The sequence below is a fragment of the Pristiophorus japonicus genome, unplaced genomic scaffold, assembly GCF_044704955.1.
Source record: "Pristiophorus japonicus isolate sPriJap1 unplaced genomic scaffold, sPriJap1.hap1 HAP1_SCAFFOLD_267, whole genome shotgun sequence".
In the NCBI taxonomy this organism is placed as follows: domain Eukaryota; kingdom Metazoa; phylum Chordata; class Chondrichthyes; family Pristiophoridae; genus Pristiophorus; species Pristiophorus japonicus.
In genome coordinates, this window is record NW_027252417.1 from 658661 (window position 1) to 730749 (window position 72089).

Genomic DNA, 72089 nt, shown 5'->3' on the forward strand with positions numbered 1-72089 from the left:
GCTAATTGTTAAACAAGTCAGACACATTGCTCTCACGCAGGATGTGCACATCATGGATGCTGCTCAGAAATTGAGCATTCACTGCCAGTAAAATTTGCTGGTGGTCGACCACCAGCTGCACATTCAGGGAGTAGAATCCTTTGCGGTTCCTGGAAACCTCAACATCATGAAAAGCTGCCCACATCATGATGTGCAGACAGTCTATTCCTCCCTACAATTTGGGGAAGTTTGAAATTCTGTAGAAAGGTAGAGCCCTCTCATTCTGTGCCTCCCTGGCCACAGACAAGCTGATCAAGTCCCTCCTGCGTCTGTACAGGGCTTCAGTGACCTGTCTAGTGCAGCATTGTGTGGCATGTTGACAAAATCCGCAAATGTCACCAGCTGTGACCTGAAAACAACCCGAGGCATAGAACGACAGTACAGTGGTGACTATGATCTCGACGGACAGTGCAGTTCTGATGGAGCTGGCAGGCTGCAGGTCTGACCTTATCAGCTGGCATACCTCAGTGATAACCTTTTAGTGGAAGCGCAGTCTCTGAAAGCAGTTGGTGTTGCGAAAGTTGAGGTAAGAATGCTTCTACTTGTAATTGCGGGGGTGTAACGCCTGGTCCTCCTCATCTGTCTGTCACTTCGCACATTGGGCACATAAGGCAGTGCAGCTTTCCTTCAGCGATGTCGAGCCTGCTGCATCTATTACATCACCAAGAGAGGGTGACAAAGGACAGGACCCATTGCAATAACTCTCTGTCTTCCACCGATTGCACACAAAGAAGGAATGTCCAGACTAGCACATCACTTCAATTCCAATCGGTCAGAGTGTGGCAATGACGTTTTTAGAGATGTTCACATCAAATCCAACGAATTGCAGAGTACATCGAAACTGTGCGAGATTGAAGCACAGCAACATTTTAAAGGACATAACATGTGATCGAGAACATGTCGTCCATAACGCTGTGATTCGTTCTGATTATTTCCACTTTTTGCGGCTGGTTTCTTGAGCGAGCAAAATTGTGCGCGAAATGTGTGCAAGGTGGTGAAATTGCCGATGGGCGAACTCCATGGATGCCAGTTTGGGTAAATATGCTCTTTACGACAAAAATCAGTCGCCGGGCGTTAATATTGAATCTCAGTGTTACTTCTGTGCGGTTGATAATGCTGGGCGTTATTAAGGGCGTTGAATTCGATAATCCTGCTGATTCCGCCCAAAATAAGTGGGGAGATGTTAATATTTTTTCTCGGTTTTAACCACATAGGGAAAGGAATGCTCGGTGATAAGTTTCCAAAAAATTACCGCCAGTTTCCATGTTTTTTAAAATGGGTGATACATGTGCGTTATACGTCATTTCCGCAGTAAAATGGGCGTTAAGTGGGCGTTAAGCAGGCAAAAACAAGTGGAGGTTCTAGATTGAATGCTTTCATTTTTTGGATCTGCCTTTCATATTCTCATTGCTTTCTCATCTCTTAAGCAATTCATGCCGTTATGCCTTTTATAATCAGATTAAATCTAATGTGGCTTCATGCACTTGAGCCCAATACTTTGCAGGACTGCTTTGATCCTGCCTTGAGCTTATATTTCTGATCCAAGATAACCTCAGTATTGACCAGAAGTGGCAGCATGGGTTCATTGGTAGCATCTGACAAACACAAGAGCAAATAATGCAGGCTGACACTTAAGAGATGCTCATTGGGAGACGCAGTGTTTCAAACGAGAGGTTAGAACAGAAGGACGGAATAAATAGGAGCAGGATTAGTCCATTCGGCCCCTCGAGCCTGTTCCACCATTGAAAGAGATCATGGTTGATCTTCACCTTTCTGAACTATCCCCATATCCATTGATTTCCTTAACCTCCAAACATTTATCGATCTCTCTCTTGAATATACTTAACGACTGAACCACCACAGCACTCTGGGTTAGATAATTGTAAAGATTCACCACTCTGTGCAGAAATGCATTCTCATCTCAATTCTAAACAGCTGCCCTCTTACTCTGATACTGCGATTCCGAGTTCTAGACTCCCCAGACAGGGGAAACATCCTCCCTGCATCTAGCCTGTCAAGCCCTGTAAGAATGCTGTATGTTTCAATGAGATAACGTCTATTTTTTCTAAATTAGAAACAAAGAAACATAGAAAATAGGTGCAGGAGCAGGCCATTCGGCCCTTATAGCATGCACCGCCATTCAATGAGTTCATGGCTGAACATGCAACATCAGTACCCCATTTCTGCTTTCTCACCATACCCCTTGATTCCCCTAGTAGTAAGGACTTCATCTAACTCCTTTTTGAATATATTTAGTGAATTGGCCTCAACAACTTTCTGTGGTAGAGAATTCCACAGGTTCACCACTCTCTGGGTGAAGAAATTCCTCCTCATCTCGGTCCTAAATGGCTTACCCCTTATCCTTAGACTGTGTCCCCTGGTTCTGGACTTCCCCAACATTGGGAACATTCTTCCTGCATCTAACCTGTCTAACCCCGTCAGAATTTTAAACGTTTCTATGAGGTCCCCTCTCATTCTTCTGAACTCCAGTGAATACAAGCCCAGTTGATCCAGTCTTTCTTCATAGGTCAGTCCCGCCATCCCGGGAATCAGTCTGGTGAACCTTCGCTGAACTCCCTCAATAGCAAGAATGTCCTTCCTCAGTGTAGGAGACCAAAACTGTACACAATACTCCAGGTGTGGCGTCACCAAGGCCCTGTACAATTGTAGCAACATCTCCCTGCCCTTCTACTCAAATCCCCTCGCTATGAAGGCCAACATGCCATTTGCTTTCTTAACCGCCTGCTGTAACTGCATGCCAACCTTCAATGACTGATGTACCATGACACCCAGGTCTCTATGTACCTGCCCTTTTCCTAATCTGTCACCTTTCAGATAATAGTCTGTCTCTCTGTTTTTACCACCAAAGTGGATAACCTCACATTTATCCACATTATACTTCATCTGCCATGCATTTGCCCACTCACCTAACCTATCCAAGTCGCTCTGCAGCCTCATAGAATCCTCCTTGCAGCTCACACTGCCACCCAACTTAGTGTCATCCGCAAATTTGGAGATACTACATTTAATCCCCTCGTCTAAATCATTAATGTAGAGTGTAAACAGCTGGGGCCCCAGCACAGAACCTTGCGGTACCCCACTAGTCACTGCCTGCCATTCTGAAAAGTCCCCATTTACTCCTACTCTTTGCTTCCTGTCTGACAACCAGTTCTCATTCCATGTCAGCACACTACCCCCAATCCCATGTGCTTTAACTTTGCACATTAATCTCTTGTGTGGGACCTTGTCGAAAGCCTTCTGAAAGTCCAAATATACCACATCAACTGGTTCTCACTTGTCCACTCTACTGGAAACATCCACAAAAAATTCCAGAAGTTTAGTCAAGCATGATTTCCCTTTCACAAATCCATGCTGACTTGGACCTATCTTATTTCCTCTTTCCAAATGCACTGCTATGACATCCTTAATAATTGATTCCATCATTTTACCCACTACCGATGTCAGGCTGACCGGTCTGTAATTCCCCGTTTTCTGTCTCCCTCCTTTTTTAAAAAGTGGGGTTACATTGGCTACCCTACACTCCATCGGGACTGATCCAGAGTCAATGGAATGTTGGAAAATGACTGTCAATGCATCCACTATTTCCAAGGCCACCTCATTAAGTACTCTGGGATGCAGTCCATTAGGCCCTGGAGATTTATCGGCCTTCAATCCCATCAATTTACCCAACACAATATCCCGACTAAGAACGATTTCCCTCAGTTCCTCCTCCTTACTAGACACTCCGACCCCTTTTATATCCGGAAGGTTGTTTGTGTCCTCCTCAGTGAATAACGAACCAAAGTACTTGTTCAATTGGTCCGCCATTTCTTTGTTCCCCGTTATGACTTCCCCTGATTCTGACTGCAGGGGCAGTCAGTTTGTCTTTACTAACCTTTTTCTCTTTACATATCTATAGAAACGTTTTCAATCCGTCTTAATGTTCCCTGCAAGCTTCTTCTCGTACTCCATTTTCTCTGCCCTAATCAAACCCTTTGTCCTCCTCTGCTGAGTTCTAAATTTCTCCCAGTCCCCGGGTTCTCTGCTATTTCTGGCCAATTTGTATGCCACTTCCTTGGCTTTAATGCTATCCCTGATTTCCCTTGATAGCCACGGTTGAGCCACCTTCCCTTTTTTATTTTTACGACAGACAGGAATGTACAATTGTTGTAGTTCATCCATGCGGTCTCTAAATGTCTGACATTGCCCATCCACAGTCAACCCCTTCAGTATCATTCGCCAATCTATCTTAGCCAATTCACGCCTCATACTAACAAAGTTACCCTTCTTTACGTTCTGGACTATGGTCTCTGAATTAACTGTTTCATTCTCCATCCTAATGCAGAAATCCACCATATTATGGTCACTCTTCCCCAAGGGGCCTCGCACAACGAAATTGCTAATTAATCCTCTCTCATTACACAACACCCAGTCTAAGATGGCCTCTCCCCTTGTTGGTTCCTCGACATATTAGTCTAAAAAACCATCCCTTATGCACTCCAGGAAATCCTCCTCTACCGTATTGCTTCCAGTTTGGTTAACCCAATCTATGTGCATTCTCAAGAAATTAATCCTAGTCTGCTCATTCTCTCCTCATAGGACAATCTCCCCCATCCCAGGAATCAGTCCGGTGAACCTTTGTTGCACTCCCTGTATGGAACGACTATCCTTCATTAGGTAACGATATCAAACTGTACACAGTACTCCAGGTGCTGTCTTACCAGGGCCCTATATAATTGCAAATTACATAATTAGGTAAACCAAAGCCTTGTTCACTCTCTCACATTGAGGTACATTCCTGTCTGGAATAGAAATAAAAAAGGGAAGGTGGCTCAACCGTGGCTATCAAGGGAAATCAGGGATAGTATTAAAGCCAAGGAAGTGGCATACAAATTGGCCAGAAATAGCAGCGAACCTGGGGACTGGGAGAAATTTAGAACTCAGCAGAGGAGGACAAAGGGTTTGATTAGGGCAGGGAAAATGGAGTATGAGAAGAAGCTTGCAGGGAACATTAAGACGGATTGCAAAAGTTTCTCTAGATATGTAAAGAGAAAAAGGTTAGTAAAGACAAATGTAGGTCCCCTGCAGTCAGAATCAGGGGAAGTCATAACGGGGAACAAAGAAATGGCGGACCAATTGAACAAGTACTTTGGTTCGGTATTCACGAAGGAGGACACAAACAACCTTCCGGTTATAAAAGGGGTCGGGGGGTCTAGTAAGGAGGAGGAACTGAGGGAAATCCTTATTAGCCAGGAAATTGTGTTGGGGAAATTGATGGGATTGAAGGCCGATAAATCCCCAGGGCCTGATGGACTGCATCCCAGAATACTTAAGGAGGTGGCCTTGGAACTAGTGGATGCGTTGACAGTCATTTTCCAACATTCCATTGACTCTGGATCAGTTCCTATGGAGTGGAGGGTAGCCAATGTAGCCCCACTTTTTAAAAAAGGAGGGAGAGAGAAAACAGGGAATTATAGACCGGTCAGCCTGACATCGGTAGTGGGTAAAATGATGGAATCAATTATTAAGGATGTCATAGCAGTGCATTTGGAAAGAGGTGACATGATAGGTCCAAGTCAGCATGGATTTGTGAAAGGGAAATCATGCTTGACAAATCTTCTGCAATTTTTTGAGGATGTTTCCAGTAGAGTGGATAAGGGAGAACCAGTTGATGTGCTATATTTGGACTTTCAGAAGGCGTTCGACAAGGTCCCACACAAGAGATTGATGTGCAAAGTTAGAGCACATGGGATTGGGGGTAGTGTACTGACATGGATTGAGAACTGGTTGTCAGACAGGAAGCAAAGAGTAGGAGTAAATGGGTACTTTTCAGAATGGCAGGCAGTGACTAGTGGGGTACCGCAAGGTTCTGTGCTGGGGCCCCAGCTGTTTACACTACATTAATGATTTAGATGAGGGGATTAAATGTAGTATCTCCAAATTTGCGGATGACACTAAGTTGGGTGGCAGTGTGAGCTGCGAGGAGGATGCTGTGAGGCTGCAGAGCGACTTGGATAGGTTAGGTGAGTGGGCAAATGCATGGCAGATGAAGTATAATGTGGATAAATGTGAAGTTATCCACTTTGGTGGTAAAAACAGAGAGACAGACTATTATCTGAATGGTGACAGATTAGGAAAAGGGGAGGTGCAAAGAGACCTGGGTGTCATGGTACATCAGTCATTGAAGGTTGGCATGCAGGTGCAGCAGGCGGTTAAGAAAGCAAATGGCATGTTGGCCTTCATAGCAAGGGAATTTGAGTACAGGGGCAGGGAGGTGTTGCTACAGTTGTACAGGGCATTGGTGAGGCCACACCTGGAGTATTGTGTACAGTTATGGTCTCCTAACCTGAGGAAGGACATTCTTGCTATTGAGGGAGTGCAGCGAAGGTTCACCAGACTGATTCCCGGGATGGCGGGACTGACCAATCAAGAAAGACTGGATCAACTGGGCTTGTATTCACTGGAGTTCAGAAGAATGAGAGGGGACCTCATAGAAACATATACAATTCTGACGGGGTTAGACAGGTTAGATGCAGGAAGAATGTTCCCAATGTTGGGGAAGTCCAGAACCAGGGGTCACAGTCTAAGGATAAGGGGTAAGCCATTTAGGACCGAGATGCGGAGGAAATTCTTCACCCAGAGAGTGGTGAACCTGTGGAATTCTCTACCACAGAAAGTTGTTGAGGCCAATTCACTAAATATATTCAAAAAGGAGTTAGATGAGGTCCTTACTGCTAGGGGGATCAAGGGGTATGGCGAGAAAGCAGGAGGTGGGTACTGAAGTTGCATGTTCAGCCATGAACTCATTGAATGGCGGTGCAGGCTAGAAGGGCCGAATGGCCTATTCCTGCACCTATTTTCTATGTTTCTATGTCTCTATGTAACAAATACCATCACACTAGTCGAATAAGAGCAGTGCAGTTCTCCCTGGATCTCAACAAATATCCCTGAAAAATATTGTCTAATCATTTATCTCTTTGCTGTTTGTAGGACTTGATGTGATCAAATTGGATGTCGCGGTTTCCTACAGTGCTATAGGGACCACATTTCAGAATCGTAGTAATTGCCAATAAAAGGGAGCTCCCTGGGACCGCGATAGTTGCTAAATCAATTGAATTTGTTTCGAATTCTTTCTATGGAATGAAAATAGAATCTGCATTCATATATATGCTATATATGATGTAAATAATCTAAACTGTGTGCCATGTCTCAACATTTCACAAATAAATTACCTTTGCTGACTGGCTGATTTCTGTATCAGGTTCTACCATTCTAAGGTAAGATATGCAAAACAAGAACTGTTTCTGGGTTCTAAACATCAGTACAAAGAAAAGATTTTACTGTTAATAGACATGGGGAGCTTGCACACTGAATAACAGGAAGAAGCGATAAACTCTGTTGCATCTAGAATGGACTATTCCAACGCACTCCTTTCTGACCCATCATGATCTATTCTCTGTAAACACGAGATCATCCAAATCGCGGCTGTACTTGTCCAAACTCGCACCAAATCCCGCGCACCCATCACCTCTGTGCTCGCTGACCTCCATTGGCTCCCGGTTAAATAACTTCTCGATTTTAATATTCTCATGCTTGTTTAGAAATCCCTCCATGGTCTCGCCCTCCCTATCTATGGAATCTCCCCCAGCCCCACAACCCACCAATGTGTCTATGCTCCTTTAATTCTGCCTTTGTGAGTATCCCTGAATGTAATTTCTCCACCATTGGTGGCTGTGCCTCGGCCCTAAAATTCTGGATTTCCCTGTTTAACACGCTGCGCCTCTCTACTCTACTTTCCCATTTAAGATGCTCCATAAAACCTAGATATTTGACCTAGCTTTTAGTCATCTGCCTTACGATCTGCTTATGAGGCTCGGTGTCAAATTTATTATCACAACCTTCCTGTGAAGCATCTTGGAACGTATTATTACGTTAAGGGCGCCATATACATATAAGTCATATATGCACTTTAAATGATGAACTCGTGTTTGTTGAGTTGGACACATCTCTTTCAGGAGTAAGAGTGAATTACATCACGCGAATCCTTTCCGGTAGACTTTCAACTTCCTGCCATGTGGAGTAGTTGAAGCGAATAGCAACGTTGCATTGACGGGGAGGCGAGAGAAGTACATGAGAGAGAAAGTATTCGAAGGATATGCTGATAAAGTTAGATGGCGTAGGGTAGGACACGATTTGTGCGGGTCATAAGCTCTGGCATAAACTTGTTGGAAGCAGATGGACCAGTGTTATATTGTTAATTTTATGTAATTTTATGAAATTGTTCTCTGAGGTGAACATCCAATTAATTTCCCTAATCCTGACACACGGGTAACCGTTTGCTAAAGTGAGCAAGATTGCCCAATATCCATATGGGAGGAGAACCTGCCATCTTACACCTGTCTCGGTTACATGTAAATCCTGTCCCACATCGACTCTGACCTTCCCTCTGAAATGTCAGAGCAAATCACAGTGTGGTAACGAAAGCGATGCCAAGGCAAACAGATGAGTGTGCATGATAGAACACACAGCTGGGACATGCATCGAAGCAAGACACGATACAGAGCAAACCCAGCCCAGTCGGACCCCGCAAAGGCCTCCTCACTACCTGATGACACAGTGCGTGAACTCTCCTAAATATAGTCAGTTATCAGTCCGGCACAGTGATAATGTGAGAATCTCACCTTCAGCCAACGACACAGATTGGTTAGGAGGAACAGTACCTCATCTTTCGGATAAGCACTCTGCAGCCTTCTGGATTCAACATCACGTTCAACACTTTCAAACCAGAACCTCTGTCCCGATTTTCTCTGTTTTTTTCTCTTTCCCACGGCAGCTGTTGATGATTCTACAATGTCATTTACACCCTTTCTAGTCACATCATTTCTTTCTTAACTTGTCCCATTACCACCTCACTTTGGCTTGCACCATAATCCCTTTTGTCATCTAATCTCTCTTGCCTTCCACCCTATCACCGACCTTCCCTTTTGTTTTTTCCTCCACTCGCCCCTTTTCCTGACCCTACAATTGCTTAAAATCTGTTACACCTCGAATTGTTTACCGTTCTGACGAAGTGTCATCAACCCGAAAACGTAACGCCGTTTCTCTCTCCACAGATGCTGCCTGACCTGCTGAGTACTTCCAGCATTTTCTGTTCTTTCTTTCAGATTCCAGTATCCACAGTATTTTGCGTTTTTATTGTTAGTTAGGTGCTGTCCCACCAACAGGGCAAACCCTCCAGAGGTGGGGAAACAATGGAATACAGTTGTACAGAATGTCCCTGGGAGTCATCAACTGTGCCTTCAGCCGCACGAAGGTTCGCGACTTCAGGCCAAACATAGAAACTGAAATAATCTGATGATTGCCCCCTAAAGCCCTCCATCAACTGATGGATCAATACTGCTCCATGTTAAACCCACTTAGAGCAAGCTCTGAGGCGAGTAAGGACAAAGAAAATTATCTGGCTGGGGTTGGGGGGGATTTGTTTGACCATAAGCAAGTGCGGCTCCTTGTTACATCACCGACCGAGCAGGCCCAGTCTGTACACAGCTGGCATTGAGAGAAACAACACAAGGATAGAGCTGACTTGATCTCCTCTTCACCATTATCCCTGACATAGGTGCACAAGTCCATCAGCGTATTGGTGCGGGGAGCTGCATCACAGTTCTCGTGGAGATCAATTCCCTCTTCACACTTAGGACACCTCCAACATGACGTGCGACCCTATCACCATTCTGAAAGGGATAGCTTAACAACAGATCTATCAGCTTAGACGGCGGCATCCATGAAGTGTTTCAGCACAATCTGCTGCCTCCTGGCACGCCATATCCCTCTGTCATCCAACACCCTCAAGCCAGAGGACCAAAGCTGCTTTAATAACGAGTGTCGGAGTATGTGCAGGCATCAGCGTTAGACATACCTGAACATCAGGTTACAAACAAGTTAGGCGACAACATAGGACTATATTCATACTCAGCAGTGCAAGCAACGTTTTTTATACAGATCCGAGCGACCCCACATCCAACGGAACAGGGCAAAGCTTTGTCGCCCTCCATCTTCCAGTTCTGAATGATGAGTGACAATTGAGGTACTGGGGGAAGAGGAAGCTCCATGAACAGCTCACACTCAATAATGCTGGAGACCAGCATGTGAATAGAGAAGACAAGGCTGAAGTGTCCACAATGATCTTCATCCGTAAATGCCGAGTGAACGAACCTTGTTGATCTCCTCCTGTGGTCCTCCCCATTACACCTTCCAGTCCTCAACAAAGTCGATTCATTCCAAGGGTGAGCAAAGAGACGCTGATTACAGTCGCCACATAAAAGGCAACGTATCGCTCAATATTCCGACTGTAGCACTGAATACCGTGACTTTATCCCACTGCCATGATATCCAGGTTGAAGAGTCAGTGCAATAAGCGGTACACTAAACGCTACCATCTCATTGGCAGGTCGGATTTTAAAGAGACTGGAATAAGTTCTATGGAGACCACTTGTTCAAATTGCCATGTAAGGTATTTCATTTGATTCTTTTGAATTGCACGCAGCTTTATTTTGGTAAGGACACAGGTCGACGCAGGTAGATTGCTTCTGTACACGGGGAAGGACATTCCAAATGTACATCTGATGGGGAACAGTTAAATTGCTGAAAAAAACGTTTTTTCAAATGGTGGCAAGTCTGCAGCAAAATCATCCAAACTGTTTAACCGCGCTGACCACAAGATGTCCTTTCTGGAATGATTGAGTACATGTCTGTTTCCTCACCGGCCAGATAATTCCATCCACAGCAGGATGTTAAACAGAACCGTTATAAGGTTGGAAGCAGCCGCTGGGGAAGTGGTGAGAGGCCGTTACCTCGGAGGGAATTGATCATACAGTGACCTTGACCTTCTTTCCGTTTACCTTGTGTCTGGAGATGTAACCCTTCCTTTGACCATCCCACCCAACATTGTCAACACTGACGGTTATTGCACACAACAAACAGAATGTCGCCCTCAAACTACGGTGTCACCACCTCCTGATGTGATTCACAATGTACCCTCAGCTAATCGTGATCCCTGCTCATTAACCGTGAGCTTTCCAGCAGTTTGTTCAGCCTCATTTCAGTCTACTGGCAACATTGCGGTTCCAGGATGTGTTTCAAGGGGTGAGGGACAAAAAACTACAGGAATCGGAGGAGAGATAATCTTTTATCGAGGGGCAGCAGCCAGGAGGGAGGAGAAGGATATTGAAGGACAGGAATGGTAAACTGTAACTTGGTAGACGGCATTGCATAGGATTACATAAGATTTCACCCGATATAAGGCACATTAAGAGGCAATTCGGCCCAACCAGTCCATGCTGGCGTTTATGCTCCACTCGTGCCTCCGCCCGCCTTTCCTCATCTAAATCTATCAGCATAAACCTCTTTTCCCTTCTCTCTCATATGCTTGTCCAAGCTCTCATGAAATGTATATATACTATTCGCTTCAACCACCGCCTGTGGTAGTGAGTTCCACATTCCCACCACTCTCTGCAAAAAGGATTTTCTGCTGAATTCCCTTCTGGATTTGTTGAGGACTATCATATAATGATGGCCTATAGTTATGAGTTTCCCCAATTGGAAACATTCTCTGTGTCCACTCTAATAACCGTTTAATAATTTTAAAGACCTCTATTAGGTCACCCCTCAGCCTTCGTTTTTCAATAGGAAAAAAACCCCGCATGAACATTTCTGTCATCTTTCAACATGCCAACGTAGCTTTTATATTGAAACAGATGTTATACACTGCTACAATAATATATCAGTCACTCTTATTCTTCTTTAAGTTAGTTTTAAATAGAAACCGATTCACGTGCATTTTAAATATTAGCCATGCATGGAATCTGATTGTGCTTTGTTTCAATAAAGGTTCGCATAATCTGAATATCTTTCTGACAGTGCGTTTATACCGTCTGTGCTTATCACTGCTTGAACCTACCGCATACCCGCTCCCGCCAGGATAGAGCCCCCACACTCCGACCAGTGTGGCACTCTGTTTTTACATAGCCAAGTGTATTCTTGAGTACGGTCACCAATGAATCTGTTTAAGCTGTTTTCTATTCCACTTGAAGTTGCCTCTTTTGTGTTTTCTTCAACTTTAACAGTGAACAGCTTCCAAGGTCGCCATTCAGATCTGACTGTCTATCTCTGTTTCTCTGTCGCTCTGTCTCTTTCTCTTGCTGTCTATCTCTCTCTCTCTCTGACTCTCTCTCTCTATCTTTCTGTCTCTCTGTCACTTTCTTTCTCTGTCACTCTCTATCTCTGTATCTTTCTCGATGTCTGAATCTATCTCTCTGTCTCTGTCTCTCTGTATTTCTCTCTCTCTCTCTCTCTCTCTCTCTCACACACACACACACACACACACACACACACACACACACACACACACACATAAGCACTCTCTGTTTCTCTCTCTGTCTGTTTCTCTTGATTTCTTTCTCTCACTTTCTCGGTTTCTCCATCTCACTGTCTCTCTCCAAATTTCTCTCTCTGTCTCTCCTTCTCTCTATTTCACACACTCTCAATCACTCACTCTCTCGCTCACTCACTCTGTCTCTGACTCCAACTCTCTCTCTCCCTCTCTCTGCTGACTGTTTACTGCAGCAATCCCAAAGCTCTCTATCATACCCTTTCCCCATAGCCCTGTATCTACCTCTCCTTAAAAAAATATTCGCTTAACCCACACAAAGCCATATAAATTGCTTCTGGTTGATTATGATGCTGCTTCTGCATCCGGGTCACTCCTTCTAACTCACTGCATTCAATTGCTATTTATTGCATTATTGCACAGTTCTGGGAGCTAATCATCCATTTCTCACAAGTTACTAAGGTGGCAGTGGCAGAGTGGATACAATGATACTGGTTCATCGTAGAAGAGCTGAAGGCTTATTGTTCCACACTGGAGGGATGTTTGTTGTGATCTTCGCCATGGGTCGGTTATTGAGACCATATTTGTGTTATATATTTATGCCCAGGACTTAAAGGGTATGATTTCTAATGGACAGACACGTGGTTGCTGAAATGTAATGACAAGAAATGACGCATGTTGAAAATAAAAATGAGGAGAGACGATAAATATTAATTGGTGCAAATTAATGGGGTTGAAGGAACAGAGTCACATGCACAAGGTTCACATACACAAATCTTTGCAGTTGACAGGACATTTTTATAAGTAAGATAAAAAGCCTACAGGATCAGAGGATTTATAAATAGCAGCAGAAATTAGTGTACACAAATATTGAAGTGATACGAAACGTTTACAAATCACCATTTGGGGCTCAGCTGGTGCAATTTATCCAAGCCTGGAACGCACATTTTACCAACAATGTCATGGTTGTGAGGGAATGCTTTTGGTGGAAAGGGAACAATACAGTGAATAAACAATAAATGAGAGTACATAGAGAGGTGTGTCATAACAGAGGGATATTGGAGTGTATCTACACAGATTCTTAAAGATAGCAGGACAGTTCGATAAGTAATTTAAAATGGCATATTGAATGCTTTACTTTATTAGCCAAGGCGTTGAATATAAGAGCAGGAAGGTTATGCTAGAACAATTTAATGCACTAGTTAGGCCACAGCAGGAGTGCTGCGTGCAGTTATTACAGTAAATATGTGATTGCATTAGAGAGGGTACAGATGAGTTTTACCAGGATGTTGCCTGGACTGGAGAATATTTTCTATGAGTAAAGATTGGATAGGCTGGATTTGTTTTCTTTGGAATAGAGGAGGCTGAGCAGATGTTTAATTGAGCGGTATACAATTATCAATGGCCTGGATAGCGTGGCAAGAATTAAACTGTTTCCCTTAGCAGACGGGTCAATAAGCAGGGGGCATAGATTTAAAGTAACTGGTAGGAGGTTTAGAGGCAAGATAAGTGGGGAAAATCACCCAGAGTGTTGCGGGGGTCTGGAAATCAATGCCGGAAAGGGTGGCACATTTAAAAAGAACTTGGATGTGCAGTTAAAGAGCTGTGGCCTACAGGGCTAGGACCTTAGTACTGAGAGCTAGGATTAGGCTGGGTAGCTCTTTTTTGTCCGACACCGAAACGAATGGCCTCCTTCTCTGTTACAATTTTCTATTATTTTATGATTCTACAAGGGCTTAGACTGGATACAGAGGAAATTTAACGGAATATAAGCAGAGATGAGGGACTTTGCTAGAAAAATTCTCTTTGGAGCAGAGAAGAGCAAGGGGTTATAATGTTCTTCATTATAAACTGGTTTGATAGAGTTACTAAGGAAAAACTGTTTCCACTGGCTTTTGGTCTATAACCAAATGCTCCACATTTAGTGCAATGGCAAAAGCACCAGAGGGAGCGCTGCACTTTTGGAGGTTGCGTCTTTAGTATGAGATGTTTAACGGAGGCACTGTCTTCCCACTCAGGTGGATATACATTATCCGGCACAATTATTGGAAGAAGAGCAGGGGAGTTACACCGCTGGCCAGTTCATTATTCCGCCCTCAGCCTAACAAAAAAAAAAGCATTTTCAAAATCCATCCGTTTGATGAGGGATTACAATGACTATCAAATAAAACACATTGCGGAATTATTTAGTAATATCCATATCTAGAGTAAAAGTCTGAGATAAAAGCTAGAAGTGGCATTATTGACTGAGTGGTCCTGGTGCCTGCAGTTACAGAAGCAGAATAATTAGTCGTAGTCTTCACTGGGCTGACTCAGCAGATGCCTGCAGTGAGAGCAGGCGTGAGTCACTCGTTCCCAATTCCGGGCAAATTTTTGTGATAATTGACAGCTCTGCTGGAAGCTGCTGCCTCGCATTGTCACAGAAACCCTCTAGTTCCTTTTAAGGCAAATCGCTATGTGCAGGGCAGTGCAGGTAGAGAAGTGAAACTTCTGTACCCACATCGCCTAAACGAACAGTTAAAATTATTGAATCGTATTTTTTGCCCAGCTGCCTTCTTTGCAGATAGATCAGCATCTCAGAAGCTGTAAGTGTAATAGAACTCCCCTCTAATCAATTTGCGGCAGAAACACAAGTAGTTGATCAGAGACAAAGCAGTTTAATCTATTCTCGATATCAATCGATTCATTTTAAACAACGTATTCATTCTCGGGTTAATTTTATAGTTGACCTGTATATATGTAAATTTTTATTAATCTCGCTCTTTCTTTATCTTTCTTATTCTCTATATATACAGAGGGAGACAGTGAAAGAGACAGACAGATAGAGAGAGACAGAGAGAGATAGAGAGAGAGATAGAGAGAGAAATAGATGTTGAGAGAGCGAGACTGTGAGCGACAGAGAGAGAGAGACTCATACAGACAGACATAAAGATAGAGAGAGAGACAGAGAGAGGCAGAGGTAGAGAGAGAGTAACACAACGATCTGCATCATGTCTCTGAGGAGACCGTAAAATGTTACTAATTATGCAGGGTTTTTTTTTGAAATTCGTAGCCAATCGTTCCAATTCTTTGTCAAATCACAAACGCCAGAGGTCACCCTGGGCCCATTCAAGGATCACTCTGCGCCAATGCTCTTAGCCAAAAGGCCTAGAGCCACTGCACCGTTCCTGGAAGTACTGCAATACCAGGTTCGTGCCATGGAGATGGATGGGTCAGGTCCCCCACACACCTCCGTGGACGTGGATGGGTCAAGCCACCCCACCCACCTCCTATTTCCAAAAAAGCAAGCATATACCTTCCTGATCCAGGGAGAACCACCTTGGGTTATGGTGGTTACTCCCCTGTCAGGTCAGTTACGCATGATCTTAGCCAAAATGGTTTTGATTGAGTAAATAAGAGGACACGGTTTCCACTGGCTGCAGGTCGTTAACCAGAGGTCACAGATTTAGGCTAATTGCAAAAGCGTCAGAGGTATGATGAGGATATATTTTTAAATTATCTTGTTATTATTATCTGGAATCAATTGCTTGAAAGGGTAATACAACCAGATTTCACAGTGACTTTAAGGTAATTGTATCTACACTTGAAAACAAAACATGTGCAGGCGATGGGGAAAGAACAGCGGAGTGGGATCAATTGAATAGCTCTTTCAAAGAGCCGCTACATGAACACTGGCTCAATTGACATCATATCATTCTGTGCTGAATCATTTTATATGTATCTATATATTTGTGCACAACCTCTGCTGATTTTTTCAAGTATATGATTTCATAAAATGCAAAAGATTTCCGCTGATCAAAAAAAACTATTATTTCAAAAAGTATTATTTCTTTTAAAACGGTCCTAAGGAATGTACAGATCCAGTGAAGTTTACAGCTATTTACCGGGTGCGTCCATTTATTCTGTTGGTTATCTATTTCATTTGTTCCAGTGCCAACCATCGAACAGAAATGATGAAATGAAACATTGCAACACTTGGAATATGAGTGGGCCAATAAGCCCCATAAGACAGCTTCGACATCCAATCCATTGGATGATCTCAAGCTCAGTTCACTTTACCCGCCTTTGTTGCACATATTTTAACACATTTACGCAACAAAAATTATTCTATCATATCTTTTATGTCTCCAATTAACTTAGCATCCATAGCGTTTTGTTTGGGATAGCTCGAAGTTCCTAAAACCCTTTGCGTGAGAAACATCCTCTGATCTGCTGCTGAGTTCTTCTCCTAATTAATTTCAATCCGTGTCCTTTGGTTACCGACCCTCCTATCGGTGGATACAATTTCCCTTAATTATTCTATCAAAACCACTCATACTTGGTAACGCCTCTAGCAAATCTCGCCTCAATCTTTACTGCTCCAGGGGGGAAAATCCCTGGTACTATTCTGGTCAATCTCCCCTTAACCTTCTGTGCACTAAGGAATAAATCACAGCTTCTCCAGTCTCTGCACACGCCTGAAGTCCATCATCCCATGTACCATTCTGGTCAATCTCCCCTTAACCTTCGCTGCTCCAAGGAGAACAATCCCAGCTTCTCCAGTCTATCCATGTCACTGAAGTCCCTCAACATTCAGGAAGGATAGAATAAAAGGAAAAGGAGGTGGGGTAGCATTGCTGGTTAAAGAGGAGATTAATGCAATAGTTAGGAAAGACATTAGCTTGGATGATGTGGAATCTATATGGGTAGAGCTGCAGAACACCAAAGGGCAAAAAACGTTAGTAGGAGTTGTGTACAGACCTCCAAACAGTAATAGGAATGTTGGGGAGGGCATCAAACAGGAAATTAGGGGTGCATGCAATAAAGGTGTAGCAGTTATAATGGGTGACTTTAATATGCACATAGATTGGGCTAGCCAAACTGGAAGCAATACGGTGGAGGAGGATTTCCTGGAGTGCATAAGGGATGGTTTTCTAGACCAATATGTTGAGGAACCAACTAGGGGGGAGGCCATCTTAGACAGGGTGTTGTGTAATGAGAGAGGATTAATTAGCAATCTCATTGTGCGAGGCCCCTTGGGGAAGAGTGACCATAATATGGTGGATTTCTGCATTAGGATGGAGAATGAAACAGTAAATTCAGAGACCATGGTCCAGAACTTAAAGAAGGGTAACTTTGAAGGTATGAGGCGTGAATTGGCTAGGATAGATTGGCGAATGATACTTAGGGGTTTGACAATGGATGGGCAATGGCAGACATTTAGAGACCGCATGAATGAATTACAACAATTGTACATTCCTGTCTGTCGTAAAAATAAAAAAGGGAAGGTGGCTCAACCGTGGCTATCTAGGGAAATCAGGGATAGTAGTAAAGCCAAGGAAGTGGCATACAAATTGGCCAGAAATAGCAGCGAACCCGGGGACTGGGAGAAATTTAGAACTCAGCAGAGGAGGACAAAGGGTTTGATTAGGGCAGGGAAATGGAGTACGAGAAGAAGCTTGCAGGGAACATTAAGGTGGATTGCAAAAGTTTCTATAGGTATGTAAAGAGAAAAAGGTTAGTAAAGACAAACGTAGGTCACCTGCAGTCAAAATCAGGGGAAGTCATAACGGGGAACAAAGAAATGGCAGACCAATTGAACAAGTACTTTGGTTCGGTATTCACTAAGGAGGATACAAACAACCTTCCGGATATAAAAGGGGTCAGAGGGTCTAGTAAGGAGGGGGAACTGAGGGAAATCTTTATTAGTCGGGAAATTGTGTTGGGGAAATTGATGGGATTGAAGGCCGATATATCCCCAGGGCCTGATGGACTGCATCCCAGAGTACTTAAGGAGGTGGCCTTGAAAATAGCGGATGCATTGACAGTCATTTTCCAACATTCCATTGACTCTGGATCAGTTCCTATGGAGTGGAGGGTAGCCAATGTAACCCCACTGTTTAAAAAAGGAGGGAGAGAGAAAACAGGGAATTATAGACCGGTCAGCCTGACCTCAGTCGTGGGTAAAATGATGGAATCAATTATTAAGGATGTCATAGCAGTGCATCTGGAAAATGGTGACATGATAGGTCCAAGTCAGCATGGAATTTTGAAAGGGAAATCATGCTTGACAAATCTTCTGGAATTTTCTGAGGATGTTTCCAGTAAAGTGGACAAAGGAGAACCAGTTGATGTGCTATATTTGGACTTTCAGAAGGCTTTCGACAAGGTCCCACACAAGAGATTAATGTGCAAAGTTAAAGCACATGGGATTGGGGGTAGTGTGCTGACGTGGATTGAGAACTGGTTGTCAGACAGGAAGCAAAGAGTAGGAGTAAATGGGTACTTTTCAGAATGGCAGGCAGTGACTAGTGGGGTGCCGCAAGGTTCTGTGCTGGGGCCCCAGCTGTTTACATTGTACATTAATGATTTAGACGAGGGGATTAAATGCAGTATCTCCAAATTTGCGGATGACACTAAGTTGGGTGGCAGTGTGAGCTGCGAGGAGGATGCTATTAGGCTGCAGAGTGACTTGGATAGGTTAGGTGAGTGGGCAAATGCATGGCAGATGAAGTATAATGTGGATAAATGTGAGGTTATCCACTTTGTTGGTAAAAACAGAGAGACAGACTATTATCTGAATGGTGACAGATTAGGAAAAGAGAAGGTGCAACGAGATCTGGGTGTCATGGTACATCAGTCATTGAAGGTCAGCATTCAGGTACAGCAGGCGGTTAAGAAAGCAAATGGCATGTTGGCCTTCATAGCGAGGGGATTTGAATACAGGGGCAGGGAGGTGTTGCTGCAGTTGTACAGGGCCTTGGTGAGGCCACATCTGGAGTAATGTATACAGTTTTGGTCTCCTAACTTGAGGAAGGACATTTTTTGCTATTGAGCGAGTGCAGCGAATATTCACCAGACTGATTACCAGGATGGCGGGACTGACCTATCAAGAAAGATTGGATCAACTGGGCTTGTATTCACTGGAGTTCAGAAGAATGAGAGCGGACCTCATAGAAACGTTTAAAATTCTGACGGGTTTAGACAGGTTAGATGCCGGAAGAATGTTCCCAATGTTGGGGAAGTCCAGAACCAGAGGTCACAGTCTAAGGATAAGGGGTAAGCCATTTAGGACCGAGATGAGGAGAAACTTCTTCACCCAGAGAGTGGTGAACCTGTGGAATTCTCGACCACAGAAAGTAGTTGAGGCCAATTCACTAAAAATATTCAAAAGGGAGTTAGATGAAGTCTTTACTACTCGGGGGATCAAGGTTTATGGCGAGAAAGCAGGAAGGAGGTACTGAAGTTTCATGTTCAGCCATGAACTCATTGAATGGCGGTGCAGGCTAGAAGGGCTGAATGGCCTGCTCCTGCACCTTTTTTCTATGTTTCTATGTTTCTATCCGTGGAACCATTCTATGAGGACTTGGCTCACTTTCTCAAGTGTGGTGACCGAATTGTACACAATACCCCTGCTGAGACGTAACATAAAGCTTTAACATAATGTCCTTGATTTTCCCTGTAAATCGAACATTTATAAACGTTCACCATTAATATAACTTCTTTGTTTTTGTTCTAAATCTTGAACATAATGTCCTTGATTTTCCCTCTTAATTGAGCATGCTCAAACTTTGCTTCGTGTTTTTACATAATTGAGAATGTGTCTCTTTCTTCTCCCAAATATCTCCTATTGTTCGTTCACCATCTTATCTGGCAACCTCTCTTCTCACTTTTCTCCATCACTTTAGTTTAAATTACGTTGGCATTTCCCCAATATAGTAATTTTGTTGTTCACACTTTGCTCTCGTTTTCATTCAATGTTGTACATAATAATGATATATTGGCTCTTTTATATTCTCATATTCCAATTTCATTTGTGTAGAATTGTGCTCTGGGATGTCCTTTGCATTTAGTAATGTATTAACATAGACATAGTTGCAGGCAGGAGAATAGCTTACATCTATCCTTGGTGTCAGCTTTGTCTAAATGTTATTACTCTTGCATCTTAACCAGAAGTTCGTGGGTTGAATTAGCACAGAAGAACAAAAGAAATAAGAGCAAGAGAAGGTATAAGGCCCCTCGAGCCTGCTTCGCCATTCAATAAGATCATGGCTGATATGATCTTGGCCTCAACTCCACTTCCCTGGCTGTTCCCCGTAACCCTTGACTCTCTTGTCATTCAACAATTTGTCTGTCTCAGCTTTAAAAATATTCAATGACTCAGCTTCCACAGCTCTCTGGGGTAGAGAATTCCAAATATTCACGACCTTCTGGGAGAAGAAGCTCCTCCTCGTCTCCGTTTTAAATGGGTGACCCTTTATTCTGAGATTATGCCCCTTGTTCTAGATTCCCCCACGAGAGGAAACATCCTCGATGCATCCAACCTGTCAATCACTCTCAGAATCATATATTTTCTAATAAGTTCACATCTCATTTTTTTTTAACTTCAGGGCCGATGTGTGAATTCCCATGCGAGACAATTGATCACAATATATATTCTTAAACTTCAGTGCAGTTCCTGAGAGAGCACACTATTCGAGGTGCCGCCTTTAACTTGAGACGGTAAAACCAGTCCCCATCTCTCCTGTCAGGTGGATGTACTTATCCCACAGAGTTATGCAGAGATGAGCAAGGGATTTCCATTGGAGTCCTTCTCACTGTTTAGCCCTCCACCAAGCCAGGAGCTTCCTGACACTCGCCATCGGCTCCTACACTTTGGCGAAACTTCCAACGTCCATGGAACCAGAACATCTCGACATTAATCTGGCCTTTGTAACAAGATGATTTGAGTATAAGATTAATGGCATCTTAGTGCAATTAATGAGGGGCCTGCTGAGACCTCATCTGGAGTATTGTGTACAGTTTTGGTCTCCTTACTTGCCATAGAGGAAGTGCAACAAATGTTCACCAGCCTGATTCCTGCCATAGGAGGATTGTCCTATGAGGAGAGATTGAGCAGAATCGTCCTACATTTTCTAGAGATTAGGAGAATGAGAGGTAATGTCAATGAAACATGCCAAATTCTTACAGGACTTGAAATGGTACATGCAGGGCTGGGGAAACTAGAACCAAAAGTCACAGTCTCAGAATAAGGGATGGTCCATTTAGGACTGAGATGAGGTGAGATTTCTTCACTCAAAGGTTGGGGAATCTTTTAGAATTCTCTAACACAGAGCGCGATGTGTGTTCAGTCTTTCAGTATATTCAGGACAGGGGTGGAAATATTGTTGGATATTAAGGGAATCAAGGGATATGTGGACAGTGCAGGAAAGTGGGGTTAAGGTAGAAAATCAGCCATGAACTTATTGAATGAGAGAGCAGTTTCGAACGGCCGAATTGCCTACTCCTACTCCCAAATTTAATGTTGTTATGTGGTTAATCAATGTCCTTCCTTGGGAAAAGAAGTGCAACTTCAGGGTTTAAGCACTAAATACGAAGCTTTTTGATAACTATCCATTGGTAAAGAATTTCCAATTTGAGGATAAATGATTATAAGAATGGAGGATAAATGAGCGATATACTTATTTAGGGTACAGGCCTTAGAGTAAAGCGTGAATTGAGATAATTAATTGAGCAATCCTGGTGTCTCGAGTTACAGAAACAACATAACGAGTCAAAGGATTCTCTGGGCTGACCCATTTGCTGCCTGCAGTAAGGTTGATTCAGTCATTGCTAAAGGTAACCTGTTTCCTGTGACAATTGACAGCTCTGCTGAAAGCTGTTGATTGCAATTCTTAGCAACACCAGCATCGAGTGACTACAGCAAACACGGAGCCCATTCTGCCCATTGTGTCCATGCCGGCTCTCTGTAGATCATATGTAAATGTTTCTCTCCATCTCTTCCTCTCTCCCTTCTCCCACTATTTGTGAATATATATATATGCATCTCTTTATATATATATAGATATAGAAAAAGAAAGTGAGAGAGAGAGAGAGAGACAGAGAGAGAGATGGGGTGTGGGGGGGGGGCGGGGGCGGCGGGGAGGTGCGGGGAGGGAGTGGGAGAGAGAGAGAGATATCTACCAAAAATTCATTATGTCTCTGAGAAGGGCCCAAAGAGCTTCCGATTAATTGCATTGTTTGCGGCATTTCTTGGAATAATACAGTTCCCTCTGAAATACTACACTGTCTGCACATCGGTTACGTTAAATGAAGCAAAACAAATCTGCCCTATGTATAATGTAGCAAGAAATTGAACTGAAATTTAAACCGGATAGTGGTGTTTTGTAATGCAATTTAACAATATGTATAAGTATATATATGCAAATAGATTAAAATAATGTCAACATACCATTAATATGATCTAGAACACAACACAACCCTTCTTTTCTCTGTATTCTATTGTATGGTTTCTTTCTTAAATTAGGACATTCTGTCCCTTATCAAGATGTTCACTTTGAAAGTATTTCAGGGAAATGACCGTGATTCACAAAACTGCACTGTCATTGTATGTGATTGCTTTAATACACTGCTTACTATATGCTAAAGACATATATATATATATTTATATATGTATGTATATATATATAGAGAGAGAGAGGAATGGGCTGATAGAGAGGCAGATAGAGTGGGATAGAGAGATAGATATATAGAGAGATAGATAGATAGAGAGATACATAGATTGAGAGATACATAGATAGAGAGATACATAGATAGAGATATAGATAGATAGAGATATAGAGAGAGAGAGATATAGAGAGATAGATATACAGATATAGAGATATACAGATAAAGAGATAGATAGATAGATAGATAGATAGATAGATAGATAGATAGATAGATAGATAGATAGATAGATAGATAGACGGATAGATAGATAGATAGATAGATAGATAGATAGATAGATAGATAGATAGATGGACGGATGGACAGCTATTCACACTGTCTATAGGAATATAGGAACATGAGGAGGCCATTCAGCTCCTCGCGTCTGTTCCGCTATTTAATGAGATCATCACTGCTCCAGGACGCAAGACCATGTACCCGCCTTTGCTTCATATCTCTGAATAGAAAACTACCAAATACCAATTTTAAATTAAAAATTGGTCTAAGATCAATTGCCATTTGCAGAAGAGAGTCCCAAATTAAACCACGCTATTTCTTTCGTAGTTTGTTCAGAACTTCACTGTTGAAAGTTTGGCTCTATTTTTTAGAATATACCTACTCCGAGAAATTCCAACCAGCAAATAGTTTCCCTCTGTCTACCTATATGTTCCCCTTCGTATGATTAAAACTTCGATCAGGTCATCTCTCAATCTTCTAAATTCCGGACAATGCAACCTTACTTTGTGTAAACTCTCCTCGTAACTTTATATACAAAGAAAAAATAAATATTTGCATTTATATTGCGCCTTATGTAAGCACAGGACGACTCAAAGCATTTACAGCCAAAGAAGTATTGTTCGAGTGTCGTCACTGTTGTAATGTGGGAAACACGGCAACCAATTTGCAAACAGTGAGCTCCCACAAACAGCAATATGAAAACCAGATAATCAGTTTTTTGTTATGTTCACTGAGGGATAAGTATTGGCTCTGGAAACCAGAGATAACTCTCCTACTCTTCTTCGAAATAGTGGCCATTGGATCTTACATCTCCACGTGGGACAACAGAAGGTATCTCCGTTTAACATATCAACTGAAAGATGGCATCTCAGACAGAGCAGCACTCCCTCATTACTGCCCGTCCGTCAATGCAGCACTCCCGCAGTTTTGCCCCTCCGACAGTGCAGCGCTCCCTCAGTACTGTCCCTCCGTCAGTCCAGCACTCTCTGAGTACTGCCCCTCTGAAAGTGAGACGCTCCCTCAGTGCATCGCTTCCACAGTACTGCCCCTCCGATAGTGCAGTTCTCCCTCTGTACTGCCTGTCTATCAGTGCAGCACTCCCTCAGCGCTTCACTGGCCTAATGTGATCCTGTCGCAGGAATGAGATTTGAACCCTAAACCTTCTGCATCTGAGGCTTGTGTGTACACTTTTCAAACTCATGTTCTGAAAGATTGTGTAGTAATTATGTGTGCGGACAGATCAGGGGTGTTATTTAATAACAGCTTAACTTATGTTAACACTGTGCTCTCATGGGTAACTTCCGCTTGCATGATATCTGTGTTGCAATCTCAGTTACTACAGCAACAGCCACATCATATCCGTTATCTCCAAACCCAGGACTAAGATAATTAATGAAATAAACGATCACGCTATATTGCAGTATCGAAACAGTGCACGACAAACTAAGTAGACCATGCTTACTTTCTCAGTTGTACTTGGGATGGGTGAAAATGGGTCTAATATCTGGTACCTTTCACTATTCGAAGATTTTTATGTCAGGGAAAGGTTTAAATGAGAGTTCCACAAACTGTGAGCGAAAGAGGTATTGGCTCCACGGGATGTTTATACATAGATAGATGGACAGAGAGATAGAGATAGATAAATAGAAATATAGGCAGACAGACAAACAGAGAGAGAGATAGATAAATAGATAGATAGATAGATAGATAGATAGATAGATAGATAGATAGATAGATAGATAGATAGATAGATAGATAGATAGATAGATAGATAGATAGATAGATAGATAGATAGATAGATGGATAGATAGACAGACAGACAGCTATTCACACTACCGACCCCGTACATAGGAACATAGGAACAGAAGGAGTCCATTCAGCCCATCGAAAATGTTCCGTCATTCAGTGAGATCATGGCTGCTCCGCGACATTAGTCCATGTACCCGCCTTTGCTTCATATCACTGAATATTAAACTACCAATCAACAATTTTAAATTAACAATTGGTCTAAGATCATTTGCCATTTGCAGAAGAGATTTCCAATTTAAATCACGCTATATATGTCGTGGTTTTTTCATAACTTCACTGTTAAAAGGTTTGGCTCTAAATTTTACCATATGCCTGCTTGTCCCAGAATTTCCAACCAGCAGAAATAATTTACCTCTATCTAAATTCTATGTTCGCCTTCGTAACCTGAAAACTTCGGTCAGATCATGACTTAACCTTCGAAATTCCAGGCAATGCAACCTTAATTTACCTAAACTCTCCTCGTAACATTATATATAAAAATAATATTTGCATTATATTGCGCTTTATACGAGCACCGTACTTCGCAAATAAGTATTTTCGAGTGTATTCACTGTTGTAATGTGGGAAACACGGCAGCCAATTTGCACACAGTGAGCTCCCACAAACAGCAATATGATAACCAGATAATGAGATTTTGTTATGTTGATTGAGGGATAAGTGTTGGCCCAGGATACCGGGGATAACTCCCCTGCTCTTCTTCGAAATAGTGGGCATTGGAACTAACATTTCCACATGAGACATCAGAAGGAATCTCGGTTTAACATATCATCAGAAAGACGGCACCTCCGACAGAGCAGCACTCTCTCAGTACTTCCCTTCCGTCAGTGCAGCGCTCCCTCAGTACTGCCCCTCCGACAGTGTGGCACTCTCTCAGTTTGGCGCTCCTTCAGTACTCTCCGTCCGTCAGTGCAGCGCTACTTCAGTACTGCCCCTCTGTCAGTGCAGCACTCCCTCAATACTGCTTCTCCGTCAGTGCAGCAGTCCCTCAGTACTGTCCCTCCATCGCTGCAGCACTCCCTCAGCGCTAGACTGGATATATGTTTTCCTGTCCCAGGAGGGAGAATTTAACCCTCACCTCTGAGCCACAACTGTCATTGGTGTATACTTTTGAAACTCATGGGCAGGAAGAGTGTGTAGTAATTAAATGTGCTGACAGATCAGTGGTGTTAATTAGTAACAATTTGACTTATAGTAACACTGTGCTCTCATGGATAACTTCAGCTTGCATGATATCTGTTTTGCAATCTCAGTTACTACAGCAACAGCCACATCATATCCGTTATCTCCAAACCCAGGACTAAGAAAATTAAGGAAGTAAACTATCTCGCTACATTGGAGTATCCGAAGTGTGTGCGCCAAACTAAGTAGACTCTCTCAGTTGTTCTTGGGATGGGTGAGTATGTGTCTAATGTTGGGTACCTTTCACTACTCGAATATCTTTACGTCAGGGAAATGTTTAAATGAGCATTCCACAAACTGCTAGCGATAGATGTACTGCCTCCACAGGGTTTAGCTTGGAGCATTTATTTTCTAAAGAGCCTGTTCGATCACATTCGACCTGTACGTTGAAATTGTGAAAGTCTGAAGTAGCAATTTACAGGGTACAAACTGGATGATGTGCTGTGGTAACTTAAAAAATAAATCACACAGATGTCTCTCGTGAAATGGAAACTATTTTCATCAAGTTTTAGTAAACGTATTGAAAGAAGAATGATAAAGGAATGCGTGCTTGTTATAAAATTAATCCAAATACATTATCTCTCTAATTTACTTCAAATGGAAAGTGCTGGAAACACTCAAAAGGCCAGGCATCATTTGTGGAGTGGAGCAACGTTATCCTTTCAGATCAATGGCCTTTCAGCAGAATTGGGAGTTGTTACTGATGGACAGCTTTTGCACAAATACTTGTGGCAGGTTAAATGGGTCAGGGAAATAACAACAATGGAGAGCTTTGTGATAGGAGGGAGGACGTGACTGATTCAATGACAAAATGGATGACGGTGTAAGGCAAATGGGAATGATAATGGGTCAAGTACAGAAACACATGTTGGGTCCAGAGGTTTTTAAATTGTTGCAGTTGAACAGCAGAGGGGAAGCGAACAATGGAAAATCTAACAACATGGAGCGGCTTGCCCTGGTTTGGAAATATCGTGGGGAAAGTGTGATAGAACCCCAGGGGCGCGGAAACAGGTCGCAAATGGGTTCTCGTTGTAAAACGGTGAAGTGGAATGGCTGGAAGTATAAAAGACGTATTTCAGAAGGGTTTGCAATTCCTGTAGATCATTAAAAGCTCTTCTTCTCTAATATCGTCTAGATCTGATGAATATTATTGACGTAAAACTTAAACTCTTTCTCTCCCCACAGATACTGCCTGACATATTGGGTGAATCCTGAATTTTCTCTATTTATTTCAGATTCCAAGCATTCGCGCTGATTTGCTTTTAACTACGTGATTTAATATCTGTCTCTTTATTTCTATACATCATTATTTCTTTCTTTTTTCTTTCTTTCTTCATTTATATCTTTATTTCTCTCTTCATTTCTGTCTTCCTTCCTCTCTTACTTTCTTAATTGAGGGGCCACATGGCCTACTCCTTCTCCTATTTCTTATGTTCTCATGTGGCTATCTCGATTTCATGCATCAGTCTATTTACCTACCTGCATAGTGTTCTTTCTTTCCTTCTACCTTTCTTTCTTGTTGTACTCCTCTCATTATTTCTCTGTTTTTTCTTTCCCCATTTCTATCTGTTGGTGCTTCTATCTCAATGCATGTATGTCTTTATGGACCTGACTTACTACCTGTCACAAATAAATCTGAGGAAGAAAATCTGATAGCATTTCGGGAAGTCGTACAATCCGAGCTCTGAGAAATGTTGCATTCGGCTGGAGCTCACTAAGCCAGCTGTATGCACAATTTCTGATAGTCTCAATTTCTTTCTCTTTTAGTTCACGTTTATGCGCTGGTCGGGGAAGGCATAACCTGTGAGTATGCAGCAAGATAGTGAATAACCAGTTTCTCCTTAATTCCTTCTTAGATTTATTCGTGACTATCTTCTTTTTATATCCCTTAGTGCTGGTTCTGTCAGAGTTCTCTACGTCTATCCTATCAAATCGTTCATAATCTTAAAGAAACTCTATCAGATCGTCCCTTAGTCTTCCCTCTTGTAGCGGAAAGAGCCACGGCGTGTTCATACCATCCTGATAGGTAAAATCTCTGTATTCTGAAGGTTATGGCACATTAACTACCCATCCAACCATCTCATAAAAGCGGTGAAGGTTTCTGCATCCAGCACTCATTCAAGCAGCGAGTTCCAGATCTCCACAATCCTCTGCTTAAAGAAGCGCTCCTCAAATCCCCACTGAACGTTCTACCAACCACCTATAACCTATGCCCCGTCATAATTGACAACTCGACCATTGGAAATAAGCCATCACTATCCATTATGTCCAGGCCCCTCAATATTTTGTACACCTCAGTTAGGTCTCCACTCAAATTCCTCTGTTCCAATGAGAACACACCCAGCCTATCCAATCTGTCCTCATAACTAACATTCTCTATTCCGGACAGCATTCTAGTAAATCTCCTCTCAACCACGTACTTCCTATAATATGGCGACCAGAACTGCATGGAGTACACTGCACTGATTATCAATATCGTCCTGTATTTCGTCACAGTCGACCTCTGTTTTAACTCAGTGGGTGGAACATTCGACTCCGAGACAGATGGTTGTGGGTTCAAGTCACACTCCAGGGACATAAGCACGTAAATCTAGGCTGACACTCCAGTGCAGTGCTTTGGGAATGCTGCACTGTCATAGAAGCAGTACTGAGGGAGCGCCGGACTGTCGGAGGCACAGTGCTAAGAGAGCACTGCACTGTCAAAGGGACAGTACTGGAGGGAGTGCTGCACTGTCGGTTGTGCCGTCTTTCAGATGAGAGATTAAACCGAGGCCCCATCTTCCCTCTCAGGTGGTCATAAAATATCACATGGCAATATTTCAATGAAGAGCAGTGGAGTTATCCCCGGTGTCTTGGCCAATGTTTATCTTTCAAATAGCATAACAAAAACAGATTATCTGTCATTTTCACATTGCTGTTTGTGGGAGCATGCTTTGCGTAAATTAGCTGCCGTGTTTTCTACCTTACAACAGTGATTTTACTCAAAAATAACTTTATTGGCTTTAAAGCGCTTTGAGACATCTGGTGAACGAGAAAGGCGCTGGATAAATGATAGTCGTTCTTTAACGACGCCTTCCAATTTGGTGCCACATTATACACGTAGAACTTGGCTGATTGTAATGTCATCGATTGATAAAAATAATGCTTGTCTAAACTGTATTGACTTTGTATTCCTCAGATGAGTTAGCGAAGCCAACATTGTATTTTACTCCACCCTTTGGAGTATTCGTAACAGGAGAGAGAATACATTTGACATGTCGCTGTTGGTTTCCTGTCACAAGGATCCATTATCACAGGAATCATCAGCCATTCACAGAAGTTGACCTTCATAAAGGAGAATGTGTGACGTCTGCTGTTTTAACAGCATCACAGGGCTATGGAACAGGTTATACATGTCAATGTCTGCACACGGTGAATGGACAATGGATATGCTCAGAATGGAGCGACCCTGTTCAGATGGTTATTCGAGGTATGTTAGCAAAACCCATTCTCCCCAAAGCGATTACATCAATGTGTGATTTCTCAGCAATCCACGATCCAGGAGACGCAAAGAACACTTGGGCTGCATTTATGTTGGCCATTGGAGGTTGGTATGCCACCCAAAGGGCTGTACATGGATTTGAAATTGATATTGTAAATCTGGGTGGAAGTCAGTTTAACCTCCAGCCCCAGTTAAGTCTCGCATTTAATATGCGTGTGAGATGCATTTAATATGCTAGAACATTCTCCAAGTTACTTTTGCATTTTCTCTTTTTGTGAGAAGGCGCGTCACCCACTTCTTCCAACCTATCGAAAAATCCAGGGCTTTTGATTCAGGGACAGAGAGTGCCTCTGGCAGACGCGAAAAGCCTTCAATATGCTTCTGCTCTTTCAAGCTGCCCACCCTACTCCACATTGACCAGTCTGGTGTAAGAAAAGCATTGGTAATACGTGTTTTGCAAGTTAAAACTTATCGCATCGTGACCAAAACGTCTAGTAAAGTGGGGACATGAATTGAATTCGGAAGGTCTATATATATATCACTAAATGTATAATTTCCCATTCCGTAGCGTGCCCTGTTCTTATGGCATTTGGAAATCAATGTTAGGCGCTTAATACTATGTTATTGGGAATCATTGTATGATGCAGATTGGGAGAAAGGTTGAGGATGTTACAACATGTTCCAGCAAATTGTCCACATATCTGTTTTATTCTAAATGCTGACTTTACCTGGGAGCAAATTGCAATAATGTTTTGAGAGGCTGGTGTACAAATTCCCACCCTCTACTGGATACCACCGTTTAATGTGGAGTGGGAAGGGCAGCTTCTATGAGCACCATTGTGCATGGTGCTCTTTTACAACCTATTTATTATTTAACTCTGTATGCCAAATAGGGAAAAACAAACAACAGATGTAATTTAATGTGTGGTTTGTATCTAGACATTTTCGTTTGGCAAACTATGGGACCTATGGGATGTGTGAGTGCTAATATCGATGCACTGATTACAGAGAGGGTTTGCACTGTGAATATCAGGGGGAATACATGAGAGCCTCAAATATCTGAAGGTTACAGGATTCTGCTGTTCTTAAACAATTTTCTGTTGTTCTGTTGAGTAGCAAGGAAATCTGCCTTATGGTTATAAATCACTTTATTGTTTTCTAATTTTGCATCAAAAAATAACCTGAATGCAGAATATAATTTTTCAGCGTATAATGCCGCTTATAAGCAGTGTTTTTCAGCAGTTCCGAGCGTAAGCATGCACGCAAATAAGTTCCTCACTCTTTTTTAAAATTTAACAAAAAAACATTATTTTTTACAAATTATTCTTTTTTTTATCAAACTGGAAGTCGGCTGTCCTTATTAACTAGCCTCCGAGCAATGCAATTTCCTTCACCAATTCATACCCACACAAGTTTACATTTCTCGTACATCAACATTTGAGAGTTTCCCATCAATTTACAGTCCTTCAGCTTACCACACGGGTTTATATTGTTTGTCCATCAACATCCCCTCGTGTAGCCTGCAATGGGGAGTGGTTGCATGTTAATAGTATGCCAACTATAAGCATGCCGCAGCCTTTCTTAAAAATTGAACATTGGCAGTTGCAAGTAAAATATTTATCTCTCTCTCCATCTCTTTCTCTCTCCATTGATGCCAAGCACATTTTTTTCTGTGCACTGAACGAACTAAACATGAACACGTTTCATCAGCCAAATTAATCGAGTTACGTAGGAGCATCGGCTATTCATCATCTCGAGCCTGTTCCTCTATTTGATAAGATCACGGTCGGTCTGCGACCAAACTCCATATCTCCATATACCTGCCTTTGGCCCATATCCCTTATTACCTTTTGGTTAAGTAGAAGCTCTCAATCACCATTTTAAAATTAACGATGAATCAAACATAAATTTACGATGGCGGAAAAAAGTTCCAAAGTTCTATTGCCCTTTGTGTGTAGATGTGTTTCCGAATTGCCCTCCTGAAAGGTCTGGCTCTAATTTTTAGACTATGTCCCCTAGTCCTAGAATCCTCAACCAGCGGAAATAGTTTATTCCTATCTAGCCTATCGGTTCCCCTTAATATTATGAAAACTTCGATCAGATCACCCCTTAAACTTCTGACTTCTTGGGAATACAACACTAGTTTGTGTAACCTCTCCCTGTCACGTTAAATATATATGTATATTTATATAATGGTGTAATATGTCAAATTCATGTTGAGAAATAGTGTGTAGTAGTTTTATATGCTGAGAGGTCAGCAATATTATTCATTAATTTCGTAATAATTAGACTCATGTTAACACTGTGCTTTATTCGCAGACGTCAGCAAACGTTATAAATGCGATGCAGTCTTAGTGACTGAAGCAACTACATAATATCCGTTATCTACAAACCAATGTCTAAGACAATTAACAAAGTAAACTCTCAGTATTTTGAAGAATACCTTTACTCGCTCATTTCTTCTTGTGATGGATGAGTATGGGCCCAGTGTTTGATAACTTTAGCTACAAATGGCAACAAAGTCAGAGGATTACACAGGATATACGGCACAGAAACAGGCCATTCAGCCTAGCCAGAATATGTCAGTCCTTGTGCTCCACTCGAGCCTCCTCCCGTCTTTCTTCAACTCAATATATCAGTATAACCCTCTATTCACTTGTCTCTCATATGCTTATCAAGCCGACCCTGAATTGCATCTATAGCGAGTTCCACATTCCCACCACTATTTGGATATATAATATATAATTATCGTCTGAATTTCCTATTTGTTTTGTTGATGACTATCTTATATTGATATCATCTAGTATTGCTCTTCCCCACAACTGGAATCATTCACTCTGTATCCACTATCAAAACGTGTTATAAATTCAAAGACCGCTATTAGGTCAACCGTCAACCTTCTTTTTCGAGAGAAAAGAGACCCAGCCTGTTCATCCTTTCCTGAGATGTTTACTCTCGACTTTCTGGCATCATCCTTGTACATATTTTCTGCACCCTCTCCAGTTCCTCTTTATCCTCTTTATGCTCTGGTGACCAGAACTGTACGCAGTATTTCAATGTGGTCTAACCAAAGTATATGGAGACCAGAACTTTACGCAGTACTCCAAGTGTGGACTAACCAAGGTACATGGAGTCCAGAACTGTAAGCAGTACTCCAATTGTGGTCTGTCCAAGGTATATGGAGAGCAGAACTGTACGCACTACTCCAAGTGTGATCTGTACAAGGTATATGGAGACCAGAAATGTACGCAGTACTCCAAGTATGTTCTAACCAAGGTATATGTAGAGGAGAACGATACCCAGTGCTCCAAATGCGGTCTGTCCAAGCTATATGGAGATCAGAAATATAGGCAGTACTACAAGTTTGGTCTGTCCAAGTTTTATGGAGACCAGAACTTTATGCAGTACTCCAAGTCTGGTCTGTGCAATGTAAATGGAGACCAGAAGTTTATGCAGCATTCCAAGTGTGGTCTGTCCAAGGTATATTGAGACCAGATCTGTATGCAGTACTCCAAGTGTGGTCTGTCGAAGTTTAGATGCAGGTTTAGCATAATTTTCCTACTTCTCAAATCTATAAATTGAAATCCGATAGCGGAAGGTCGGCCTGAGAATGGGAGGGGCAGTTGACCAGTTGAACTAAAGGAAGGTCATGTTGTGCAGATTGAATGGAGATGTGCAGTAAGCGACCACACAATTGTTATTATTGAAAGCAGATAAAAACAGACTAAACGAAATACCCCGGCACCAAAGAAAGAATTAGTACTTCCTGGTTTATATTGCTCTCCCACCGTCCTTAAATTGTAGGTAATAACGAAATGCAAAGTATAAATGGTTTTCAAGCGAACAAATTTTTTTCGAAAATCATACTCGTATGTCATTCAGTCGAGTTTTGCCTCACAATTGCAGACAATACTTTTGTTACAGATTCACTCTTGGAGCCGCCTATCTACATTGACCCAGGATCTGGCGCTGCTTCAAACGGAGATAAAGTGACCATTTCCTGCAAAGGTGACATTCGCTCCCGAGGGGGGACATTTCACTTGTACAAAGATGGCAAAGGAAATCCTGTACAGTCTAGTACTGTGACAGGCGATGGGCGAATTGTGACCTTCACCATAAATACCCGAAATAAAGGCTCGGGAGGAAATTATAGTTGCCGATATCAAACAGAGGTTGTGGGGCTTTGGAGAGAGTCGGCAGTCAGTAAAGATGTAATGATTACCGTGAAAGGTAGGGAACAAAACAAAAAAAAACAGGTTGTATATTCTTGTATCTCAATGACTGAATCTTTTGCTCATATATAGTTTATATAGGTGGCCAATTCCATTTAACTTTGAAGCTAGGTTTACACGTTTCCCTGCAACAGTCTGTTAATGATAACCTGGCAAAACGTTTCTCTCGATTTCAAAATTCTCACTCTTATTTTCAAATCCCTCCATGGCTCCTTGCCTCCTCCATATCTCTGTAACCACCTCCAGGCCCGACATTGCTCATGATCCTGTTCAAATCCCTCCATGGCTTCGCCCCTCCCTATCTCTGTAACCTCCTTCATCCCCTGCAATTCTCATTCTCCTGTTCAAATCCCTCCATGGACCCTCGGCCCCTCCATATCACTGTAACATCCTCGAGGTCCTACAATTCTCATCCTCCTGTACAAATTCCTCCATGGCCCCTCGCCCCCTCCCTCTCTCTGCAATCTCCTGCAGCCCCACAACCCACCGAGATATCTGCGCTCCTCTAATTTGCCGTCATGAGCATCCCTGACTGTAATTGCTCAACCATTAGTGGCCGTGCCTTCTGGTGCATTGGCCCCAAACTCTGGATCTTCCCTCCTCTCTATAATTCACATTTTTAAAATCTTCACAGCCTTCTTGTATAAATCTGTCATTACTGTGAATAGGAATAACGCCAAAGCAAAGAAAACACCTTAAGTAAATAAAAACACATAATTTGTTTGAAATTAAAAGCAATTGTATGAAAGTAAATGTTTCAGAAAAAAATACATTTTTGGCATTTTGTAACATGAACTGACCTTACCTGACAGGGTTCTTTTTTAAAAAAGACATAACATTAATTATTTCTATCATTTAAAACAATTATGCTGATAAAAGCAGGCCTTATCTTGCTTTTACCAAGTGTAATAATTTTAAGGACATTTGCTGGGCAGAATTTGGGTAAGCAGACCCAATTTCTGCTCTTGGAGGTCCTCCTCGTGTTGATAGATCGCAAGTGCTGGATTTAGGTACGTGTGCAGTGCACATGTTAACCCTGAACTTGCGGGGCCTCTTCAGACACGTGCACACATCGCATGCGCCTAGAGAGATCACAGGTTATGGCCCAACATGCTTATAAAATACTTTTCTGTTCACTTTATGTTACCTGCTACTCTCTTCTCCTACAAACTATTTGCCCTTCTAATTTCGTTTATTAGTTCTCCCCTGTAAATGTTGAACTCAGCTTGGTTCTCTACTGAATTATGACCAAACATTTCTGAGTATCAGGCACGGTGTATAGAAACATGGAACCATAGAAAATGCTTGCAGGAGAAGGCCATTCGGCCCTTCGAGCCTGCACCACCATTCAATAAGATCATGGCTGAACATTCACCTCAGTACCCCTTTTCTGCTTTATCTCCATACCCCTTGATTCCTTTAGCAGTAAGGGCCATATCTAACTCCCTCTTGAATATATCTAACGAACTTGCATCAAAAACTCTCTGCGGTAAAGAATTCCACAGGTTAACAACTCTCTGAGTGAGGAAATTCCTCCTCATCTCGGTCCTAAATGGCTTACCCTTACCCTTGGACTGTGACCCCTGGTTCTGGACTTCCCCAACTTCGGGAACATTCTTGCTGCAACTAACCACTGCAGTCCCGAAAGAATTGTATGTGTTTCTATGAGAACCCCTCTTATTCTTCTAATCTCCAGTGAATACAGGCCCAGTCGATCCAATCTTTCCTCATATGTCAGTCCTACCATCCCAGGAATCGGTCTGGTGAACCTTCGCTGCACTCCCTCAATCGCAAGAGCGTCCTTCCTCAGATTCGTATATCAGAATTGAGCACAATATTCCAGGTGAGGCCTCACCAAGGCCCTGAACAATTGCGGTAAGACCTCCCTGCTCCTATACTCAACTCCCCTAGCTCTGAAGGCCAACATGCCATTTGCCTTCTTCACCGCCTACCTTACCTGCATGCCAATTTTAAATGCCTAATGTAGCATGACACCCAGGTCTCATTTACCTCCCTTTTTCCTAATTTTCTATCATTCAGATATTCTGCCTTCACGTTTTGGATAACCTCACATCTGCCATTCATTTGCCCACTCACCTAACCTGTCCAAGTCAACCTGCAGCCTCTTAGCATCCTCCTCACAGCTCACACCGCTACCCAGCTGCGTGTCATCTGTCAATGTAGAGATATTAAAGGACGGCTGATCCGCTACCACCTTAAATCCCCTCTAAACAGCCTATCAATTACTTTAATTTTAAGCCCCCTGGTTATTGACCCTTTGCTAAAAGAAACAGGTCGGTCCTTTCCATTCTGTCCAGGCCCATAATTTTATATGCCGAAATTAGTTTCGCTATGTCTCCTCTTTCCAAAGAAACAACTCCAGATTATCCAATCTTTCCTCACATTTAACATTCTCCAATCCAGGCAACATCCTCGTTAATATCCTCTGTACCCTCTCCAGTGCAATCACATCTATCCTGTAATGTCGTGACCAGCACTCTCGCTGTGGCCTAACTAGTGTTTTATACATTTCAAGTATAACCTCCCTGCTCTTGTATTCTTTGCTTTGGCAAATAAAGGTATGTATTCCGTACGCCTTCTTACCCACCTTCTCTATTGTCAGGAATCTGTGGACATGCACTCTAAGGTGACTTTGTTCCTCTACACTTCTCAATGTCCTACCATTTAATATGTATTTCCTACCCTTGTTGGCCCTCCGCAAATGCATTGCCTCACACTTCTCCAGAATGAATTCCGTTTCCCACTGTTCTGTCCACCTGCCCAGTTCATTGATAACTGCCTGCAGTCTACAGCTTTCAACTTCATTCTCAACCAATCATGTTCAATTTGAACACCATAGCATCATATTCACGTCAATGGAAATTAATTTCGGGCATGGCGTATAAAGTGCGACTGACGCAAATGAGCCAGACAGCCCAAAAAGAACATCGGGGGCCATTTCATGTATGGCATTTTCTGCTGGAAAAAATGCTGACATGGCTTCGTTGCAGATGATCTCTTCGAAATATCCGTTTTTTTAATCACTGTAGATGCAGACAACGGAGTATTGCTTAATGTCGGCCTGGGATGTGCTGTTGTGGTCATTGCTTTACTGTTTGTGGTGATTATCTGCCTTTTGATCAGAAAGAGAAAAAGTGATCATGGAAAAACTATACGAAATTTCACATCAATTAACATGGTCAAAAAGCTGGTCGCACCAAGCAAAAAAAATTGTAACCCCAATCCAGCATTAAGATTGTGTAAGGTGATGTTTAAACAAATGTTGAAATATACCGTCCGTTTGATTTGAAAGATTGCATGTCTAGTCGGATCTGTCGAGAACATTGGCCCGTATTTTGCACGGCCGATATCATATGAAAATAAGAAAATAAGAATTAGGAGCATGAGCAGGCTACTCACCCCCTCGAGCATACTCTGCCAAGAAATAATATGATGGCTGATCTTATACCTCAACGCCACTTCTCGGCAATATTCCCATATATCCCTTTATTCCATTTACACTGAGCTCGCATAAGTATGATTGGGGATCACTTAAAAATTAAACGAACATACGAAGAAAACATCATATGTTTCAAATTAATTAAAATATAATTTATTCAAATATTTTACAATAACATTTAATTATTTGATTTGTTGAATGCTAAAAATAACCTTAGCTTATTGGACAGGGTCTTTCATGTATCAATGTCTGATTAAATTTAATTGAACTTTTTTTTTAACTCTTACGCTGGCAAAAAACAAGCCTTAGTCCTCCTTTTGCAAGGCAAAAATATAAAGGGAATTCGAAGGGAGAAGTTGGGCAAATCGTCGATTTTTCCACCAGTGAATGCCTTATTCTTTCAGATGCGTATGGTCGTTCAAGAGCAGTTTAGGCAGATCATAATTTGCGGGTTTCAGCGTAAGCGAGTGCATGAATTAACCCGGAACTTGCGGGCCACCTATGGGCACCTCGTACAGACCCGTAGGTCCCGAAATTCATTTTAAATTGTGGAAGATGCCAGTGGGTGAATTCTCTTAATGTGGGGGGTTGGTGGTGGGTGGCGGCATTGCACACCAGCTACCATACGAACTTGACAGAGCAAGGTCTTGGTCCAATGGCAAGTAGATCCAAGACCATTGGAGACAAGGCTCCGCTGCAACTGTGGGCTTGTTGGAAAATTCCATAGAGCCGCATGGGCCGCAAATCCAATCCCATGATTTTCAATAAGATTAAAGCAGACAAAGCCTTTTTAAATTAGCTCAGATATATTTTGACCAGCATTAAAATATTTTTTGTTCTTTTTCAAAAATTTATATTTTCAATTTGAAAGCTTCATTTAAGGGACTTTTAATTAATTTTGAATGGGGTAACATTTATTTTGTATTAGAATTGTATAAATTATTTAATAATGTGGCGGTTTCTCATGAGCTTATTTATTTGGAGATACCTCATGAGCTTAGGGGATTCAGTGTCTAAATGGAATTCCGAGAAGGTTACGATGAATCCCCCTTTCTAATTGGAGGACGTGGCTCACCTGATCCCAAGGAGGCTTCCGAACCACCTGCGTCCCTGAGAACCGTGGACTTTTACCTTGGGATAGGCCTACAGGCCAAGGAACCGAAATCTCCAAAACCCCGGAGCCAGCAGGATCGTTAGTATTTTTTTGCGGGTGGTGTAATCCAGAGGTATGGCTCCGATGGCAAATTTCGGCCCAATACTATTTAAGTTGGTAATATTTTACGATTTAGCTACCATCAAATTGGGGTAGGAAAAACTAATTTCTAGCGCTACAACTGCAAGTAATCAGCCCTGTTGTGGAGATGACATTGAGAGGAAACTGTTTCCATGTTAGCTATTCTCTGATTGTAAATTTTCTTGCAACTTTGTGCGTGTACATGTCACCTTTCCTTGTTTTCTTTTAGGGTGGGTGTATATGAATCATTTGAATCTGACTGAACTGTAATAAGTATTGAACAGTGGAAATGTTGATAGTTTAAGTCACTTTATTGGGAAATTACCAATTTTTGAAATACATTCCCATTCTTTTTCTCCAGGACAAATAAGAAGGCAAAGTAATGAGAGGTAAGAATATGGACACACATTTGTAACACCAACGCTCTGATTGGATACCCTTGAATTTATGACTGATTGCTGATTGTTCCCCTTGGAGGAGAAAACATACCCAGCATTTTCTCTGGAATGTGCAATTCGAACCACCCTGCCGACATTATCAGTGACTTTGCAAAGTGTAATTCGAGCCATTCTGACTGCCGACTACAGATAGAATAGAGCTCACTCTCACAGGTATACACCTTCTCCGAAAGCCCAAAAATGTTCCTGCCTCAAATTCCTCGCCCACGTTCATTACCTAATCCTCCGCCCCGCACCCAGCCCAAGTTCCTGATTGACACAGCCACGCCTCGCCCACCTGCTGACTTACACCCACCCAGTCAAAATTCTTCATCTACTCCCACTAACCCAAGTTCCTGATCCAATCCCTCATGCTCCCAACGCAAATTCCTGACCCAATCCCGCACGCTACCCAACACAAGTTCCTCACCCAATCCCGCACGTTCCGCAACTGAACTTCCTGACCCAATCCCTCACGCTCCCAACCCAAGTTCCTGACCCAATCCCTGATGCCCCCAACCCAAGTCCCGGACCCAATCCCTCATGCCCCAACCCAAGTCCCTGACCCAATCCCAGACGCTCCGCAAGCGAAGTTCCTGACCCAATCCCGCACGCACTCCAACCAAAGTTGCTGACCCAATCTCGCAAGTCCCCCAAACAATTCCTGACCTAGTAATACCCACCAATCCCAAGTTCCTTACATTCTCCCCCCTACCCGCAATCGAGGGGAAATTGGGTGTGCACGGATTGTTAACAGGGTATCGTGAATAGTGACACTGTCGCGATTTCTGGAGTTTCTGCAGTATTGCCGTTTGGATCGCTCTTTAGCATCCTCTTCCCCCTCCCCCACATTTAGACTTCGATCATGTTCTTCCTCCATCCCCACTGTACTCTCCATACTGTCCCACCAAATTCCTGAATTCCTCTCTCCCCCTTTATCCCCCTCCTCCCTGAATCCCCCTCCCTCTTAACCCACACCTTTCTCTATCTCTGACTCCCCTATCTCTCTCTCTCTCTCTCTCTTCCTCCCCTCTCGCCGACCCCTTTCTCATTTTCCGCGCTTATTCTTCTCTCTCTCGCTCTGCAAAACGGTCTCTTTTCTGACCCCGCTCATTCTCTCCATTCTTCCTCTCCCCTCACTGCGACCCATCTCTCTCTACCCTCTTCTCATTCACCTATCCACTTTCTCCAAGCCCGCTCTCTCTGACGTCTCTCACATCATCCTCCCTACCTCAAACCCTTCATTCTCTCTCCTCTCTCTCCAAACTCCTCTCTCTCTCCCACCCCTCTCTCTCCCCATTCTCCAACACCTCTCACCCCTCTCTCTAACCCGTCTCTCTCTCCTCTCTCTCTCACTACTCGCCAACACGTCTTCTCTCTGCCATCTACTTGAGCCCCTACACTCTCCGACTTCAATCTCTCCCCTCTTTCAAAACCCTCCTTCTCTCTCCACTCTCTTCAACCCCTCTCACTTCACTCTCCAACCCCTCGCTATCCTCGTTCTCCTATCCACTTTCTCCAAACCCATTCTCTCCGACGCCATCTCTCCGATCTCTCTCTCGCCCATCCTCTACCTCCAATCCCTCTTTCTCTCTCCCCTCCCTCTCCTCTTTCTCCAAACACTCTTTCTCTCTCCTCCTCTCTCTCCCCAACCCTTCTCGCTCCCCTCTCTCCGAATCATCTCTCTACCCTGATACGTTCCTAATAAAGGATGAAACTGAACATTGTGTACAAGGAGCAAGTGTGACGTTCGCTCGTGTAACGAGACTCCAGAGTACAGATACCTCGTTGGTGGCATGGATATATACCGTGTTCCAAAGGGAGGCTGGGATCCCTTGGGACTCCAAAAGGTAGGCCCTCTGGTGGTAGTATAATGCAGATTGCAAGAGCTTAAAAACATAACATCACTCCCCCGTAAAGTCAATAGTGCACTTATTTATATGGTGAGACGATCTTGGGCGTTCCGCTCCCTTGTCGATTGTCTCGGTACAAATGCGGGTGTGGGTGAGTTGGTTAGTTCTTCACTGGGCTGCTGGGCAACCAGCCTTGCCGGGCTGCTGGGAATGGTGATTTCGGCTTCCTGGTCAACCATAATGACAGTTGGCACTTGTGTGTGTCTTGGAGGATCAAAGTTGGTGGTGTCTTCTTCGGGTTGTTCGTAGCTGTTGGTTAACTGCGATTTGATTTGGTGCAACTTTTTCTGCACGTTAATCGATTGGCCAATTTGACATGAAATACCCGAGTCCCCTCTTTGGCTATTACCGTGCCAGTGAGCCATTTTGGACCATGTCCATAATTGAGTATAAACACAGTGTCCCTGACCTCAATTTCGCATGACAATTTTGAGTGTTCATGGTACTCATTTTGACGATGCCGTCTACCCTCCACGTGATCATGGAGATCAGGTTCGACAAGGTAGAGCCTTGCTTTGAGTGTCCTTTCCATGAGCATTTCGGCTGGTGGAACCTGGTGAGTGAGTGGGGTCTGGTGCGGTAGCTGAGCAGCATCAGGATAGTCGGGTCTGCATGGAGCCTTCTTACATGCATTTCAAGCTTTGCTTGATGGTCTGAACTGCCTGTTCTGCCTGGCCGTTGGATGCGGGCTTGAACGGGACAGATGTGACGTGCTTGATCCCATTGTGGGTCATCAATTCCTTGAATTCAGCACTGGTGAACCACGGCCCTTTATCACTGATTAGGACATCAGGCCAGCCGTGAGTGGCAAACATGGCTCGTAGGCTTTCAAAAGTGGCCATGGACGTGCTTACAGACATTTTTGCACATTCAAACCATTTAGAGTAAGCATCCACAACAACCAAGAACAGTTTGCCTAGAAATGGTTCCGCATAATCAACGTGGATGCTCGACCACAGTTTGGAGGGCCACGACCACAAAATTAACGGTGCCTCTCTTGGTGCATTGCTCAGCTGAGAGCAAGTGGTGCACTGGTACAGGCATGACTCTAAATCTCAGCCGATGCCGGGCCACCACACATGGGATCTGGCTATGGCTTTCATCATTACGATGCCTGGGTGGGTGCTGTGCAGTTCACAAATGAACATATCTCTGCCTTTCTTGGCCAAGACCACACAATTGCCCCACAACAGACAGTCGGCCTGCAGGGACATTTCGTCTTTGCACCTGTGGAATAGCTCATTTGCATCCTGCATCCCCGCAGGTACGCTGGACCAGCTCCCATGGAATACACAGTTTTTTACCAATCCCAGTAAATGATCCTGGCTGGTCCAGGTCATAATCTGGCGGGCCGCAACGGGGGACTTTTCGTTTTCGAATAAATCCATTACCATGAGCAATTCCGCAGGCTGTGCCAGTTCCACCCCGGTGGTTGGCAATGGCAGCCGACTGAGAGCATCAGCACAGTTCTCTGTACCCGGTCTGTGGTGGATTACATAGTAGTATGCCGACAGCATGCGCGCCCATCTTTGGATGCGGGCAGAGGCATTGGTATTAATCCCTTTGGTCTCAGAGAACAGCGATATGAGCGGCTTGTGGTCAGTTTCAAGCTCGAACTTGAGGCTAAATAAGTACTGATGCATTTTCTTTACCCGTAAACGCGCGCCAGATCCACTTTTCCAATCATGCTTTAGGCCCTTTTGGCCTTGGATCAAACTTCTGGACGCATAAGCGAACGGTTGCAAAATCCCAGCTTCGTTAGCATGCTGTAACACACACCCGACCCAATATGACAACGCCTCACAAGCTAGCACTAATTGTTTACAAGGGTTATACAGGACAAACAGTTTGTTTGAATACAAGAGATACCTGGCTTTCTTAAAGGCAGCCTCTTGTGAATTCCCCCATACCCAGTCGTCTCCCTTGCACAGTAGCGCATGTAGGGATTCTAGCACGGTGCTTAACCCAGGTAGGAAATTACCGAAAGAGTAAAGGAGTCCCAGGAACAACAATCGCACCGTCACGTTCTATGATCTCGGCGCATTCTTCAATACCCCCACCTTGGCGTCGGAGGGTCGGATGCCGTCTGTTGCAATTCTTCTTCCCAAGGACTCGACCTGCTGTGCCAGGAAAACACACTTCGAGCGTTTCAAACTGAGTCCCACGAGATCCAACCGACTAAGAACATTTCAAGAGTCTTCAAGTCCTCAATGGTTTCCCGACTTGTAACCAGTATATAGTCCGGATAAACCATGGTGCGCGAAACTGACTTTAGCAGGCTTTCCTTCTTGCATTGAAGATTGCCGCGGTCGACCGAATCCCAAACGGGCTGTTATAGATGAACAGACCTTTGTGCGTGCTGATGCAGGTGAGGCCTTTCGAAGACTCCTCAAGTTCCTGGATGTAGGCCGAGGTCAGGTCCAACTTAGTGCACTTCTTACCTCCAGCCAGGGTCGTAAATATGTCGTCTTCCTTGGGTAGCGGGTACTGGTCCTGTAGCGAAAAGCGGCTAATTGTTACTTTATAGTCCGCACAAATTCTGACCGCGCCGTCCTCTTTAAGTACCGGGACAATCGTACTGGCCCACTCATTGAATTCCACTAGCGGAGATGATGCCTTCTCGCTGCAGCCTATCCAGCTCAATTTCAACTTTCTCACGCATCGGATATGGTACGTCCCGTGCCTTGTGGTGGATGGGTCATGTACCGGGAAACAAATGGATCTGCACTTTCGCCGCCGAGAAGCTTCCAATATCTGGCTCAAACAACGATGGAAACCTACTCAGAACCTGGGCACATGAGGCGCCGCCAACGGATGTCGTCCCAGTTCCAGCGAATTTTCACGCGGTTGTTCGTTATCTCATCGCCAATTGATGCGTTCATAATAAAGGATGAAATTGAGTACTGTGTACAATGCGCAAATGTGACCTTAGCTCCTTTAATAAGACTACAGATTGCAGGTACCTCGTGGATGGCCTGCTTATATCTCGTGCTCCCAAAGAATGTCGGAACCCCTTGGGAATCCCTTGGGACTCCAACTGGTGGTAGTGTAATACAGGTAGCAAGGGGTTAAATACATAACATTACCTCTCCCTTCTCTCTATCCTATTCACTTCCTCTAATGCCTCTCTCTCTCTGACGCCTTCCCTGACCTCTCTCTCCCCATCCTCTCTATCTCCAACCTTTCATTCTCTCTCCCTCTATCTCCTATCTCCCCAACCCCTCTCTCTCGCTCCCCACTCTCCAATATGTCTCTCTTCCGTCAACCCCTCTCTCTCTCAGCTCTCTTCCCATTCTCCAACACCTCTCCGTCCTCTCTCTCCAACCATATCTCTCGCACCTCTCTTTCGATCCCGACTGTCCAACAGGTCTCACTCCCCTCTCTATGACTCCTCTCTCGCTACCATCTCTTTTCTCTCCCTGCCATCCACTTTCTCCGACCCCCTCTCTCGCCGACTCTATCTCTCTCCTCTCTCCAAAACCTCATTCTCTCTCAACTCTCTCATACACCTCTCACTCCCATCTCCGACCCCTCTCTCTCCACCATCTCTCTTCTCTTTCTCCTATCCACTTTCTGGAAAAACTCTCTATCCGAATCTCTCTCTCTCTCCGACCTTTCTCTTCACCTCCTCTACGTCAAGCACCTATTTCTCCCTCCCCTCTCTACTTCCAATCCCTCTTTTTCTCTCCCCTCCCTCGCTCGTCTCATTTTCTCCCCTCTCTCTGTCTACTCTTCTCAACTCTGCTCTTCCCTCACCGACCGCTTTGTCTCTACCCTATCCCTTCTCTCTCCTATCCACTTTCTCCAAACACTCTCTCTTCGACCTCTCTCTCCCCCTCCTCTACCTCAAGCCCCTATTTCTCCCTCCCCTCTCTCCAATCCCTCTCTCCCCTTGATATCCTTCCCTCTCTGCTCTCCCTTTCGAACCTCCGTTCTCGGCACAGATACAGTGAGGGACCTTCTCGCACAGAGCTCATCAAAGCTGCACCGCAGACGCAACTGTGCCGTTCTGCGCATGTGCAGCCGCACCGCGGTGACATCACACATGTGCAAAAAGTGGGCGGGGCCGAATCACATGTTCAGATGGCCACAGAAATGTTGTTGCTGTCAATCACTCCATAAGAATATCTTGAGATACGCTTTAATTTGATACTCATAATTTTATGCAAAATATACAATTGTACTTTAATCAGTCAATTGAACTTTGATTTATTACATCTGCATCAGATAAACATTAAGTTGGACGCACATTTAGGATTCAGCATTTTTGTTTATGTTGCAGAAGTAGAGCCTATGCAGGTGGAGTCACAAATCCCGAAGATGCTGATAACACATGTAAGTGTAGTGTTGACGGTAGTGGCTGGCATTAATCAACAAGAACTGGCCACGATTTTGCCGTTGAAATGGACAGCAAGTTTGTGATTTACGGATGCGCTTGCATATGCTCCAAATCACAAACATACTCCCGGTCCGGAAACTGCGTCTCTGCGGATTAGTAGAATGTGCGCACACGCCCAGAGTAGAAATGCAAGCTCCGGGTTTAGGCAAATCACAATCATCCCCGGGAAAAGGCCTTCACGGATGGAGATTTGGGTCACTTCCTCAGCGAATATGCTTCAAACTCTTACTCCTCAGTTGAAAAGGTAGAATGATTAAATTGTATTACTAATTTCTATTATATATATACCCTGTCTATTAAGGTGTTAATTTTTAACACTTTTATAACAATTTTAAAAGATTTTCAAAGATATATATTTTTTCATTAAACTTTCATTTTAATTTGAATTAATTTTAAATATATGACTCTTTTATCATTATTGTGTTGTCTTTTTGTGTTTTGTGGTGTACTCTCATTGACAGTAATGGGAGCTAGTACAAATGGAGCAACCATTATTATCAATGAGAATATTACATTGTTTGGCCCTTTTACATGGCCCTTATTGCCCATATCTACTATTGGAGATGATTTTCAGCTTGCTGCACGGGCCTGATCCCAGTGTTGAACACCCATTAACTGATTGTAATGGAAAAGAGATAATTAGGCGTGTATTATTGTGACTGGGCAATCCCAAATGCCAGATTTACGCCCGAGCAGTAAGTTGATATTCTAGCCCATTGAGTTTCGCTGGAAAAGCAGGCAGAAACTGATCCAAAATAAATGTTCTGTTTTTTAGATGAGACCGCAAATCTTCCTTCACATCCTGACTCAAATGTAAGCATATTTTTATTTTCAACTGCAGATTATTAAACTTCTCGCTCTGCAAACCCCTCCTGTAGAGGGAATGGTGGACCTGAATAGATTGAGCGAGGGAGAGAGAGAGACGGAGAGTGAGCAAGGCCGAGATAGAGAGAGCATGAGTGAGAAGGAGAGAAACAGGCAACATAAGAGGGAAAGACAGAGTGAAATAGAGAGATAGATAGGTCGAGAGAAAGAACAAGAGTCAGGGCGAGAGAGAAACAGAAAGTGACAGCCAGCCATCGAGGCAGACAGCCGCAGAAACAAAGATGGAGAGAATGCGTATGTGCGAGTCGGAGAGGGACACAGCGATGGAGAGAATGATCGAGAATGAAGGGCAGAGGGCCACGCCCAGACGGTAGCATGGTGGTTATGTTATTGGACTAGTAATCCAGACGCCTCGACTAATGATCCAGGGACGTGCATTCAATCCCACCATAGCAGCTTGGGAATTTAAATTCAGTTTATTAAATAAATCTGCAATAAAAAATTAGTATTAGTAATGGTAACTGGATTGATGTAAAAACCCATCTGGTTCACTAGTGTCCTTTAGGGAAGGAAATCTCCCATCCTTACCCGATCTGGCCGATATGTGATCCCAGATAACAGCAATGTGGTTAGCTCTTAACTGCCGTCTCAGCTGTACCAAACAGCTACACAAAGTGAACACTGTGGGAATAACTTCACCACAAGGACTGCAGAGGTTCAAGAATGCAGCTCACCGCCACCTTCCCAACGGCAATTCGGGATGGGCAATAAATGCCGGCCTTGCGACACACGCATCCTGTGAACGAATGTTTAAAAAGTAATATGGGTATGAGAGAGATTGATATAGAGAGACAGCAAAAGTTCGAGAGAAGGAAAGAGTCAGTTTATATTTGTATCATTTACTTCTGCACTTTCTTCACGTTATCCGTCGCAGGGAATGTATTCTGAAGTACCAGAGAGCGACCACCAGGAGATCACTTATGCTACTTTGAATATGGGAGCTGTGAATTGGTCACTGCTGAAGAGACCAGCTTGTATGCTGACGTAAAAAAGAAATAACAGCCCAGAATTTCCGTGGCCTATGACCATGGACATGGCCATAAGTGCCTGCAAGTTCTGGCTCTATGCATCGGCAGCGCTTGTGAGAAATCTCACAACTTGCGATCTGTTAAGAATCTTCTTGGATCATCCTTCCCAGCCCCTGGAAATGGTCATCCGCTGGCGGAAAGTTAGGCTGTTTGCCTAACTGTTCTCCAGATATTGCCAATTAAACTCTTACGCCTGGTAAAAGAAAGCGTGAGGCTGTCTTTTACCAGCATTACGGTGAAAATAATTATTTAAAAAAATCGTGTTTAATCATTTCAAAGAGGTACATTTTTTTTATTTCAATGTTGTGTACGTGTATTTTTGGCGCGATTCCTGTTACTTTTATTGGGGATTCTGTATATAAATGGAACCTCCATGAGCAGAATGAGAATCCCCTTTCTGATTGGTTGGGCTGGCCCACGTGATTTCCATGCCCTCCTGGGATACCTGGGTCTTTACGCAGGATATGCAGCGGCTCAGGAGCACGAGTCTGCAACGATACAGGTCCATCAGTTTGGTGTGTAGATTTATTGCGTTTCGGAGGCTTCCGGCCGCAAAATGATGCCCATCAATTCTCCGCACCTTTGATATACGTTCTTCACCAAGACCCGTGGACACAATTGCCAACTTGTCCGAATGGTGGGAGGAATGTCGGGATATTTGTCTTTAGCGCCTGGATATTAAACATCAGATGGGCGAATTGCAGGCTTGGAATTTCTCCAGAATATTTCACACAAACCTTACACAACTAGCCAGAGTTCCTTTCTGTTAATATCAGAACAGAAATTCGTCCGGATTCTATCACAGGCTTGCAATTGTTACCGCCGCATTTTCAATTCTAAGCTTCGCCCAGAAAAGGCTTAATGCTCTGTTGGTAAAGACGGAAATCTACATCTATCTAGCATCTTTTTTTTAGCTGCATGATTAATCGTTTTTTCTTCGAAATTATATACCATTGCATAATTATCACATGGTATCAGTTCCATGTAGCAATATATATAGGATTAGTTTAGATATATGGCACAGAAACAGACCACTCCGGCCAACCAGTCCATCCAGTTTTTGCTCCACTGGAGCCTCCTCCCGCCTTTCCTCATCGATATCTATCCACATACCCCTCTATACCCTTCTCCCTCAGACACTTGTTATATACTTTTACTAATTTATTTCGTTGATAACATGCTTTGGGCGTATTTTATCATAAGTTGCATTGTTGATCAGAAGCATTTATTTCACCTTACATTTGAGGCAGAGTTTGAATTTTGCGGTGCATGTAGCTGGAAAAATAAACAATACTTACGCTTGAAAATGTTGATTTATTACATGTAGGAAGAAAATACTTTTGAAGAAGTGTCCAAGGGATTGAAAACTTAAGTATTCAGAAATCAGCACAGTCTAAATTTTAGGTCAACAATCTATTTGCCTTTTATAGATATTGAATCTTACTATATTTTATATGTATTGATTCTTACTATCTTACTGCAGCTAGAAGCTTTAAACCAACTACTGGGAAAATGGGATAGAACTTTGCCTTTACCCCCATTAAGGAAGGGGTACAAAACGTATCTTGGATGGTAGCGTTAACAAATAGGTAGCGTATCGCACACATGTTATACACCAATTCCCATATTCAGTCCCTTCTCCTATTTTACCGCAATGGAGTTTTCTTTGCATTTCCCTGCTTTTGGTTTGATATGATATTTCTTTAACTGAACACAGCTCCTGGTCCACCCTCAAGGCCACCACAACCAGTGCCTGCGAAGAGACGCTTGGTCACTCAAACAGGGAACACCAAGATTGGTTTGACAAGAATGACTAGGAGTTCCAGGAGCTAATAAACCGCAAGCGCAGTACATTTATGAACTTAAAGCAGCAACCCAATGCAGGAGCAGCAAAGCATCTCTGCAGACTATTGAAGGCCGAGGTCCAACAAAAAACCCGTGACCGAAAGAATAGATGGAGGGTGGAGAAAGCACAGGAGATCCAGCAGCAGGCTGACAGCCATGACGTGTGAGGATTCTTCACCACGGTTATGTCCACCTCTCGCCCAAGCACCAAAGGTCCCACCCAACTGCTGGCCAAGAACAGGGTGACATTCATCAAGGACACTGAGGCAGCCAGGGCCCGCTGACAGGAGCACTTCGAAATCTCCTTAATCGAGACTCTGCCTTTGACACAAGTGTCCCTGACTCCATCCCGCAGCATGCTGCCCAACACCATTTCAGCAAATCCCCAGCCCTGCACGAGGTAGAAACATAGAAACATAGAAAATAGGTGCAGGAGTAGGCCATTCGGCCCTTCGATCCTGCACCACCATTCAATGTGATCATGGCTGAACATGCTACATCAGTACCCCGTTCTTGCTTTCTCTGCATACCCGTTGAGCCTTTAGCAGTAGGGGACATATCCAACTTCATTTTGAATATATCTAATGAACTGGCCTCAACAACTTTCTGTGGTAGAGAATTCCACAGGTTCACCACTCTCTGGGTGAAGAAGTTTCTCCTCATCTCGGTCCTAAATGGCTTACCCCTTATCCTTAGAATGTGTCCCCTGGTTCTGGACTTCCCCAACATTGGGAACATTCTTCCTGCATCCAATTTGTCTCAACCCGTCAGAATTGTAAACGTTTCTATGATGTCCCCTCTCATTCTTCTGAACTCCAGTGAATGCAAGCCCAGTTGATCCAGTCTTTCTTGATAAGTCAGTCCTGCCATCCCAGGAATCAGTTTGGTGAACCTTCGCTGCACTCCCTGAATAGCAAGAAAGTCCTTCCTCAGATTAGGAGACCAAAACTGCGCACAATACTCAAAGTGTGCTATCACCAAGGCCCTGTACAACTTCAGTACGATCTCCCTGCTCCTACTCACAAATCACTTGCTTTAAAGGCAGCGTGCAATTTATTTTCTTTACTGCCTGCTGTACATGCAAGCATTCCTTCAATGACTGATGTACCATGACACCCAGGTCTCGCTGCACCTCCCCTTTTATTAATGTCACCATTCAGATAATGATCTGTCTTCCTGTTTTTGGCTCCAAAGTAGATAACCTCACACTTATCCACATTATACTGCATCTGCCATGCATTTTCCCACTCACCTAACCTGTCCAAGTCCACCTGCAGCCACCTAGCATCCTCCTCGCAGCTCACACTACCTTAGTGTAATCTGCATACTTGGAGATATTACATTGAATTCCTTCGTCTAAATCAATAATATATATTGTAAATAGTTGGATTCCCAGCACTGAATCCTGCGGCACCCCACTCGTCACTGCCTGCTATTCTGTAAAGTATCCGTTTATTCCTACTCATCAAGTGTCAGCTGAACCGTCCATCAGCTCAAGAACAACAAGGCATCAGGAGCAGATGGAATCCCTGCCGAGGCACCAATTATAGCAGAGAAGCACTATTGGCACGAATGCATGACCTCATTTCTCTTAGCTGGAAGGAGGAGAGCTTGTCAGGAGATCGCACAGATGCCATAATCGTAACCATCTTCAAAAAGGAGACATGTCCGACTGTGGCAACTACAGAGGAATCTCCCTGCTGTCGGCCACTTAAAAGTCATCGCTAAAATCCTCTCAACCATCTTCTCCCTGTGGTTGAAGAGGTCCTCCCACAATTTTAATGCATATATCGTTCACTAAGGAGTACAATAGACATGATCTTCACCACGCGACAAATACTAGAGAAATACAGGGAACAGCGCCAGCCCTCATACATGGTCTTCTTCGACCTTACAAAGATCTTCGACATTGTCAATTGTGAGGGTCTATGGAGCATCCTCCTCCGTTTGGGATGCCCCCAAAAGTTTGTCATCATTCTTTACCTGCTCCACGAGGAAACACACACCGTGTTCCTGATGAATGGATCCATCACAGACCCAATCCATTTCAGGACTGGAGACAAGCAGGGCTGCGTCATCGTCCCAACCCTCTTCTCAATCCTCCTCACTGAAATGCTCCATCTCACGCTCAAAAAGGTCCTCGCCAGAGTGGAACTAAACTAAAGAACCAGTGGGAAACGGTTCAACCTTCGTCACCTCCAGGCTAGATCCAAGATCGTCCCGTCCTCTGTCACCAAACTACAACGGATGACGCTTGCATCTGCACACATAGAGGCTGAACTTCAAGTCATTGTCAACTGCTGCATCGAGGCAAAGGAAAGCATGGGCCTCACAGTACACATCCCTAACACAATTATCAACCTGACCTTGCCACAAAATAAATCCACAGCGCGGCCTTGGACAACTTGGGTCACTTTCCATACATCGGGAGCCTATTATCAGCAACGACAGATATCGACGACGAGGTACAACACCGCCTCCCGTGTGCCAGTGCAGACTTCGGTCGCCTGAGCAAGAGAGTGTCTGAAGACCAGGACCTCAAATCTGGCACCAAGCTTATGGTCTGCAGGTCAGTAGTGAAACTCGCCCCCCGATATTCTCAGAAACGTGGGCCATATAGAGTAAACACCTCAAAGCACTGGAGAAGTACCAACAGCGCTACCTCTGTAAGATCTTGCAAAACGACTGGGAGGATAGATGCACCAACGTCAGTCTTCTCGATCAGGCCAACAACCCCAGCATCGAAGCACTGACCACACTCGACAAGCTCTGTTGGGAGAGCCACATCGTGCGCATGCCCTACATGAGAATCCCAAAGCAAGTGCTCTACTCAGAATTCCTACAAGTCAAGCGAGTCCCCGGTGCGCAGAGGAGACATTTCAAGGAAACCATCCTTGATAAAATGCAACATTCTCACCGACACTTGGGAATCCCTGAACAAAGACGTGGAGGAAGAGCATTTGGGAAGGCGCTGAGCACCTCGAGTCCCATCACCGAGAGCATGCAGAAAGCAAGTGCATGCAGTGGAAGGAGCCTGCGGCAAACCAGAGTCACCACCCATCCTTTCCTTCAAACCCTGTCTGCCACACCTTTGACAGAGACTGTAATCCCGGTATTGGACTGTACAGTCACCTGAAAACTCATTTTTAGAGTTAAAGCAAGTCTTCATCAATTTCGAGGGAGTGCCGATGATAATGATGGTATAGTCGAGTCTGGAGGGAACAGAGCCATGGGTGAGGGCATCTGCAGCGGATGAGCTGAGGCAGGGCCAGAAACGGGAGATGTTATGGAGGTGCAAATAGGTGGTTTCAGTTATGCTGTGGATATGTGGCCAGAAGCTTATTTCAGGGTAAAATATGACACCGAGATTGCGAACAGTTTGGCTCAGCCTTGGACAGATGCCAAGGAGCGTCGAAAGGAGAAAAGAGAGGCGGATACGTTAAGGCAGGAAGTTTCAGAGCATAGGGGCCAGGCAGCTGAAGGCACGTCCACCGATGATTGAGTAATTATAATCAGGGATGCACAAGAGAGCAGAATTAGAGGAGCGCAGATATATCGGGGGGTTGTGGGGTTGGAGGAGATGACACAGACAAGGAGACTGCTCTCAGAGATGATTGTTGGCCACGGGGTGAAACAACAGGGTGAAAACAGTTTGAGCTCGGCTTAGTCAGTGCGGTAATTGAGCCCCATCGGTTTCCCCTTCATTAGTCCGTGCCCTCCCCCTCCCTGGGCAAGTTACTGGATCCGACTGCACAGGCAATGTATTCCTCGGGTACCTGACTCCAAGGTCTCTGTGGGGAGAGGAGGGGGAAATGGAAGGTGGAGGTGGAATAGTGGAGAGAGAGAATAGGTGGAAGAGGGAGGAGAAGGAGAGGGCGGGGGAAAGAGAGGAGAGGGAGAGGCGGGAGCGAGTGGGGTGGGGGAGAGAGAAGAAGGAGAGGGGAGAGCGTGGTGTGAGGGGGAAATGGAATGTGGAGAAGAGAGAGGGAGAGTGGTGAGGGGGCTGAGAATGGGGAGAGTAACAGAGCTCTCCCTAGTGACTGATGTATTGTGTGTGGGGGGTGTTGTGTGTGTGTGCGGTGGAGGGGGCGTGCGTCTGTGGGGGAAGAGGGGGCGTGTGTGTGGGGGTGGGAAGAGGGGGCCTGTGTGTGGCGGGGGGGTGAAGGGGCGTGTGTGTGGCGTGGAGAGAGGGACCGTGTGTGTGGGGGGAAGGGACGTGTGTGTGGCTGGGGGAGAGGGGCCGTGTGTGTGGGGGGAAGGGGCGTGTATGTGGCGGGGGGGGTTAGGGGTCGTGTGTGCGTGTGCGTCTTGGATTTATGTGGTGCTTTTCATGACTGCCGGACGTCTCAAAGCGTACTCACTGTTGTAATGCAGGAGACAGAGACAAAGATAGGGAGAGAGATGGAGAGACAGAATGAGAGAGAATTGGAGAAAGACAGACAGAGGCAGATAGGGAGCGAGAGAGAGATTGACAGAGGGACAGAAAGATTGACATAAACTGAGACAGAGAGAGAGATAGGTAGAGACAAAGAGTGACAGAGTTATAGAGAGCAAACGAGAGCGATATAGAGGGAGCGCGAGTGGGAGCGTTATAGCGGGAGGGCGAGCGGGACGCGATATAGAGGGAGGGCGATATGGAGGTAGGGCGACATGCAGGTAGGGCGAGGGAGTTATGATGAGGGAGATATGGTGAGGGAGATAAGGTGAGGGAGCGGGCGAGGGAGCGGTTGAGGGAGCGCGTGAAAGGTAGAGAGCGTGAGTGCGTGAGAGACAAAGAGACTGCTAGAGAGATAGAGACCCCCCAGATACAGGAGTGTAAGAGAGGGGTTAGATGGAGCTCCCCAGATACAGGTGTGTGAGCGAGGTGTTAGAGAGACCTCCCCAGATAGAGGATTGGGAGAGAGGGGTTAGATGATCCTCCCCAGACACTTGATCTCGCAATGTATCCGGAATCAGACTGATTGTTGACATAAGTTTATAGCTGGGAGCTGTTGTCTTAGTCTCATAGGCAACGTCAGTTTTACAACCTTTTTTTAACCTTCCCTTTCACAAAACCTGAGCAAATATTTCAGATCGAAATTGGATGGCTGCATTTAACTGGAATGAATATCGCAGCTGATTATACTCCTGATAAATGACAGAGTCGCAAACATCTTCCAAACACACCCAGTCAATAACTCACTGCATACTGTCAACGATATCAGTGAAATAGGGGGAGAGATATTCACAATAGATATTATGGAATTACAGCTCCTTCCTAATTTTCTCCTCTCTCAAGCAAATCACTAACATCAACCTGACTCAGGTCCATGCAAGGATTCTTGATGGGTACAGTAACATGGGCACTGGCTCACTGATTAAAGGGACGTCGACAGATACAGGAATGTGAGAGAGGGGTTAGAAGGACCTCCCGAAATACAGGGATATTAGAGAGGGGTTAGAGGGACCTCCCCAGATAAAGGAGTGTGAGAGAGGCGTTAGACGGACATCCCCAGATACAGGAGTGTGAAAGAGGAGTTGGAAGGACTTCCCCAGATACAGGAGCGTGAGACAGGGGTTAGAGGGACCTCCCCAGATACAGGAGTGTGAGAGAGAGATTAGAGGGATCTCCGCAGATAGTGTGAGGTGTTATAGGGTCCTCCCCAGATACAGGAGTGTGAGAGAGGGGTTAGGGCGACCTCCCCAGATACAGGAGTGTGAGGGGTTAGAGGACCTCCACCGATACAGGAGTGTGAGATCGGTATTAGATCGTCCATCCCAGATACAGGAGTGTGAGCGAGGGGTTGTAAAGACCTCCGCAGATGCAGGAGTGTGAGAGAGTGGTTCGAGGGACCTACTAGATAAAGGATTGTGAGAGAGGGGTTAGCGTGACCTCCCCAGATACAGGAGTGTGAGAGAGTAGTTAGAGGACCTCTCCAGATATAGAAGTGTGAGAGATGGGTTAGAGTGACTTCCCCAGATACAAGAGTGTGAGAGAGGGTTTAGATGGTCCTCCCCAGCTACAGGAGTGTGAGCGGTTGAAGGGACTTCCCCAGATACAGGAGTGTGAGAGAATGGTTAGAGGGACCTCTCCAGATACAGGAGTGTGAGAGACGGATTAGAGGGACCTTCCCAGATACAGGAGTGTGAGAAGGGTTTAGAGGACCTCCCAGATACAGGAATGTGAGGGATTAGAGCAGTGGTGGGCAATATCCGGCCGCCAGATCATTCTATCCCGCCCACTGGATAGAACAGAAACAGAACTCGAGCCGGAGCTCGAGCTGCACTTCATTCAAATTAATAATTCGCAAAACCGATGTTCCCTGGCCCGGTCTTAAAAGGATCCGTTCCGTATGTCTGGGACCAAAAGGTGTAGATCGGGACCCAGAATGCACTGTGTATATAATATACCCTATGCAATTTAGAGCGGAGTCTTAGCTGCTAATTTCCACAAAACATTTACCGAAGCATCTTTTCTTCTCCCGGTATCCATACTACGACGGCAGGGGAGTGCCCACCTGGCACCAATTGGTACAGCATTAGTAATCTTTGCAGAGGGACATACGGAAGATTGAGGTGGGAAATTGATGCAGACACAGGCTCTCAAGAGGTTGCAGTTCTATTTCACAGCACTGATTTCGAGAGACCAGAAGATACCACATTTTCAACTTATATATTTGTTCATTTCTAAGCACTATCCAATGCATGTTCTTTATGTAAGATAGCGTCTGACTATCATTAGAATTGATGTTTGTGCAATTTTAATATTTTTGCAATGTTCCCTCACACACAGTCCCTTTAAATTTGCTGTGGGACCGGCCACTGTGCAGCCGCCCATGCGCAGCATCTCTTCCAGCAGCAGGAGCTGGGGAGCGGCCTGCGCGGGACTGCAGGATTGGTGGAATATTGGGGAGCTGCCTCCATGGGACTGTGCGATTGGTGGAACATTGGGGGGCGGGAGCGACCTGTGTGGGACCGCGCGATTGATGGAATATTGGGGAGCAGCCTGAGTGAGACCATGCGATTGGTGAAACATTGGAGGAGTGGCCCCTGCGTGGGACCTTGCGATTGGTGTAAAAATTGGGGGCAGCCTTCATCAGCTCACCAGACTTATTCAGTGGCCCTCCAGCCCACATAATAGACCACCCACGGACTGAAACATCTCCTCTACCCCTAGAGGCCTGTTGGTAAAATGCAGCCAACATCGACCTTCCCCATTTAACATTGACTCTGGTAACATTAGTGATTTACTTTACATGGATCTCTCCTCCATCACCCTCCGCAGATACAGGCTGGCGCTGAGGGTCGGGCTACACGGACCCAGGCTGCATCACAGGTACTTCATCATCTCCTGTGTCAGTCCAGACTCTCAGTGACAGCACCCACCAGCAGGGTGCACTGCGGACCAGGAGGGATAGAAAGAGACAGATCGATAAAGTGAGAGAGTGAAAGCGATGGACAGGGAGAGATAGTGGTGAGTCTCGGATAATGAGAAAGGGTGACAAAGAGTGATAGACAGAGTGAGAAAAAAAAGAGATAAAGATAGGGAAATTACAGGAGAAAATAGACAGAGTGAGAGAGAGAAGGGAGAGACAGATAAGGAGAGAGATAGAGAGACACCGAGAAACAGATAGAGCAGAGAGAATCAGAAGAGAATGATGGGCAGGCAGAGAGAGATCAAGTGAGACACAGAGAGAAATGGAAACAAAGTGAGAGAAGAAAGAGAGCAGGAATAAGTGCAATATATATATAAAATTATATTTATATATGTATACATATATATAAACTGCATATAGAAATATAGATATATAGAGATATATAGCGATTGATACATATATATATATGTATAGAGAGAGAGAGAGAGATAACAGGATCGATGGAAGAGGCAGAAGGGGCAAAAGCACAGATAGAGAAACCGAGACTGAAAGAGACAAAATGCGAGTAAAACAGGGGCAGATATAGAATGCGTGAGACAGAGTGCGAGATAGAACCTGAGGCAGAGAGTCGATAAATGCGAGAAAGAGAGAGAGAGAGAGAGACAGAGACAGAGAGAGAAAGAGAGAGAAGAGAGAGAGAGAGAGAAAGAGAAAGAGAAAGAAATAGGGAGAAGATTGAGAGACAGCGAACTGTAAGTGAGGAGAGAAAAGAGAGTGAAACAGAGAATCACAGAGCAGAGATAAACGAGGGAAGACAAAGAAAAAGACAGGCAACGATATAAAGAGAGAGAAGGAGGAAGAGCGAGCGACTGAAGGGGTGAAAAATTGAGGCAGAGATAGAGAGACAGTGGGAGAAAGAGATGGGAGAGAGGGAAAGACAGACAAGATGGAAGGGCAGAGGGAGAGTGAGAGAGAGGGACAGAGACAAGAGGGAAGGAGAGAAAGATTGAGAGACACAGAGCAGTGAGACAAACAGGAGAGAGATCGGCAGAAAGACAGAGATCAAGTGAGACTGGGAGAGAAAAAGCATCAAAGTAATACCTTCAGGTGCAATTTAAAGGTTGTATAAATGAATTTATTTTTTATCGTGCCTTATACTGGAGTATAATTACCAATGCAAGCAGTTAATCTCTCATTTTCCACGATTAGAATGTATTTAGACCATTTGGAATAGATACACTTTTCAATGTGACGCGTGAACATGCATCATGTTCGGGAATAAAAATAAAGACATTTATTCATATATTAAGTGATGAAATGAAATGAAGAGTTCGTTATACATTAAAGGCCATAACAAACTTGAATGGTAGATGATGTGAATACAATTCATTTTATATGTGCAAAATTGCTCCCACTATATTTCCCTGGGCGGTCTCTTTAAATTCAGTACACCTCTTCCAGCGGCAGGAGCTGGTGAGCACGTGACCTCCTGATTGGTCCACGAACGCCCGGTCTCACATCAGCGGAACATTGGTGGTCGGCCAACAACAGCCCTCCAGCCCAAATAATGGCCAACCCCTACTGCACATTGTCCCCTCAAACACTCCCAGGGGTAGATATAGTGCGGGTTTGATAGAGAGTAAAGCTCCCTCTATTCTGTCCATCAAACAATCCCAGAGAAGCTACAGCATTGGTTAGATGCACAGTGAAGCTCCCTTTACACTGTCCATCAAACAATCCCAGGGCAGGTACAGCATGGTTTAGATACAGAGTAAAGCTCCCTCGACATTGTCCCGTCAGACACTCCCAAAAGGTAGACATAGTATGGGGTAGATACAGAGTAAAGCGCACTATACACTATCCCATCAAACACTACTGGGGCAGGTACATCAGGGGTTAGATACAGACTAAAGCTCCCACTGCACTGTCCCAACAAATACTCTCAAAGATAGACATAGTATGGGTTAGATACAGAGTAAAGCTCACTCTACACTGCCCCATCAAACACTCCCAGGGCAGGTACAGCACGGGTTTAGATACAGGGTAAAGCTCACTCAACACTGTCCCATCAAACAGTCCCAGGGCAGGTATAGCTCGGGTTACATACACAGTAATGTTTCCTCTGCACTGTCCTAGCAAACAGCCTGCAGGTCTGATGCAAAGTATGTCTGCTTCCAATTTGCCTGGACAAATTGTGAGATACTGAGCCACAAACGTTCAGATTGCTTACACTCTTGGACACCTGTTCCATCTCAGTACCTTTCTGAACGAGTTATTAGATAGAGATTCCCTGCAGCATTTTCCTCTTCACATTTCCTGCAATTCCCACTTTTACCACCAGCCTCATTCCACCGCCGAACATCTTGTCCTCGGACACACTGATCGTAAAGAGAAATAAGACACAGAGATGAAGCTGTGATCAATGCAATATGTTTTATTTCTCACTGCAGCCCAGTATTCAGGCAGCAGTAATAAAGGGGCAGGGGTTAAAGTACCTATACAATCAAACAGAGCCTGCTTCCTGTGAACGATGGTTTCATTCAGTGAGAACTTGGAGGGCTCGCGCTGGTGGGAATCCATCACTGGATCTTTCAGTGTATCGGTCTGCAACATCGGGACCTAGGAAGGTAGAATATCCGTGGGACACGCACTTCGTCTGTGTTACAGTAGCCCTCGCGATACATTCATCCTTTTCCTCCCCCACACGAGCGGCGGTGAGGTAAAATCCAGACTGAAGAATAAATTAATTGAGGGTTCTCTTCAGGGCGGTCTTGGTCAGATGAGCCTGTTGTCCCGAGACATCTGTGTCCTATATGCAAATCAGTTCAGCAGATCAGCAGGAATTGCTTGCCAAATATTCAAACATTTCAGATAAATTTACAAAATGACCAAACTGCTTCAAAAACAGAGATCGACTGTCAAAAATAATAAAAAACAAGGCCCAGAAGATTAACGGAGAAACGCATCGTAGGCAACGTGTACATATGCGGGCGGATGTGTTACTGAACCATGTAATGTAATAAAATGAGTTCGAAAATGGGGCTGGATTAGATGTGGAGGCAGAGATTAGAACTTAAAGCAAACTTCCCTCTAGTTTAAACGCACGATCTTCCAGGTACCCAAGCCCCAGGTGGGGCGCGGCACATCCTGTGCAGCTCATTTTGAAACTGGGGGGTGCACAAGATGTGATCAGCTCATGCAATGTGTTTAGAGCATTGGCTGGGCTCTGTTTTAAAGCATTTGTTTCGTACAGTACTGTTACATCAGGAATCCTGACAGATAGAGATAGAAAACGGGAGAAGTGGGGGAGTGTGAGACACAGGGGCAGAGAGGGAAGAAACAGAGACAGAATGGAGAAAGACAGAGGGAGAGACAAAGATAGCAAGAGAGAATGGAGAGTAAGATAAAGAAAGACTGAGAGAAGGGGAGAGTGTGAGGAAACAAACAGCAAAATAAGTGAGACACATAGGGAGAGTGACAAGCATCCAAGGGAGTTGGAGAGAGAGAATAAGGCAGAGTTTTAGAGAGGAAGCAAAAAGGAAATACCGACTGGGATGGCGAGAGAGAGACTGAGGCAGAGAGAAGAGAGAGTGACAAAAGAGGTTGCAAGAGGGACTGATCGTGAAGCAGAAAGACAGACCACGATGCAGAGATTAGAAAGGTAGAGTGAGACAGCGATGCAGAGAGAAATGAGAGGTGAAGAGGTGAATGAGAGAGAATGAAAATGAGACAGGGAGAAAGAGCAATTGATAGAAAGAGACAGAGGTAGAGAGAAGAGAATGAGGCAGAGGGAGAGAGAGATAAAATGAGGTCGATAATGAAAGAGAAATAAACAAGATCGAGGAAGCACACGATAGAGAGAGAGTAAATCTACCTCTACACTGTCCCATCAAACGGTCTGTGGGTCTATTTCCAATCTGCCTGAAGAAACCCGTCCACGTGAGATATCTTGGACTCTGAATGGTCAGTGCTGATACTCTGGTACACCTGTCTTATAGAATTATCTTTTTGAATGTGTTATTAGGCACTGCAGCAATTCCCTGCAATGATCTTCTACTCTCATTTCCTATGATTCCCAAATCATCTCCTAGCCTCATTCGACCCCCAAACACCATGTCCTCGGAGAAACAATGAGAAACAAGACATCGATATAAAGTTTGATCAATGCAGCAAGGTTTATTTCTGAATACAGACCATTGTTCTGACAGCAATAATACAGGGCCAGGGGTTACAGAACCATTCTAGTAAATCTCTTCTGCATCCTCTCCAAGGCAGCGATATCCTTCCTTAAATGGCATTGTCTGGAATTAAAAACTGTACTGCAGATGAGACCTAACCAGTGTTTTATAAAGGTTTAGCATAAATTCCTTGCTTTTGTAATCTCATCATGATCATAGGCAGTCCCTCGAAAACGAGGAAGATTTGCTTCTGCTCCAAACGTGTGTTTTCAGGTGGCTGCACAGCCCAATATGGAAATTACAATCTCTGTCTTACAGGAGGCAAGAGTGGGAAGGGAGTATGGTTTGTCGCACGCTCGTTCCGCTGCTTGTGCTTGTTTTCTGCATCCTCTCGGCGATGAGACTCGAGGTGCTCTGCGCCCTCCTGGATGCTCTTCCTCCACTTAGGACGGTTTTTGTCCAGGGACTCCCAGGTGTCGGTCAGGATGTTGCACTTTATCAAGGAGGCTTTTAGGTTGAGCTTGAAACATTTCCTTGCCCACCTGTGGATCGCCTGCCATACAGGATTTCTGAGTAGAGCGCTTGCTTTGGGAATATTGCGGTGCGCATGTGGACAATGTTTTTCCGCCCAATGGAGCTGGTCGCGTGTCGTCAGTTCCGCGATGCTGTGTATGTTGGCCTGGTCGAGAACACAAACGCTGGTGCGTCTGTCCTCCCAGGGGCTTCTATTCCTCTATTCATCATCATCATAGGCTGTCCCTCGTATGGAAGATGATTTGCTTCCGCGCCAAAAACAGGATGAGTTCACAGTTGTTAAATGAAGGACCTAATATTCTAGGTCCAAAATTATAATCTGAAGGGTGGAAGATGTCTCTGCGTGGATTTTTATAACGTGGGGTGCCCGTTGCACACCAGCTATCACACGGGCTTGATAGAGCTCGGTCTTGGTCCAGCTGCATGAATTACCCAAGTGAACAGGAGACCAGCTCTGCTGCATGGACCGAGTGCACACACATATCGCGATATGGGCTGCTCCAGGGCACTCGCCTCTTCTGGGCCCCAGATTCCACTATTAATAAAACCCAGGATCCTATATGCATTTTTAACAGCCTTCTTAACTTGTCCTGCTGCCTTCAAAGAGTTGTGTACTTACACCCCCAGATCTAACTGTTCCTGCAAACCATTTAAAATCTAATGCCATTGCCTCACCTCACTGTTCCGAACAAAAGTTAGCGTGTGCTGGCTCTTCAGTAGTTCTATTATGTGAACAGACATGGGTTGGATTTTATCAGGAGCTCTGCCGAATTGCCACCTAAACACAAGCAGAACCGGTTGGTGAAAGGATGGAGCCGACGTGGCGCCAAGTCCCATCCGGCCAATAAGGTGTCATGCATTCAGCTTTAAAAGGGCGGAGACAGGGTATGTGGAGACTGTCACGTGCTGGGAATCCCTGTTCCCATGACTCATTAGCCAATGGTAGAACACGGGAGGCCAGCATGCCCAATGAGATGAAGCAGGCACTCCTGCAGCCAAGTACTCGAAAGATGGAGTTGGTCCCTATGTGGACGGACCACACTAAGGAGAAGTCAGAACCTCTTAATTATGGGCCCAAGGGAGGCATCATGTCGGGAGGGAACAGGGTGTGGTGTGGCTCCACCCAGTAGGAGCCAAATGCCACAGTTTGAGCAAGCTGCGCCTGTCGTGATGTTGGTACTGGATTGATCCATGTAAATGAGTTTGCCCCCTATTCACCTCACCAACTCTGGCTGCATGGCAAGCCACACCTGCCAGGATATTTGCCACAAAAGAGTTCCTATCAGCACAGCAACGTGATAGTGTTTCCACCTCTCACGCTGCGTCTCTGAGCAGGGAAGGACGAGTTAGCAGATAGTTTTGTGTCAGGACACATGTCTACTATAAACCCTGGCCACGTCGCTTTCACATAGATCCTTCCAGCATCGGTAGGGAGTTTCATCCCGTCAGGGCCCAACGTTGAAAGGGTTCCACTTCCAGGATCTCCTTCCCTGCAATTTTTCAAGCCATGACAAAAATGAGACTCGAGCAAAGAGGGACAGAGAGAGCGTGTGTGTGAGAGAGAGAGTGAGCGCGACAGAGAGTGTGAGAGAGAGAGTATGAGAGAAAGAGAGACTGCGTGTGTGAGAGAGAGAGTGTCACAGAGAGAGACAGCGCGTGACAGAGAGAGTGAATGAATGTGAGACAGTGAGATCAAGTTTGAGAGAGAGAGATTGTGTCAGAGAGAGAGCGTGTGTGAGAGAGAGATTGAGTATGTGAGATATAGTGAGTTTAAGTGAGAGAAAGTGTGAGAGAGATAAAATGATTGGGAGGGAGAGAGTGAGTGTGTGAGAGAGAGTATGAGAGAGAGAGAGAGACAGTGAGTGTGTGAGAGAGAGAGCGAGAATGTGAGAGAGAGTGAGTGTGAGAGAGAGCGAGTGTGAGAGATAAAGAGTGCGTGAGTGTAGCCACTCACCCAATTTGTGCATTTACTGGGACCCCTCCCTCAAATCGCCTTTTTCTTGCGCCCCTCACATATTCTCCAAGCACAGGAATTAAAACCCAAAGCAGTGGATTTAGGAACTCCTCAACCGAGAATTATGGGCTGCAGAAACATGGAAATTAGGATGTCCAGGAAGAGTGGAATTACGATTTCCAGAAACGGGGCAATTAGTTGCTCCAGAAACGTGGATATTAGAAGCCCCATTAGCAATGGAAATATGATCGAAAGCGACAGAGGCATTAGGACCTTTATTAAGAGGGAATCACGGGCTCCAGCAACTGGGCAATTAGGAGACCGAGAAACAGAGTAATTGGGAGCGCTTGAAAGAGGAGGCTGATAGATAAAAAAGAGAGGAATTTGCTCGAGGCACAGGGGAATTAGCAGCTACAGAAACCGGGGAACTAGGAACTCCAAAATGACGAATTAGGAGCTCCAGAAACAGAGGAATTAGATTCCGAAATTGAGAAATTTGCTGCTGCAGAAACAGCGAAATTCGCTCCAGAATCATTGGAATTATGAGCTCCAGAAGGAGATAAATTTCGAGCTCCATAAATAGGAAAATTAGATCCAGAAAGTGGGAAAGTAGCAGCTCCTGAATCATGGACAATAGTAGATCTAAAAACAAGGGAATTACCAACAGAAACAGGATAATTAGTTCCAGAAATAATGAAATTACCTCGAGAAACTTGGAAAATAGAAACTCCAGAAACTGGAGAATTTTCCCCAGAAACAGAGGAACTTGTTCCAGATACTGTGGAATAAGGATCTCCAGAGGGCCGAACAGTAGCTCCATAACCAGGGGAATTCACTCTGGAAAATGGACAATTTGCTCCAGCAACAGAGGAATTAGGAGCTCTATAAACAGAGGCATTTTCTCCAGAAATTGGCGGACCAGCTCAAGCAACTGGGGAATTAGCATTAGAATCTGAGGGATTCATTCCAGAAATGTAACTATCGCCTGATAGGAACTCAGAAAACAGGGAAAATAGAAGCTAGTGATACAGGGGAATTTGGTCCAGTAGCAGCAGCGTGTGCAGCCCCAGAATCAATGGAATTAGTACATCCAGAAACAATGGAATTATGAGCACCAGAAATAGGAAAAGTTCGACCTCCAGAAACAGAGAAATTTGTTCTGGAAGCAGGGGAATATGGAACTACAGAAAAAGGGGGATTACCTCTAGAAACAGAAGAACTAGTTCCAGAAACAGCGGATTAATAGCTCCGGAAATGGAGGTACTAGGGGCTCTAGAAATAGGGCAATTAACTCGAGAAACAGAAGAATTAGCGCCAGAAAAAGTGGATTAAGTGGATCCAGAAACAATGGAGTTAAGAGCTCTGGAATCAAAGGAATTACTGCAGAAAGAAGGGAACTTGTAGTCCCAGGAACTATGCAAAAGGAACCCCAAAAACTAGAGAATTAGCTCTAATAAAAGGTGATTTAGCAGCACCAGAAACAAGGGATTAGCTACAGAAACAGGAGAATTATGGGTCCAGACAGCGGGGATTGAGGAGCTCCAGAAACGGAGAAACTGGGAGCTCCAGAAATGATACGATTAGGAGGTAGCTCCAGACTCAGTGAAGCTTGGAGCTCCAGAAAGAGGGGAATTAGGAGCTGAATAAACAGACAATTTAGAAAAGACTCCAGAAAAAGGAGAATTAGGATTTCCTGAATCTAAGGAATTACAATCGGGTAACATCAACATGGGATTAGGTGAGGGCTGCTGAAACAGGGAAATTAGGAGAGAGCTCCTGAAAATTGGGAATTAGCTGTTCCAGCATCTCATCATAGGCAGTCGATCGAAACGAAGATGACATGCTTCCACGTGAAAAAAAGGAGTATATCACAGGTGTTTCAATTAAATACCTAATATTCCAGGTCTTGAATGACTTCCTGAAGGGTGGAAGGTGCTTGTGCGTGGATTTTTCTAACTTAGGATGGCTGTTACACACTATCCACCACATGGGCATGATAGAGCTAAATCTTGGCCCAGTGGCAAGGGTATAAGGCGACTGGAGAACTGGTCTGCTGCACGGACCTAGCGCACACATATCACAGTGTGCACTGTGCTGCTCCTCATCCCTCGCCTCTTCTGGCACCGAAAAGAGGCGTCTCCTGGGCCCGATCAGTCCCTCTACAATCTCTTGCCGCTGATTCTCCCTGACCTCGCCATTCCTATTGTGTCTGCCCACACTCCAATCAGCGATCTGTACGTTGATAACGTCCCTCTTCGCAACCTTTGCCCTCCTGCCTCAGCTCGCGCCCTACTTTACAGTGGTACACCATCACGCTGCTACAGGGGCCGCTCGCCGCTCGTTTTATGGCCTCGACCTGCCACTCAAGGTCGCTCGCAGATCAGGGACGCCACGCCTCCCATGGCCGCCGCTCGCCCCTCCTTTTATGGCCCCGACATGCGGCTGTAATTCTCTCACAGTTCGGGGCCGCAATCCCTTATGGGGAATGATGAGATGGCTCGATTAACAGGGCAATTAATAGCACCAGAAATAGTGAATTAGAAGCAACAGACAAAAAGCAGTTAGGAAAGCCTGAAACTGGGGGTAATGAGCACCATAAACAGGGGGAACCAGCAGCTCCACAAACATGGAAGGACGTTGAACTACAAGTTCTTGAATTTGAGGAATTAGGATCTTCAGCAAAAGGTGGAATTCGGACAGGGTACGACCACGAAATAGGGAGCTCCACAAACTGGGAATTTGGAGCTCCAGAAACAGGGGAAATTCTGGAATCCGACCCCAATTTCACCATTTTCTGGAACCCTCCACCAATTCCCCATTTACAAGGCTCCCTCCCCAAATTCCTCCACATAGCTTGGCCACTCCCCCAAATCTCCCTTTAACTGGTGCTCCTCCCATAATTGCCCGTTAATGGGTACCACGCCCAATTGCCCATATACTGAGGTCTTTGCCCCACTTACTGTAGTACCTTCCCCAATTCCCCTATACACTGCAGCTTTCCCGCGATTCCCTGATTTACTGGGGCAACTCCCTCATTCCCCATTTAAAGTGAACAACCCCCAATTCTCCCATTTACTTTGCTCCTCCCCTATTCACTCATTTACTGCAGCCACTCACCCAATTCGTGTATTTACTGGGACGCCTCCCTCAAATCGCCATTTTACTGTTTCCACTCCCATATTCTCCAAGAAGGGAAATTAAAACCGGAAGCAATGGATTACAGACCTGCTAAACTAGAATTATGAGCTGCAGAAACATGGAAATTAGGAAGTCCAGAAACAGTGGTATTAGGATTTCCAGAAATAGGGCAATTAGGGGCTCCAGACCCACGGCTATTAGAAGCCTTGGAATCAATGGAATTATGATCGACAGCGGCAGGGACATTAGGACCTCTAAAAAGAAGGGAATTATGGGCTCCAGAAAGAGGAGAATTAAGATGCTGAGAAACAGGGTAATTGAGATGGCTACAAAGAGGGTGATGATCGATCCATAAAGAGGGGAATTTCTTCGAGAAACAGGGAATTAGCAGCTCCAGAAGCTCGGGAACTAGGAGCGCCAAAAGGATGAATTTGGAGCTCCAGAAACTGGGGAATTAGCTCCAAAAAGGGAGGAATTAGGTGTTGCAGAAAGAGCGAAATTCACTCCAGAGTCATTGGAATTATGAGCTCCAGAAGTAGATAAATTTCGAGCTCCAGAAACAGGCAGATTAACTCCAGAAAGTGGGAAAGTAGCAGTTCCTGAATCATGGATATTAGGAGATCGAGAAACAAAGTAATTACCATCAGAAACAGCAGAACTAGCTCCAGAAACAAGGAAATTAGTTGCAGAAACTGGGGAAATATTAACTCCAGAAACTGGGGAATTATCTCCAGAAACAAAGGAACACGTTCCAAGTACTGGGGGATAAGGACTTCCAGAGGGACGAACAGTAGCTTCATATACAGCTGCATTTGCTCTGGAAAATGGGCAATTATCTCCAGCAACAGAGAATTAGGAGCTCTAGAAAGAGACGAATTGTCTCCAAGAATTGGCGGAATAGATCCTGCAACAGAGGAATTAGCTCTAGAAACTGAGGGATTCGCTATAGAAATTAAACTATCACCTGATAGGAACTCCAGAAACAGGGAAAATAGAAGCTTGTGAAACAGGGTAATTTGTTCATGTAACAGCAGAGTTTGCAGCCCCAGAATCAATGGAATTAGTACATCTAGAAACAATGGAATTATTAGCTCCAGAAATAGGAGAATTAGGAGCTCCAGAAACAGGGAAATTAGCTCTGGAATCAGGGACATATGGAGCTACAGAATCAAGCGGATTACCTCTAGAAAGAGGAGAATTGGTTCCAAAAGCAGCTGAATTACGAACTCCCGAAACAGGTGAATTAGGGGCTCTTGAAATAGGACAATTACTTCCAGAAACAGTAGAATTAGTTCCCAAAACATAGGAATTAAGAACTCTGGAATCACGGGAATTCGTGCAGAAACAAAGGAACTTGTAGTCTCAGGAACTGTGAAATAGGAACCCCAGAAACAGGAGAATTAGCTCCAATAAATGGGTATTTAGAAGCACCAGAAATAGGGGATTAGCTACTGAAAATAGAAGTATGGGTCCAGAAAGCGGGGATTGAGGAGCTGCAGAAAGAGGGAAACTGAGAGCTCCAGATACAATACAATTAGGAGGTGCTCCAGATAGAGTGAAACTAGGAGCTCCAGAAAGAGGGGAGTTAGGAGCTCCAGATAACGGGGGAATAACAATAGGGTAACATCAACATGGGATTACTTGAGGAAACAGTGAAATTAGGAGAGCGATCCTGAAAATAGGAAATTATGTGTTGCAGCATCCCATCATCGGCAGTCCCTCGAAAGGAGGATGACGTGCTTCCACCCCAAAAAAAGGATGGGTTCACAGGTGTTTCAATGAAAGACCCTCACATTCCAGGCTTTGAATGACATCCTGAAGGGTGAAAAATAGCTCTGCGTGGATTTTTTTTAACGTGGCGTGCCATTGCACACTATCTACCACACGCTGATGATAGATCTAGGACTTGACCAGTGGCAAGGGTAAACCAAGATGAGTGGAGACCTGCTCTGCTGCACGGACCTAGAGCACACACATGTGCTGGCCCGTGCTGCGCCTGGAACCTCCCCTCTTCTGCTCCTGAACTCAGTCCTCTCCTGGGTCAGATCACGTCCCTCTGCAATTTCACAGGTGTTTCAATGAAAGACCGTCACATTCCATGTCTTGAATGACATCCTGAAGGTGGAAAATATCTCTGCGTGGATTTTTTTAACGTGGCATGGCCATTGCACATTATCTACCACACGCTGATGATAGATCTAGGACTTGACCAGTGGCAAGGGTAATCCAAGATGAATGGAGACCTGCTCTGCTGCACGGACCTACTGCACACACATGTGCTGGCCCGTACTGTGCCTGGAACCTCCCCTCCTCTGGACTTGAACTCAGTCCTCTCCTGGGTCAGATCACGTCCCGCTGGAATTTCTCGCTGCCCCTTCTCCCTGACTTCGCCGCTCCTGCTGTATCTGCCCACGCTCCAATCAGCGACGTGGACCTTGATGACGTCCCTCTTTGCAGACTTCACCCTCCTGCACCAGCTTCGCCCTACCTTGCAGTGGTACGCTTTCACGTTGCTCCAGGGGCCGCTCGCCATTCCTTTTACACCCTCGACATGCCGCTGATAATCCCTCGCAGTTCGGGGCTGCCACACGATGAAGGGAATGTTGAGACGGTAGGGGCAACATGAAAATTAGGGCACTAGAAATAGCGGAATTAGCACCAACATATAAACGGCAATTAGGAGATCCTGAAACAGGGGGGGGGGGGGTACCAGCACCATAAAGGGGGGAACCAGCAGCTCCAGAAACAGGGAAATAAGTGCACCAGATAAAGATGAATTACGAGTTATTAAATTTGATGAATTAGGATCTTCAGCAAAAGGCGGAATTCGTGCAGGGCAGAACATGGCGAATATGGAGCTCCAGAATCAGGGGAATTCGGAGCTCCACAAACTTGGAATTTAGAGCTCCAGAAACAGGGGAAATACTGGAGCCCGACCCCAATTTCACCATTTACTGGGGTAACACACCCAAAAGCCTTCACTTACTCAGGCTCATTCCCCAAATCCATCTCATCCTTGGGCCTTCCCTCATTTCCCCATTTACTGTGGCACCTCCCAAATTCCCCGATTTGCTGGGGCACATCGCCCAAATCTGCATTCAAATGGAACATCCCCCAATTCCCCCATTTACGGGGCCTACCCCCAATTCCAGCATTTACTTGGCCTATCCTCCAATACCCGCATTTACTGTTCCCCTCCCCCAATTCCCGCATTTACTGGGCCGCTCCCCCAATTCCAGCATTTACTGGTCCCCTCCCTCAATTCGCCTTTTTAATGGGGTCCTCCCCTATTGTCCAAGCAAGATAATTAAAAGCCGAAGAGGGGGTTCAGGAGATCCTGAACCAAGAATTTTGAGCTGCAGAAACCTGGAGATTATAAGCTTCAGAAAAACGCGAATGAGTATCTCCAGAAACAGGGCAATTAGGGGCTCCAGAAACATGGATATTAGAAGCACCCAGAGGCAAAGGAATTATGATCCCTAGAGACAGAGACATTGGGAAAAAAGGTTCAAGTTGAATTAGCAACAGAAACAGGGGGGTTACCTCCAGAAACAGATGCATTACGAGATCCACAATCTGGGATATTAGGAACTCCAGCAAAAAAATTAGCTCCAGTTAAAGGGGAATTAGCTCCAGGAACAGGGGAATTACGGGCTGCAGTGAGGGGAATTAAGAGTTCCAGGAATACTGGAATTCGTTTAGAAACAAGAGTATTAGCTCCAGAAACAGTAGAATTAGGTCTAGAAAGATGAGAATTAGAGTTACAAAAACCGCCGAATTGAGCACTACAGAAACTGACAAATTACGAGCGCCGGAAATACGGGAATGTGTTCAGTACATCACAAAAGCTCCAGAAACAAAGAGATTACATTTAGAATGGAAGAGTTGGCTCAATAAGCAGTTAAACGAACTATTCCTGTCGTAGAAAGCAGAAGAACTTGCAGCAAAACATGTCGGGAAAATGGTAGTCGCATAAAAAGCACTATTTGGTGTTTCATAAACAGCGCAACTTGAAGCTCCAGAAACTAGGGAATTAGATCTCCACAAACAACTGAAATAGTTCCAAAAACAGGGGAACTAGGACCTGCATAAGCTGGGGAAGTAGGAGGTCCAGCAACAGCGGCATTCAGAGCTCCCATAAGATGGATTTTAGCAGCTGCAGCACATTGAAACTATCATCAGAACCAGGAAATAGCCCCAGAAGCAGGAATTAATTCTTGAAACCGGGCAATTAGCTCCAAAAATGTTGGAGTTAACTCCATAAACTGAGAAATGTTGTGATGCAGAAACACGACAATTAGCAGCTCCAGAAAGAGTGGAATTAGTTCTAGAAATATCGCGATTTTCTCCAGAAAGAGGGAGAATCAGGTGCTCCAGAAACAGAGGACTTTTCAGCTGCAGAAAAAAGTGATGAGCTCCAGGAACAGGGAAAGTTGTTTCAGAACTAGAGGAATTAGGAACTCCACAGACTGGGACTGGGAAATTAGCTGTTCCTAGAACAGTGGAATTAGCTCCAGAAACAATGCAATTAGCTTCAGAAAGAGGGGAATTGCTTTCAGAAAGAGCAGAGTTAGCTCTGGAAAGAGATTACTTTGCTGCCCCTGCGGCACGGGATTTAGGAGAGCGCACCATGGATAGGGCATATCGGAGATATATATCCTACTCTCCGAAGCTCTCCTACGCACCCAAGATTTCCTATCCCTCCAAGGTCATCTTCCACACAAGCTCTCCTAAACCCGCCCAAGCTTTCCAACCCGCCAAACTCTTCTGCCACTCCGAGCACAATTAATTTCGAGCTCTCGTAACCCTTCAAGCTCTCCTACCACGCCAAGCGCTCCAACACCCTAGCTTTCGTGCCGCTCAAGCTTTTCTCGCCCCCTATAATCTACTAAACCCCAAACTCTCCTATCCCCCCAAGCTCAACTACCCGCTAAGCTCTCCTACTTCCTCAATCTCTCCTACCTCCCAAGCACTTCTATTCCCACAAACTGTACGACCCCCACAAGCTCTCCTTCACCGCAAGCTCTCTTACCCGACAAGCCCTCCTACCAACGAGTTCTCCTAACCCCCAAGCTCTCCTGCGCCCCAAAGCTCTCCAACACCAACCCAAGCATTTATACAACCAAGCTCTCCTACCCCACCCAGCTCTCCTTCCCACTAAGCTCTCCTAGCCCCCAAAGATCGCCTATCCATCAAGCTCACCTACACCCCGAAGCTCTCCTTAAGCTTTCCTACACACCAATGCAGTCCTACTCCTCCTATCTCTCCTTCCTACCAAGCTTGCCTGCGCCCCAACCTCTCCGACCCCCCAAGCTCTCCTACCATCTTCCTCCGAGAAATTCTACCCCCGCAAGCTCTCTTAACCACCCAAGCTATTCTAACTCCCGAAGAACCCCTACCCCACCCCAAGCTTTTGTCAACCCCACGCTCTCCTAACCCAGCAAGCTCTCCTACCACCCGCTCCAAGCTGGCCTAATCCAAGTCACCTACCACCCAAGCTCGCCTAAGCCCCGAAGGTCCCCTACCACACCCCAAGCTTTTTTACATCCCCAAGCTCTCCTACCCCTCCAAGCTCTCCTACATTGCGAAGGTCGCCTCCCCGCAATCTCTCCTGCCAAACCATGCTCCACTACTCCCCCAACCTTTCTTACAGAGTCCAGTCTCTCCTAACCCCAAGCTCTCCTAAACCTCAAAGTTTCCTATACCCGCAAGCTCTCCTACCCGCCAAGCTCTCCTAACCCTCAAGCTCTATTACCCACAAGCTCTCTAACACCCCCAGGCTCCCCATTGATCACAAGCTACCCTTACTCCCAAGCTCTACAACAGCCCCACGCTCTCATACCCCCGAAGCTCTCCTACCCCTCCGAGCTCTCCTAACTCCGCAATCTGTCATACTCCACAAG